General features: G+C 36.4%; 2 protein-coding genes and 1 long non-coding RNA gene across 4 annotated transcripts in view; all 3 read left to right on the top strand.

Moving 5' to 3' along the window:
- The first annotated feature begins 48148 nt into the window (after positions 1 to 48148).
- On the top strand, positions 48149 to 49415 carry LOC110903001. The gene is made up of 3 exons (XR_002571587.2): positions 48149 to 48284; positions 48816 to 48869; positions 49173 to 49415. It is a non-coding gene; the product is annotated as an uncharacterized LOC110903001 (long non-coding RNA).
- Positions 49416 to 50160: 745 nt separating this feature from the next.
- On the top strand, positions 50161 to 51474 carry LOC110901339. The gene has a single exon (XM_022148172.1). The coding sequence runs from the start codon at positions 50161 to 50163 to the stop codon at positions 51472 to 51474; it is 1314 nt and encodes a 437-aa protein (XP_022003864.1).
- Positions 51475 to 70535: 19061 nt separating this feature from the next.
- LOC110898725 (MADS-box protein SVP) overlaps positions 70536 to 72089 on the top strand; it is a 6864-nt gene continuing 5310 nt past the window's right edge. Inside the window, exons 1-2 of one of the 2 annotated variants that reach the window (XM_022145556.2) lie at positions 70536 to 70809; positions 71067 to 71280. In XM_022145556.2, coding sequence (XP_022001248.1) covers positions 71096 to 71280 — 185 coding nt within the window. In that variant the 5' untranslated portion in view covers positions 70536 to 70809; positions 71067 to 71095. Of the gene's footprint in view, positions 71281 to 72089 lie in introns of both variants that reach the window. The other variant, XM_022145555.2, reaches the window with a different exon arrangement.

Raw genomic sequence — 72089 nt, 5'->3', positions numbered from 1 at the left:
GTGTAGGTTGCGTTTCGGGTATGGATTTGGGTGTAGGGGCGTTTGGGATAGAGGAGCGAGCGACTGTTGTTGAGGGAGGTTTTGCATTTGTGACGGAAAAAACATAGGGAGGTTCGCAAGAATATGCGCGTAAGCCATTATGTTCGGATCGAAAGAACGGGGTTAAGTCGGTTGAGGCAAGGTAGTATTCGGTATTTCGCCTACACCATACAGGTTGTTCAGATCGAAAGAACAGTTGTGGGGATGCATTTTTTTTATAAAACTTGAGAGATTTTATAAATTTTTGAGTGGGAAAGAAGAGTAGGGGTGTTCATCGAATCGAATAGCAAATTTTCGAATTATTCGAATCCAATTTTTTGAATTTTTATTTTTTTACCTGAATTCGTATTCGATTCGATTAATATTTGAAACTTGAATTGGAATCGAATTGGAACCGAATTCGAATAAATTCGATTTAATTTAAATTCACCCTAAACAATAAATTATTTTACTTTCATTTTTTAAAAGTACTACAAACTAATTATTATCAACATAAAATATAATAATCTGCAAAATTAATTAACTATCAATATGTCAAAACACAAAAAATTAGAAGATATTTTGGTTACTTGTAGCGATTTAAGTTAGGTAAAAATTTAGAAATAAGTAATATGGGCTATTTGTTTGGTAATGTTATAAATAATAAACTTATCACTTATGGAGGTAGTTCGTACTTTGGCCAAGTTTAGAAGTTATGTGTGTGTATATATGTTTGTGTGTGTATATACATATATTAAAAAACTATATATAAATCGAATCGAATCAAAATTCATAAATTCGTATTCGATTCTATTTCGATTACTGAACTCGAATACGAATCAACTCGAATTCGAACCCTTTTAATCGAATTCGAATCAGGTTGAATTTCAAATTTTTCGAATTCGAATCGAATTTCGAACACTCCTATAGAAGAGTATTTAGTAAAAAAATGATGGAATGGGTTGGGTTTTAAATATGGTGAGTTATTTAATTTTTAAAATTAAAAAAAAATCTTTTTTTTAAATGTTGTTGGAGTCCAACGGTTATAACCCCAACCAACCAATGCACGCCACCTCATCACCCAATTAAGCTCCACGCCGGTGAAGTTTTTGCCACCCACACACAACGCCGCCTTCCACACCAACGATGGGCCGGTGTGCCCGGCATGGAGAGGCTTCCAGCCTTCCACGCCTCCAAACCACTCCCACTCCATATCGTCTTAGATAATCTCGAAAACTAGAACTGACACATCAGCATACCATATCAATCCAAATTTTTATCCTTAAAACTCATTTTCTTCCTCCAATGCTAAACTAATTCAGAACTCTAACTTATCATCCATTTCATCACATACATTTCCTTTTTACTTAACTCTATGTATAACTTATTTATTTCATAAAATAAATTATTTTTAATATTCTGTTTATAACTAAACTATATTTAGTATAATAAATTAAAAGTTGGATAACAAAATGAATATTTTTTTCCAATGAATATAAATTCAATTCGTCTTTCAACCCACATTTGTACTTTCCAGTCACATTTCACCCCAAAAGTCGTAGTAATTTATAGATATGAGTGACGGTTATCTAAGTCCAATCAAACCATCGATAATCATCCTATTAACGCCTAAATCCTCCACCTTCAAACCCAACACCTATAGAAGTCTATTGATGTGTGTAAAATGCAACATATAAATTACATCAAATAAGGCATAAAACTAACCTCTTTTTAGTACTAATGTTGGGAAAAGTGTGTTTTTGTCTTCCTTTTGTATTTTCAGGATTAAATGAGCGCAAATGAACAAAAGAAGCAAAAATACAGCTAAATCTAACACAAATACAAGAAAAGGAATAAACCTGGCATGCCCGACCCCTCGACAGCATCTTCCCAAGCAAAAACAAGACATCAGGAGGCTGAACACGCCCCGTGCCCAGCGGACATAGGGGCGTGCCCAAGCGTCTGTAGAAAAGACAAAAGCGTAGAAGCTTCTATTCCCCAACACGGGGGCGTGCCCAGCTCCACACGGCCGTGGTCAACGCTAAGATTCGTAGAATCCAAGCAGATCTTGATAGTACATATACGCTTCTGCACACGGGGCCGTGCCCAGCAGACACGGGGGCGTGGTCAACTAATGCAGACAAACTGCATTTAATGAAGAAAGAGAAAGTGGTTGGACACGGGGCCGTGTCCGGGCTTCTGTGCAGGCTATAAATAGAGGTGCTTGGTTCACTTCAAAGGCATCCCTTGACAAACCACCTCTCTCCCACTTCACCCACACTCCACCACCATCACAACACCCACATCCACCACCATCATCTATCATCCATCATAGAGTGTGTGTAGTAGTCTCAGGATCCAAGATTGATAGTAAGAGTTCTTGAGAATCAAAGGCCATGTTTGCCTAAGTCTCTTACATCACTTGGTGAAGACAAGCATTTAGTGTAATACTTTTGTTTTTTTTTTATCTTTTCGCACTTTTTATTTGGTTTTGTATTAATGACTTTAACAACTAGTTTCTTATGTTGAAGGTGAAACTTCCTTATCATTTGTCTGTGGTGTCTTGGCGTTATTTTACTGTCTATATAAAATAAAAGATTTACACCATTCATATCTCTACGGTCTATATAGAGATATGTTGGCTACCTGGTCGGGGGTTAAGGGAATGGTTTGGTAAGGTTCTTGCCTTGTTCAATGTATAGACCCTGCAAGGAACTAGGTCAAGCTTACTAGGACCTCCTTCAATACCCACTGGTATTGGATGGCGGGGGTGTGAATGGCTTGATCCCCTCATATGTAAACTACTATTAATACATTAACCCGACTACTTGGGATTGTATCCCTGCTGACTCAAACCACTTAGCCGAGGGTAACGTCACCTTCAAAAGAGGGGCCTACCACATTACGCATTAATAACTTAATTATCTTTCAATAATCCAACCCTTTAGTATTGTATCCTTGCTGCCTCAAACTACTGGGTTCAGGGTAACGTCACCTTGTCACACCCCGATTTCCACGTGTCTCACCGGTGGGCCCGGTGGGGGATTACCGTGACGTAGTTGGCAATAATATAGTCAAACCACACAATTATATGAATGCGCAGCGGAAGCATAAAGATAAATATATTTCAACCATCGTTTGTAATATCAATGTATTACGAATAGTCGAAAAGTATCCACAGGGGATCAAATAAAAATAGAAGTATTGTTCAACAGACGTAGGCATCTTAAGCTTGCGAGACTCTTTATTGATGCTAAGGAGAAATATCCAGCCAATTACGCTTAGTACCTGCATTTAGTCTTTTTGGGAAAATACGTCAGTTTACACTGGTAAATACATTCAACCGACACTTTTGTAAAATGTTTAATAAAACTGATTTGAATGCACAAGGCACAAACTCTTTATAACTTGGGGTAAATTAATAATTAAATCTTGTAAAGAATTACATGTTCACTATGCGTTCGGTCGCCCGGGTCGTGCTGGGTTAAAGATTAATAGACACACCACATAGCATAAAACCGTGGCGGGAAAACCAACGGCTATACCTTTATAATCATGGACATAATGCCGGGTGTACGCCTACACCCGGATGTCAAGGTCGTGGCCATTTCGTAAAATGCTGCCAAGGATATCCGGGACATGGTCATTAAGCTCCCAAAGGCGTAAAGCCAACAAAACAAATTTTTAAACGGGTCACATTGATAATACCCAACTACTAATAAGTTGGGGTCAATTGCCCGACCAAGCGGTATTTTAAATACCGTAACCCAAGCCCGTATAACGGAAAACAAGTTAAAAGTATTTACCTTTGCAAGTATAAATCCTTAATTGAATAAATTGCAAATAGCTTTTACTGGTCCTCTATTCTGGAACGAAGGTTTAAAATAACCTATTAGAATCCTAACGGGTCTTTTAATTTAGCCGTAGCTTAGACCGGTCAGTTTCAACGGATAGTTACGGTTTAATCGCGTGAAAGGCGAAAACCGGGAATGGAATGTGATTTGGACCCAACAAGTTTGAAGACTTGTTTTATATGGGTATAATAACCACACTCTGGATTTTGGGGTCAAAACAATATGGTTTGACCCGTTTCGGCTAGTTTATGTAAACTAGTTACATAAGCCGAACCGTGCGCGCAAAAGGCGTAACGGGTAACCGTAAGAGTCCTACACTGGCTTCCTAAGTCAATATGCTTTAAAGAGGTTGCGGTATCAGTAGGATGCCTTCCATAATGCCCGTAACGAGTTTAAATCTATTTTATGCCCCGTAGGGGTATTTCGGTCATTTTAAAGATTGTAAAAGAGGTTTCTGAGTTCTACCGGAAATCTGAGTTTTCCGAATAGTTTATAAAGTTCAAAATACTCTATTTATTATTTAAAATCAGTAGCAACTGGAATCGGGTCAAAAGACCTTGTAGAACTCAAGTTATGTCCGAAAAGGGTATATTCGGTAATTACCGAACCGATGCCATAACCGCATGTTATGAGCAGGTTAAAAATAATTAAAAATCTTTAAAAATCCTAAAATATTATTTTACTTCATTGTGTAAAAGGTTTGGTGTCGAAATATGGGTTTAGATAGGCGTTATGCTAATTGCGCCATTTAATTACTAAAGTTTCCGTAATTGCGCTATTTAGCATAACTCCTATTTTGGACCTCGAATTGACGTGAAATTTTAGGGACATGCTTAGAAATCAGTAACTAAGGTTATGGTCCTTTCACATGTCCGAAATTCTCGTTTTAAATTAAAAAGGGCGTTACGGTCAACTTTTAAGCATTTAACGGAAAGGTGTAAAAGACTCGGACAAACAACGAACCGGTCACAGAGGGTTATACCATCATGTAACCTGGTCCTAAGAGAGTCCTAAGGCATATCTAAAACATACTTTAACGGGTCAGAACTGAAGTCAAAGCAAAAGTCAAAGTTTTGCGACTTTCGGCTCCGAACCGGGTCAAAATAGTAAATGGTCGGATCAAACAAGCTTAGACTAGTTAATATACTTATTATCATGTTTTATGAGTGTTAAAACAGGTTACACACCATCTACATTACTGATTATGCATAAAATCGCAAAATAGCAGTCTGTTGACTTTTTCTAAGCAAGTTTGACTCGACATTCGGACTAGTTAGAGTGGGAATCAGAGGGTGCCCTTTTAGGGGTTTAAAGTCCACATGATTACCAACATATAACTATCTTTGATTCGATAAACCACTGGACCATTTGTGATTTATCGTAAAGTCAATCGTTAATTACGACGGATTGACTTTTAAGCTAAACTATGCAAAAAACTAAGCCACAAAGGGTTGGGCATACTTACAGAAGCTTGGTGCACGACTAGAGATGTTAGAAGAATGCTTGAGAGCTCCAGAGATGATCAAGAGAGCAGGTTTGAGGTGTGTTTCAATTGTGTGCAATGCATTGCCTTTTATAGTGAAAGTTCATGCACAAGATCATTACAACTCATCCTATAATTGCTCATGGATGATCAGCAGGTGTCCTTGAGTGCTAGGGGACATGTAGGGGGCGCCCATGCTTCAATTAATGCATCCAAGATCGTTTACAAGCTCAAACAGTGAATATGTCCAAGTTTTCTGCATCTGGAGGTCTTACGCGGCCCGCATTAGAGATCAGGCCACTTGTATGCGGGCCGCCTGAATCCTAATGTCAGAAACCGGATCTGCAGGTGGCTCGCGGCCCGCATCAGCTTGCTTGTTTCTTCGACGCGGCCCTCCTGAGGTCTGTAATTCAAGATTTTCAAATCTTTTGCCATGATTAGCCTGACCTTTCGGTTTTGAAGGGGTAAATTTGCGATTTGGGCCTCGATTATTTGCGAATAAGGGCCTCGTGACTATTACCCGCATTGTTAAGTCCCCGGTTAGTTTAATTACCATCCGAAAAGCCTTAACTTTTATTGTTGACGCTTTTAACCCCTCGCATACGAATTTGATCATAACTTTCTCGTTTTAAAACGGAACTTCGCGAAATTTATATCGTATTTTCTAGTGAGCGTAATTTACTGTTACAAAGTCTCGGGTTCGTCAAATGGTCACTCAGAGGTATAAATTAAACATGTTGACACATTTAACCCCTGTAGTTTGTAATCTCTCACTTTCTTCCGCGTTTCGCTTCGTACGATCCATGATTTATTTGTTTGAAGGTACGAGCATCATTTAGGGTTACTATACAGTATATTTACCCCTCGTTGACATTTCTAATCCTCGAATTTACATACTTTCAAGGTTTGTCAACTCTAGTCCTTTATTTAGTATTTAATACCACGTGTAAACTCATGACACGTGTCAACACATTATTGGACACAAAATTTCGAGGTGTTACACACCTTCAAAAGAGGGGCCTACTACTATAACTAAGAAAATCTCTTAAAAAGTGCAAAAGTGCGGAAAACATCAAAGGTTACACTAAAGGCGAGTCGGATCCAAGTGATTCATCTTGTCTATCTGTTTTATTTTTATTTTTTATTTTCAGCATTTTTAGTTTTTATTTTCATGTTTAAACCTTTTTCCAAAATTTTGATTTGATTAGACGTTGAGGATAAACCGGTACTAAAAGCTCTTGTGTCGTTGGACGACCTCGGTATCTTACCAACGCTATACTACGTTCACGATGGGTGCACTTGCCCATATGTGTGTTTAGTGTTAGTAAAATATCGTGTTTTATAAATTTAAAACTTGACTAAAGTGTTAAAAAGGGCTAAAAATATACATAAAAATATATCGCACCTAACGCAAATCAAGTTTTTAGCGCCGTTGCCGGGGACACAAGGATTTTAAGAAAGTTAGGAATCAACGGCCTAATCGTTTTTCTTATTTTTCTGTTTTTTTAGGATTTTTCTAAATTTTTCAGCTTCTTCAGAGCTCAGCACGGGCCGTGCCCGCTGAACACGCCCCGTGCCCAATCTTTGGTACTGACAATCCTGTTTTAAGTCAGACAGTAGCTGAACACGGGGTCGTGCCCGCTAAACACGCCCCGTGCCCAAGTATCAGATACTGAAAACAGAACCGTAAGATCCCGACGGTTGGTAATTTCTGACACAAACATGAGCGATAATGATTTTTTTTACTACCGTTCCTTTTATGGTACGTGGTATCAAATATGTGGTGGAACTCACGATGATTTAAAATGTTATTTTTTAAATTATACTCCCCATTATATAGACTCATTGTTTTCCTGTAGCCTTAAGAGGGGCAAGAGTAAAAATAATCCCTATCTCTCCCTAGAATGCTCTCAATCATCTATTCTAAATGAAATAATTCTTGATGAATTTTTTCAAATAAAAGATCTAATTCTTAATTGGATAAAAGAGCTTGAGATGGACATAACTAATTCATCTCAAGACGACGCCCAAGAAGAATTATTGAGATCGCATTCGAATGAAAACAACATCGTCGCTCCCGAAATCACTTCTAACTCTTGCGAAGACTTGAGCGATAGTCGTCCTTGTGTCGATTGTGCCGTGAAGGACTCCCCATCGACTTCCGTCGATGCATACATAGACCTGAGCGATTCGACATACACCTTCTTTAACGAGAGCCCGGAAAAGGGTTGGACTTGTCCACCTACATTTAGCATAGGAATCACCCTTACCGATAACATCTTGCGTTCTCGTCTAAATCTAGGACAACTAAGGTATCTCCGGCACTTCGGTGTTGTTTCGTCCAGTAAGGAACCACCCGATCCGGATAAATTCCTTAAAAATAGACAAAACTTCATAAACAGCTTCTAGACACGGGGTCGTGTCCAGGTCAGCACGCCCCCGTGTCTACCAAAAGATTCTCGTCTGACTTTCGGTCAGAATACGGACAAAAGGTGTCAGAATCTTGTCTTCACACGGGGCCGTGTCCAGCCGACACGGGGCCGTGTCCAGCGTGCTGTCGTTTTCTATAAATGCAGCAAGATTCCTGCACTCTTGGACCATTCCAAAGACAGAGATTTGGTGGGATCTTCACACATACCATACTAGGTATATTCTAAAGAAGGTTCTCAACAACCATCTTGTCTTTTCCACTTTTTTCCCTTGTCTTCTTCTTCATTTTCCCCTCAACACCTTTATTAGAGCTTGAAATCACCATAGATTCAAGCTTTATTGTGATGTTTGTTAGATTTTCATTCAAGGAATCTTGTTAAAAATAAGTTTTACAACACTATTTTAAGTTATTTCTGCTCAAAAATGCTTCAAAAGTTAGAATAATAATTTAAAACTCCAAGATTCCTTGTTCCAAAAATCTGCAGAGAGGTGAACACGGGGCCGTGCTCAGTGAGCACGGGCCATGTCCGAGGTACCGTTTCACTAAAATGAATTCTTTTCGGTTTGTTTTCTTAGAATGGCGAGCAGAAACAGCGGAACATCTTCATCACACTCCAGGAACAACCGTCAAGGGAGAAGGTCATCGGTAGAAGACTCCCTCGTTAACTATGTTTATGCCTTGAGAGAGGCCATAGACGAAATGACGGGGGTTGAGGAAGCTCTGGTCGACCGTATCAATCATTTATCGGTGGGACTAGAAGGATGTCATAGAGTTGTCAACCTTTTGCACCAAAGGTTGAACATTCTCGCTTCTCCTCCTTTGGTACCAATCGTTACCCAAAGGGCATGGAATGTGGTACCAGAAGTTATGATACCGGCTAAATGGTACACCATACATGCGGACCCCCCTCGAGACATACTACATGGGGTCCCGGTTGCCACCGCTCCTCCCCCACAAGATGTTACGGAAAATGAGCCCGCCTTCTTCCTCCCGAAAGAGATAGAGGAGTGGCTCAACGACATCTAGAGGACACCTCTCGGTTTCGAGTTCTTCAATGCCTATGAAATACCGGGAAGCTATTTCTGGACTTTTGTTATTCCTACAATAAGGGTAGAACTCGTTAGGATGATTTCATGTATCACTTGACCTAACTATCTTAGGAACTTTCTTTTTAACTTTCTATTTTTCTTTATTTTTCTAGGACCTTATGTAACTCTCTCTATTTAATGAATGATGCTTTTCAAAATTATTTGGTGTTTGGATGATGTTGTAATGGGTAAAACACACTCGGGATGGTGAAGGATACTAAGGGAAACTTGAACCAACACCCCATGCACAAAAACAGAGCCTCCCGACAATTTTTCTTCATTACAGCAAGTTCAGCACGGGCCGTGCTCAGCCAACACGCCCCGTGCTCAAGGGTCTGCAGAACGCCAAATTCAGGTAACTGGACACGGGATGTGTTCGTTGAATGCGCCCCCATGCCCAGCCTTCTGTTACTTTTTGTTACTGGTAACCTGAACACGGGGCCGTGCCCGGACACCACGGCCCGTGTCCAGATGCCCAGTAACATAAATTTTGTTTTTAACACACCTTTTTACACATTCAATCAACCTAAAAACTTATTTTTGGTACACATTGAGGACAATGTGTAATTTAAGTGTGGGGAGATGCTAAAACCTTGAATTTTGCAAGTCCTAATTACAAGCCTTACAGACAACTCTATTGGAACCGCTAAACACCCCAAATATTTTCAAAAACTTTTCATTTTTTTTCTTGTCTTGGTTTAAATTGGGAATAACAAGTTCTAAAAAGGTTATATTTTTTACAAATTTACAACCGATAGCGTCGTGATAAAAAGAACCAACATAAGAAAATTATGAAACGGCATGACAAATCTAGTTAAAATTTGATTATATATACTTGATAACATTAAAAACCATTCCCACAAAAAAGTGAGTTTTGAGCATATAAATACACATCTTTAAACTAAATGCTCATCTTTCGTTTCTTGTGTGAATAGCCGCTTGGTTTCTTACAACTCTAGAACTTGCCATGACGATACATTCCCGGCCCTTACCAACTTAAACCCAAGTAAGTAAGTGATGGAGGCATTAGCACTAACCCCTTTTTGTTTCAACACCATTATTTTTCTTTTTTCTTTTTACCACCTACCCAAAATCCCCCTAGTTAACCCCTTTGAGCCTAAACCTTTTCATTTCTAAACCCACAAAACAAGCACCCTTTACCCACGGCCCACCAAAACCCTTTTTCATTTTAAACCCTTTATTTTAGTAAAAAGCTCGGTTTTTATGTGACATTGCTTATATATATATATATATATATATATATATATATATATATATATATATATATATGATGTTTAGCAATAAACAAACAAGTTCATCAAAAGAAACTTTGTTTGAAAAATGCTTTGTTTGAATAAAAAGTCACAAAACAAAAGTTTTACGAAAACCGATGCTTTTTACGCCTTTCGCCCTTTTCTACTAACCACTAACCCAAAACCACCTACCTTTAACCCAAGCCTAACCCTTCCCCAAAGTCCTCTTGATATTTACAAAGGTTTATAGTTAAAAAGGAGGAGGATTGATTCCATGGCAAGCATATGGTAGAAATAAGTTCCACGTCGGTCTCGAGTGTTGCACAAAAATATATCTTCAGCCGAGTGTTGAGTGATCTCCCGTAAGGTATGTGAACTTGTATATAAATGGAATTTTAAAAAGGCATGTTATGCCCAAATAAGTAATTTCTCTTATGTAATGTTCTAAATAAATCATAACGAATAGGATTGTAAATAATATAAAAATAAAGCCTAATAAAGATCTTGGAATCCCGACACTCAAGACAAGCCCAAAACTTCTCTTCTACCCATTCCATTTGAGTGTGTAAGCCACATTATAAAGAGTTTTGCTTGAGGACAATCAAAGATTCAAGTGTGGGGGTATTTAATCTGTGTAAAATGCAACATATAAATTACATCAAATAAGGCATAAAGCTAACCCTTTTTTTAGTACTAATGTTGGAAAAAGTGTTCTTTTGTCTTCATTTTGTATTTTCAGGATTAAATGAGCGCAAATGAACAAAAGAAACAAAAAATACAGCTAAATCTAACACAAATACAAGAAAAGTAATAAACATGGCATGCCCGACCCCTCGACAGCATCTTCCCAAGCAAAAACAACACATCAGGAGGCTGAACACGCCCTGTTCCCAGCAGACACGGGGGCGTGCCCAAGCGTCTGCAGAAAAGACAAAAGCGTATAAGCTTCTATTCCCCAACACGGGGGTGTGCCCAGCTCTACACGGCCATGGTCAACGCTAAGATTCGTTGAATCCAAGCAAATCTTGATAGTACAGATACGCTTCTGACCGTGCCCAGCGGACACGGGGGCGTGGTCAACTAATGTAGACAAACTGCATTTAATGAAGAAAGAGAAAGTGGTTGGACACGGGGCCGGCCCAATGGACACGGGGCCGTGTCCGGGCTTCTGTGCAGGCTATAAATAGAGGTGCTTGGTTCACTTCAAAGGCATCTCTTGACAAACCACCTCTCTCCCACTTCACCCACACTCCACCACCATCACAACACCCACATCCACCACCATCATCCATCATCCATAATAGAGTGTGTGTAGTAGTATCAAGATCCAAGATTGATAGTAAGAGTTCTTGAGAATCAAAGGCCATGTTTGCCTAAGTCTCTTACATCACTTGGTGAAGACAAGCATTTAGCGTAATACTTTTGTTTTTTTTTTATCTTTTCACACTTTTTATTTGGTTTTGTATTAATGACTTTAATAACTAGTTTCTTATGTTGAAGGTGAAATTTCCTTATCATTTATCCGTGGTGTCTTGGCATTATTTTATTGTCTATATAAACTAAAAGATTTACACCATTCATATCTCTACAGTTATCTAAAAGTCGTAGTAATTTATAGATATGAGTGACGGTTATCTAAGTCCGATCAAACCATCAAGACCTTCAAACCATCGATAATCATCCTATTAACGCCTAAATCCTCCACCTTCAAACCCAACACCTATAGAAGTCTATTGATGTGTGTAAAATGCAACATATAAATTACATCAAATAAGGCATAAAACTAACCCCTTTTTAGTACTAATGTTGGAAAAAGTGTGTTTTTGTCTTCCTTTTGTATTTTCAGGATTAAATGAGCGCAAATGAACAAAAGAAGCAAAAATACAGCTAAATCTAACACAAATACAAGAAAAGGAATAAACGTGGCATGCCCGACCCCTCGACAACATCTTCCCAAGCAAAAACAAGACATCAGGAGGCTGAACGTGCCCAGCGGACATAGGGGCGTGCCCAAGCGTCTGCAGAAAAGACAAAAGCGTAGAAGCTTCTATTCCCCAACACGGGGGCGTGCCCAGCTCCACACGGCCGTGGTCAACGCTAAGATTCGTAGAATCCAAGCAGATCTTGATAGTACATATACGCTTCTGCACACGGGGCCATGCCCAGCGGACACGGGGGCGTGGTCAACTAATGCAGACAAACTGCATTTAATGAAGAAAGAGAAAGTGGTTGGACACGGGGCCGTGTCCGGGCTTCTGTGCAGGCTATAAATAGAGGTGCTTGGTTCACTTCAAAGGCATCCCTTGACAAACCACCTCTCTCCCACTTCACCCACACTCCACCACCATCACAACACCCACATCCACCACCATCATCTATCATCCATCATAGAGTGTGTGTAGTAGTCTCGAGATCCAAGATTGATAGTAAGAGTTCTTGAGAATCAAAGGCCATGTTTGCCTAAGTCTCTTACATCACTTGGTGAAGACAAGCATTTAGTGTAATACTTTTGTTTTTTTTTTATCTTTTCGCACTTTTTATTTGGTTTTGTATTAATGACTTTAACAACTAGTTTCTTATGTTGAAGGTGAAACTTCCTTATCATTTGTCTGTGGTGTCTTGGCGTTATTTTACTGTCTATATAAAATAAAAGATTTACACCATTCATATTTCTACGGTCTATATAGAGATATGTTGGCTACCTGGTCGGGGGTTAAGGGAATGGTTTGGTAAGGTTCTTGCCTTGTTCAATGTATAGACCCTGCAAGGAACTAGGTCAAGCTTACTAGGACCTCCTTCAATACCCACTGGTATTGGATGGCGGGGGTGCGAATGGCTTGATCCCCTCATATGTAAACTACTATTAATACATTAACCCGGCTACTTGGGATTGTATCCCTGCTGACTCAAACCACTTAGCCGAGGGTAACGTCACCTTCAAAAGAGGGGCCTACCACATTACGCATAAATAACTTAATTAATTATCTTTCAATAATCCAACCCTTTAGGATTGTATCCTTGCTGACTCAAACTACTGGGTTGAGGGTAACGTCACCTTCAAAAGAGGGGCCTACTACTATAACTAAGATAATCTCTTAAAAAGGGCAAAAGTGCGGAAAACATCAAAGGTTACACTAAAGGCGAGTCGGATCCAAATGATTCATCTTGTCTATCTGTTTTATTTTTATTTTTTATTTTCAACATTTTTAGTTTCTATTTTCATGTTTAAACCTTTTTCCAAAATTTTGATTTGATTAGACGTTGAGGATAAACCGGTACTAAAAGCTCTTGTGCCCTTGGACGACCTCGGTATCTTACCAACGCTATACTACGCTCACGATGGGTGCACTTGCCCATATGTGTGTTTAGTGTTAGTAAAATATCGTGTTTTATAAATTTAAAACTTGACTAAAGTGTTAAAAAGGGCTAAAATATACATAAAAATATATCACACCTAACGCACATCACTATCGTCCTCAGCACCCTACTGATTTTATTATGGAAGACTTGAAGTGGGTATATTATCAAACATTTAATCAATTACAATTTGTTGGAATAAGAATTGAGGATCACTCAAACAGTGACAAACCTCATTCCGACTCAAGAAATCCCAAGTTAGACGGGCGTCATAGTGATCGGGACTGCTTATCGCCTGATTATCTCTTTGGTTATTAAATATTGTTTTATGTGGTTTATGTAATATTTTATTAGGGGTTAATTATGTGGTTTATATAGTGTTTTTCTATTTTGTTTCAAATTATGTAATGTTTTTAATGCTTGTGTAATGTTTTGTTAGATTTATTATAATCTTTATTTTATTTGTAATGTTTCATTAGAAATAAAATAAAAATGCTTAAATTAGAAAGCCAAATAGAATTTAAATAATCCAGCCTTTCTTTCTTTTCGGTATTGGCCAATAATAATCTTAATTGGATTTATTCTCGACAGTGGTCCAAGCTTTTCATTTTGTTTGTACTAGTGGGAATGTTCGCGCGTTGCGGTTGGAGCGTCTGTTTGATCGCCTCGTAGTTGTTGTTGGGGTTTCTCTTGTGAGTATAGCATTTCTAGGTTATTCGTCATGGTGATCTGTAAAGTAAGTAGAAAACATGAATCTGCATAGGTCCACATTATGCCTAATACAATAGAAGACAAAAACAACTTGTGAAATGTTGTTTTTAAATGGGTTTCGATTTGTTTTATGTCAACAAAAATATAATACAACTGAAATAATACATATTACCTTCAAACTATTAATAATCCAATTCTTAGCACCTAAATTCATCATCTTTTCTCTAATGTTAGAAAAAGGAGACTTATTTCAAATTAATCATTTTTCAAAAGGACATAATGAAACATATAATCTGATATAGTTGTTAAAATATTAGTTATAGTCATTTGATATTTTGTTGAGCGGAACCAATAAAATCATTTTTCAAAACCACACGTTTTGACACGAGTGTGAAAAATGAGATCCCCAACTATTGAATTCTCATACATGCATAACAAATACTATAATCTAAAAAACACCAAGCGTACTAAAATTTCATTGGACACAAGCCTGTTACGACCCGTTTCATCTCAGTCTTGGACAATTTTTTTAAAATTTGTTCTAACTTGTTACACTATCCGATCATCTATCTACAAAAAGTTAAATTGTAAACCCCTAAAACTAAATTCAACCAAATCGAGCATTTCATGTTCAAATCAATTCAATGATGATCAAATTTATTACTCTCGATTTCCATACCTTACACTTCTACAAATAAAATTTGAAACTTCTCAGCACCAAACTTAAAACCGGCCGTTAATATGTAAAATATCAAATCCCCAATCCTCTTTTCATGTTCTCCGCCACATTTAGATTCCCATATCTGCATAACAAAATAACCAAATAAGTGAATTTCAAGGATTGTCTTTTATCTTTATACCATTTTCAGGCACTATCCTTTATGTTCAAAATTGACGAGATTTGTACTTTATGTTTTCAAATCATACACGTTTTGTCCTTTAGGCCTAACACAGTTAGTTTTTTCAGTTAAATTTGATCATGTGCTTTGCACATGAGGGCATTTTTGTCAATTCATATTTGCAGGGACTAATTGTGTAGATAATATAGTCCATCAATTTCAACTTTTTCATTCTTAAACTCTAGACTATATATTGTTAATTACTTGTAAAACAGTTTTATCAGAAGTCAAATCCCCAAATCTAAATCAAAACGAAATATGAAAGACAAAAAACAAGAATTAAAAGAGGCTCAGATCTGTTACTAATGAGAACAAAGAAAAACAAAGCGCCATGGCTGCAAACATCACGGCTACTTCAACAGTAGAAGCCTCTGGAAGTTACCCCGCCAAGATACGGTCTGGTTCAAGCTTTGTTCGATCCACTCAGACAATAAGAATTTCATCATCGCCTCTAAGCATTGCTGTTTTTTCCTCAATCATGATTTTGGCTTCTGGGTACGAGTATGCTACAGCTAGCACTACCAGAGAAAGAAAAAGAAAGAGCAAATGTTGTCAGATTGCATGTTCATGTTCTTATTCTTATCCAGAAAGGGGTGTTAAATTTTGGGGGAAATCGAAGATCATTGATTGCTGAGGAGGGCAACCCCCTATAAAAAACCTCTTCCCTCTGCTGCCTCACTTCTCTGTTGTTTGAGTTTTCAGTTCCCCAAAACCTGATTTGTGAATTGGAGCTTTGGAATTATTGTAAATGAGTCACTTGTGATTTTTAATCAAAGTTGCAATACAAAACATGAGGCTCAGATCTGTAGCAATGGAACTTGTTTTTTCCCAATCCACCATGGTTGCAATTGCAGTTGCAAACTCCAGAGAGAGTCTCCAAACACAACAATTGCCAACTGGATTGCCCAGCCAAGATACAGATCGATTCCACAAACTCCTATTTTGCTCAACTTAAATTTATCATCATTGCCTCGGTACTTGCAAACAATTAGCACCACCACCCACCGCAACACTCCAACCACCACCCTGTCGATGGCGGTGAGACGGCGATTAGGGGTTTTCAGACCAAATCATCACAACAGCGAGAGAGAGAAGTGGTTGAGAGTGTTGGAGGGTGGTGGCCGGAGGTGGTTGAGGGTGGTGGCCGGAGGTGGTTGTTGGTAGTGGCTGGGGAGAGGTAGAGAGAGGGGCTGTTTCTTTATATATAAATATATATACACACATATTATATTATTTTTTAAATTTGTTTTAATTATTAACTTATTTTTAAAGTAATTGGTAAAAAGACCAAATTGCTCTTGAGTGATCAGATTTAACTGAAAAAACTAACTGGGTTAGGCCTAAAGGACAAAACGTGTATGATTTGAAAACATAAAGTATAAAACTCATTAATTTTAAACATAAAGGACAACGCCTAAAAATGTGTATAAAGATAAAGGACAATCCTTGAAATTTACTCTAACCAAATTAAAAAAGAGTAAATTACTTTTTGAGTCTCTGTGTTTTAGTGGTTTTAACTACATAAGTACAAAATCAAAACGTTTAATGCTTTGAGTCCCTACCCGCTCAGGGCGTTAAACTTTTTGATATGGCTTGTATGTGATTAAAATAATATCCAGTTTTTTTTCAAATTGAACCATAAGAAAGTTTTGGCATTTTATTGTACCCAAATTGTCCCTTCGATAGATTTAACTCATTTTGATACAAATGAGTTGAAAATTTAAAACAACCCTATCTTCCTCTGGCACATCATCTGTTTCAACATCACAACTGTCACTCCAGTTTCAACATCACAACTGTCACAAGGGATTTTATTTTAGCCTGGTACCAATAGTGATTATAACGCAATCTCAAAAAGTTTCCATCGGCTGATGTAAAATCAAACTTTTAACATTTTCGCAAAGTTATATAAACATATATTTGCTGCTAAATCTTTACCCATAGCACTTAAGCTCTGCTAATTTATTTTCGTATCCCTCCCAAGTTTGTTAAACATTAGTTTTGACAGCAAATACTATGATAAAACCAAGCACTAACGAACGATAGCAATGTAAGCATGGATCATGATAATGTTGCTAGGAAAACCCATTGGGACAAAACCATAGCTAAGGGAAAAAGAGTGCAGCGCGTATTGTCTCCCTCTGTGTTGTTGTATTCAAAACCTTACTCCAAATGGAATAAACTTAGTTAGTGAAGGAAAAAATGCAACTTATATGATACTCCCCCTCATTTGAATAACTAGCCTTTAAGTAACGTGTGTCGATCTCCCTTGAAAGTTGCTCAAAGCTTTTGTATCCAGTAGAATGTCGTTTGATCTATTGAAGTACAATCCCTTATGTTGAGAAATTTTGTATGAGATTCTTGGTGCTTCCTCTTGAAAACAAATATCATATGATCCATGACCGTGTTATGTTACATTCTCAAATCTACAAGACTAACCAAACTTGTTTTCATGGGTTAGTAAAATGTTATCAAATATCGTTCATACCTGAAATATTTGTGTTAACTTATTCCAATGTCTCCTCACTTTACACATGCTATATCATGACAATAAGTTCAAGTGAAAGATATTATAACCATACATAGCTAGCAAAACATATTAATGCACATATGCATTTAACGATGGTACTTCTATAATGAGAATCTCTAATTTGATAGGGGATGATAATAGACATTTCTTATAACAAGTGACTTAAGAACCTTTAACATACTTTAAGGTTCAACTATGTCCATACTAAAATATCCCGACATCATCTTCTAGATGTACTTAAGGCATTGATAAAATATAATTACATATATACTCTAGTTGCAGTTCGAGTAATAAATAGACCGTGCCAATGTCATTCAAAAATTCTCCCTCTAAAAGCTTGACAGTTTCTCTCGATGATGCCTAGACATTATCACCGTAAACTGCGATTATAGTGAACTTTTGAAAGTAGAATGTTGATAAAACATGACTAATTTAACCAAACTTATATCCCTCTTTATGCGAATATCTCGAGTTGTACAACACTTGACCCAACTATTTTAGTCCATACATATTTTGTCAACTTCATATAGTATGTTCTTGAGGTTTTGACATCAATGCTTCTGGCATTATCAATCAATGAGGGAATTCGTTCCATCTTATCCCAATATGCATGTGCTTTCACTCTTTAGGAGTTTTGCTACATAAATTCGCCCATTAAACACATAGATATATATATCATATGCAAAAATGTCATGAACACTTGCGTTTATCTCCAGAATCCATATTGTAGCATGCATGTACACTATTTATTGAGATGTCATAATCATCGGGTACAAGTTTTCTATGTATGTTTCTTGGTGCATAAGTATTACATCGTTAAGATGTTTCAATTAACCTTTTAAGCACTCAATTACTTTAGAAACTCATCATGAGTTCAAACATGTAAAATAATCATAACCTATTCAAATCCGAATATGTATAAATGATTACATTGTTCTCGAGAACTTACTTTATATAATTTAATCCTTCGAGACATTCATGTAAACTTTCAGTATCAAGTGATACATAACATTCATAAGACGCATATCAATTCTCTCTTTATATTACCAGACTAGTAAAATATTGGAAAATCAATGCATCCACCACTGGACAATACGTCTTCTCATAATCAATCATAGGTCTGCGCGAAAATTCTTGTGCCACTAATTTTTCCTTATATCATTTAATTTGATTTTCACATAATTCGCATAAAAGACCCACTTATATCCAACATATTTTACAACTTTAGTTGTATGAACTATTGGTCCAGAGACTTTCCATGTCATTAGAGAATTCAACTTTGCCTTATTTGCGTCTTTCCATTTGGCCAATCATTTCTACGTTTACGTTCATAGGCAGATCTCAAATCTTGATCCTCATCACTTAATCATTTCAAGCGCTACATTATATACAAAAGTATAATCGCGTCGATTTTTATTTCGATTTCATACATATCTTAGACATGATACAACTTATCGAGATCTCTTTATTTTCAGGTACCTGAGCTTCTTCTTGAACCATCATGTCTACTGTCTCTTCAGGAGATCTTATTATTATAACCTCGACTTGACCATCTTAATTGTTGATGCATCCGTCTGTCGACTTCGTCTTGTATCGAGTCTTGTATAGATCTAGATAGATTAGGGCACGGAAATCAAGAAAGCAGAAATTAGGGATGATTTCGCTTGAAATGACACCAAGTCATGTTCAAGCGAAATCTGTTTAATTCTGATTCCGCTTGAGTATGTCCTGCTGATTTCGCTTGAGACTAATGTTGCTTATTCCGCTTGAAATGAACATGTCATGTTCAAGCGGAATCATGTCACCTATATATAGGTCATTTGGAGCGAAATCAGATATAAGTTTCCGGTTTAAGCCACGAAGTGCTGCCGAAGTGTCGGCTCGCTGTAAAATGTCAATATTGCAATAATATCGACAGTTTAAAGTGTAATCTTGCTGAATTGACCTCAGTTTGTCTCGTTCCGCCGTTCAAACTGAGAAAAACTTTTCTGATCGACTCGTTCGGGTCCGAAAACGATCCCACAAGTTGTCACACCCCAATTTTCCACGTGTCACCGGTGGGCCCGGTGGGGAGTATAGTGACGTAGTTGGCCTCATCATAGACAAACAACACAATATATATAAATGCACAGCGGAAGCAGAAAATAAATATATTACATTCCGAATATAAGTAATATCAAGTATTACAACGGAAAGTAGAGGATCCACAGGCGGATCAATAAAAGAAAACTGTCCTATAGACTTTAGGCATCTAGGACTCGCAAGACTCCTTAGTGACGCCCTGAGCTCCCAGCCAATTACGCATAGTACCTGTCACTTAACCTTTTGGAAAAATACGTCAGTTTACACTGGTAAATACAATTAACTGACTCATTTTGGAAAAAGAGTTTGAAAAGTGATTTGAGTGCAAACGGCACAAATTATTTTGACACATTGATTAAAATGCACAGAGGCAAAATTAATCTTTATACTTGGGACAATTTTATTAATAAAAATCTTGTATCCGATTTACATGGTTGTCCAACATTTAGGGCCGGTGATTATACAATACAAGCCGGACAAGATTAATCGACACACCACAAATATAATCTCACAAGAAGAAAATCTCACGAGTGAGTATACGTTATACATATGCAACAGGAGGTGTTCTGTCTACACCTTGTGCTTACGTCGTGGCCATTCACTTCTTAAAATGAGCCAAGGATATCCAGGACACGGTCATTAACCCCCAATGTTATTTGTTATCAATCAATACAGATTAAAACGGGATTATGCAATTTAATCATCTCCGATTAAAAGGTTTCTACACCCGACCAAGCGGTATTTTTATAATACCGTATCCCAAGCCCGTATAAGGGAAAATAAGTTAAAAGTATTTACCTGAGCTAGCTCCTGTCTTAAATAGCAAGAATAATAACTCAGCCATATTCCTAAGTAAGCGTAGGTACAATTTACCGGAAAGCTCTAGTCTGGAACGATGGTATAAATAACCAATTAGGATACTAACGGGTCTTTAATTAAGCCTAAGCTTTGACCGGTTAGTTTTAAGGATGATACGGTTAAACGCACGATTAAGCGAAAGACCGGATGGAATGTGATTTAGACCCGACAAGCTTGAATACTTGTATAATATGGGTATACTAAATACATCCTGGATTTTGAGATAAAAATGATAACGTTTGACCCGTTTCGGTCAATTTACGCAAACTAGTTACGTAACCCGAACCGAACGCAAAAAGGGCGTTACGGGTAGCCAAATAAGTCAAATGCAAGTTCCCTGAGATAATTATGCCTTAAATATGACATAATATCAGTAAGTTATGTTCTATATTGCCCGGAATAATTTTAAACTCAATTTATGCCTTAGAAGGGCATTTTGGTCATTTAAAAGATCATAAAAGAGTAAAATTAGAAATCTGAGTTTCGGGTCTGGTTCATACAGAAAATATACTTAATTTAACATGTTATAACAGTAGGGTATGACCCATATATCAAATTTATCATTTAAAACCAAACTATGCACCGTAGGGGTATTTTAGTAAATTTACAAGGGCTAAAAATGCCAAAACTGGAAATCTGAGTTCATATACTTATACTTACTGTTATTATATGAAAATATACTAATTACATCAGTAGGTATAAGTCTTATATGTTTAAAACGAGTATAACGCTTACTATGCGCTTAAAACGCTAAAAATGCGATTTAAGGGCGTTTTCGGGTTTTCAAAGAAAAGCTGAGATTTTTATATTTCCAGAATACTTAAAATACTTTATTCAACAAATAAAAACAGTAGGAAAAGGTTTCGGGTCAAAAGAAGGTATAAAACTCATTTTATGGCTTTAACGGTCAAAACCGACATAAACCGAATCGACTAAGCGATCTAAGATACGTTCAGCCAAAAATTAATTAAAAATCATCAAAAATCCCAAAATATTATAATACATCAGTGGGTAAAAAGTTTTATATCAAAACGTGGCCAGAAATGGGTTATACGCGAAAAGGGCCGTTTATGTAACTTTAAGATATAGTTTTACGCTAATCGCCATAACTCAAAATCTGGACCACCAACTGATCCGAAATTTTCGGTGCAAGTCTATATATTAGAAATAAAGATTTCTACTCTTTCACTTTTCCAAAAATCACGTTTTATCTCAAAAAGGGCAAAATAGTCAACTTTATGTATAAATCGGAAACATGCATTTGATTCGGCTAAGTATAGACTCAATCAACAAAAATTCCAGAAAGTTTAACCAAAATAAAAATGGTCAAAAATACTTTCCAATACAGATCTCGAACATGCATGTGTGAATCCGAATCGATAGTCTACGAGATAATCGTTTTACAAGACTTTCGGTTCCGATTCGTGTCTATACTATAGATTGTCGAGTTGATGATGGTAAAACACATTCTTATATGTATTACAAGTTATTTATGATGATCAAACAGATTGCATGTCTATTATATTAACATTCAAGCTTATTTTCGCAAAAATCACTTCTGTTGACTTTTTAGAATCACGTTTGACTCGACAATTAACATGCATTTAGTGGGAATCAGATAATACCCTTTTGAGGGTTTGTTCCCCACATAATTACCAACATATTTGTGGTTTTAATTCGAGAAATGACCGAGAGAAATTCGTTTAATCAGAAAGTCAAAGCGTAAGAACAACCAGTTTGACTTTTGCTAATAATCTATGAAAGAACGAATTAAAGATTGAATTGGAAGCTTACAAAGGTCCTATAGATGCTTAGTTACAACTAGGAATCGGCCTTGATGTTCAGAAATGCTCCAGGAAGTTGTCTTGAGAGTTTTACAAGTTGGATGTTCTTGATCACAATGTATGAGCTCAAAGAAATGAGCTTTTGATCTTGTTTTATGGATGAAATCAGAGGTTATAGAGAGCTTACTATAGTCCTAGGCATGCAAGGGATTTAATTGGTGCAAAAGGAGGTGTTGCAAGCTGTTATACACTCACCAAACTGACCCAAAGTGCAAAATTCGCATTTTTCTGTTACTGGGGGTCTCACGCGGCCCGCTTGGGGGTGCCAGGCGGGCCGCCTGGCTTTGTCTGATCCCCAAAACTTTGTTAAATGTTGCAGTTTGGTCCCTGCACTTTGGTTACGAGGTTTTGGCAACTTTTCTTGACTCGTAAACCCCCAAACTCGGTTTTTAAGAACCTTGGGACATTTACCAACATGGAAATGTCCTCGGATAACTTTGCGCTCAACCGAAAAGCCATGAAATTCGACGTTGACGCTTTTAGTCCCTCAAGTACGGTTTTGGCCATAACTTTCTCATACGTTGACGAAACTTCATGAAATTTTAACCACATATTCTAGTGAGTATATTTTAGCTTCTCAAAGCTTCGGGTCTGCCAAAAGTTCACTCAGAGGTATAAATTAAACATGTTGACACTTTTGGCCCCTATAGTTTGCAATACATCACTTTTGTGCAATTTCCGCGTCGTATGATCCATGAACCATCCGTTTAAGGTTATAAACATTATGTGGGGTTATCATAGAGCCTATTTATCCATTTTTGACACTTTGGACCCTTACGTTCCATAGTTTTCACTGTTTGTCACTTTTAGTCCCTCTAAAATATGTTTTCACATACCGGAACCTTATGACACGTGTCAAGACATTATTGGACGAAATTTTTCGAGGTGTTACATCCTCACCCCCTTAAAAGAAATCTCGACCTCGAGATTTACTGAAATAAATGAGGGTATTTCTCTTTCATCGTGGATTCCACTTCCCACGTATATTCGGGACCTCTACGGGCATCCGATTTGACCTTAACATAGGCACGTGCTTCCTTCGAAGCTTCTTCACCTGTCGATCCTCAATCGACAAAGGTTTTTCCACAAACTTCAGACTCTCACCTATGTGTATATCTGTATGTGGTATCACCAGTGATTTGTCAGCGAAACACTTCTTCAAATTACAGATGTGGGACTCATTACGAATAGCGCTAAGTCCTCCAGGCAAGTTTAACTTGTAAGCAACTGCCCCGACACGTTCGATTATCTCGAAAGGCCTATGTACCTCGGGCTTAGCTTGCCTTTCTTTCCAAATCGCATCACACCTTTCCAAGGTGATACCTTAAGTAACACTTTTTCACCTACTTTGACGTGAAAATCTTTGCGCCTCGAATCCGCATTCGATACGGGTTTATCATTATATCACAAGTCTTCCAACCGTTATGTGATAGTGCTTTTTGACTTATTGGCGAAACATATCCCTTAATCCTTAGGGTGCAATACATCGCGAGCTCCTCTAAGCTCCTTAAATAGGCCTTTAGCTCATAAGTTATATGCTCTAAGATACATTCGGTTCCTTCGAATGATTTTTATATATAATCAGAGTTTAACTAGCCTGATACTTATTAATTTGGCACACCCTTCCAGAGTGATGTCTTTGATGAACCTTATTTCTTAACAAGGACTTAGGAGGGTTGCTATTTTCACAACTCTTTGATTTTTCTGCCAAAACCGGCAATCTTACAGATGATCATGGATTTGCCTGATCTTATTCGTTGTTTCCAAGGCAACTATCAGACCGGATGATTGGACTTACAAATCTTCTATTCAGCAATAGATAATTAACATTCCGTCTAAGCAAGGTCTCCAAAGGAGTAGCCTTGATACTTATACATCACTATTATAGAAATGCTTATCTTAATGTGAGATGGTTCTTCCAACCATTACTTATAACTAGTCTTAAGGGATAGTTAATTCTCTCAGTTAGTCGAACAATCGACGATCCTGGGCAGCTGATGGAAATTCTTAATTGTTGCCTAATTTAGGTTGTGGTATTCAATGCATAAGCAGAATGAACCTTCTTTCTTAATTAACAATGCCGATTTCTTCAGGGTATCGAGTTAGGCTATAGGAATCCTTTATTTTAAAACTTACTTATTCGGGGTTTCGATTCTTCCAATGATGGTACTAGCTACCTTGAAGGTTTCATAATAGAATAACCTGAAATGGGATATAGATCTTAACTCTACCTGCCTCTCAAGAGGTAAACATGGTAATTCTTATAAGGAAGCTAATTATGACACATAAAGATGTCAGAGATTTCCGTACTCTCAGGCTTTGGCTAATCTATCGCTGTCGGTGTCAGATAAATGACACATTCCTTTTACCATTGCAAAGATGCCCTAAGTAGAGATACTTATAAGGACATTCTTATATAGGATATCTTCTTTGAATACTACTAGTCGATTTTAGTACAATATGACTATTGGGATATCTTCGGGGATCCCATGCATTAAACCTCCATACTGATCAGGCATGGAAGCAATCTATGGGACACACTAGGATACGCAAATCCCCATATGGCACTTTTATCAAACATAGTTTGGCATTCGCAGGCGATATAAAACAATGAGAAGAAAAGGAGGAAAAATAATATAATTAAAATAACACATGCTGTCGTATTCTATGCGAAGAAAGAGTACCCTTAGATCTTTCGGAAGGATCCCTTGCCGATACGAGAAGAATCGGTTACTAAGGTTTCCTTGGTAATTTATACCTTGTGGCTAAAATAAGGTTTACTAGGCTTATGGTTTATGAAGGTTTATTATTATACAAGTGCTTATATTTAATCGAAATGGAAGATTTCACAAACTAGGCGCCTAGCTCGGTTGGCTATGCGCGCGAAAGGGTGCGGCCTAGACCCAGATTCGATTTCGGGGACGGCCGGTTCTACCATTTTTGCGACTTATCGATTTCTTACAGGAACGGAAAATAGTCCTGGTAAATTTTCTACTTGTAAGTTTTACCTTACACTTAGTGTATATATATATATATGTAGTCCTTATGAAGAGTTTTAAAAATTTGATATACTTATAGTTTACGAAGGATTTACTGGTATCCGAACCAAAATAAAACTCTTAGCATTTAAGTTACTGATAAAACGACAAGGAATTGTACCTGATGTCATTATTTATGGGCCAGCTTAGGCACTTTAGGCGCTTTCAATTTTTGGCTTTACTTCCTCCGCCGCATTTCCTTTGACATATTTAGGGCACGTAGTCTTGATGTGGCCTTTCTCATTACAGCCAAAACAAACTGCATTCTTCATGTCCTTGCAGTCCAATGCTTTATGTTCCTTAGACTTGCAGATCCCACAAGCCTTGGGCTGTGATTTGGATCTTGGTTCGAACCTGCATTTCCCATAATGGCGCTTCTTGCAGGTCTCACATACTGGTTTCTTGTCAGACTTTTGTTTGTTCTTTTTCTTAGAACTCTGGGAGTTATCTACCTCCCTTTTCCTTTTTAGTTCATCCTTTGCATCCGAGGCATGAACGAGATCCTCCTTAAGAGCAAGGAAATGTGGTTCTAGATAAAACTTGGACCGAGCAGCATGGGGCTCCTTTAACTTCTTCACAGCCTTCTTCACAGCTTTTCCAACGGCTGCGTCTATCATATTTTGAAGAACATCTTTGGAAATTCTTAGGTTTACAATTTCAGCATCATTAGCATGTGTCGCGTCATCAATGGCGCGATTGACTGTTATCTTACCCGAGTTTGCCATACTCGATATTGGTTCCTAATACCAATAAAACAATTTCTTAGTTGAAATCCAACAACTGCTATTTTTCACTCTGATGGCCTTAATATATACTAACCATGGTGTCAATCACCTATACAGGCTATTATAGCACTAACATTCTTAATGAACGTTATTTAAAATATATTAATATTACTTAGCCTAGGTCGCAAAAGACCATCAATGGCATTAAAGGTTTGGACCTAGTCCATTACCTTTCTGACAGAGGATCAAAACGTCACATCTGACTTTATTATATTAAAGAATTTAGGGAGCTTGAAGGCTTTCCATAGGAATATCAGAAAAGAGTGATTCTTATTTAGATATAAAATATCCATCTAAGGTTTGTTGGAGCATTTTCCAAAGTGTCATCGGCCAGTTCCTTCTTCGTATAAAATGACCGAAGTCCTACTAAGACGGAGACAACAGTTCTCAACAGTGATCGTTCATTATTGAATCACATGTGTCAGTATCAATTAAATTTCTGCATAAACTGCTTGATAAGGAAAAGTACCTGCTATATAGTTATCCTTCCTAGCATTCATCCGGAAGACTCATGCATTTGATTTTCCTGGCCTCTCAGGCTTCTTTATAAGCTTTGGGCAGTTGGTTTTGATGTGTCCTTCCTCGTTACAGTTGTAGCATGTGGCGCTCTTTAACCCCTTGCAATCTAAGGTTTTGTGGCCTTTGGTCTTGCAGATTCCACACAATTTAGCGCGTGGGTCTATTGTACATTTTCCAAAATGCTGCTTTTTGCAGTTATTGCATTTGGGTCTGTTATCAGACTGACTCGAGTTCTTCCTCAACTCGGAATCTTTCCCATGCTCCGAGCTTCCCTTCTTTTTCTTGTTAGTTTGATGAGAGTTCTCCTCCTCTCTTTCTCTTCTTCTCTCGCCAGAAGCCTTAACAGACTTAAGTCTGATTGCATCTAAGGTGAGAGATAAGGATAAGTCCACCGCGGACCTATATGTGGTTGGCCTAGATGCTTTAACATTTCCTTTTATCTCTGGTGCTAGGCCTCCAATGAATCGCGCTATGCGTTTAGGTTCAGGGGTGATTAGATAAGGAACTAGGCGGGACATAGTGTTGAAACTTGTCACATATGCCTGACAATTCAAATTTTCCATGACCAAAGTCAAGAAGTCTGATTCTATCTTTTCTACTTCATGCTGAGGACAATAGTTTTCCTTGACTAAAGCAACAAATTGACCCCAAGATAGGTTGTAGAGTAGAACTTTCCCCGTGGCTTGGAGCAATGATCTCCACCATGCCAACGCTTCTCCTTTAAATGATTGTGAAACAAATTTCACAACATCTTGCTCCGCACAACCGCTGATGTCAACAACAGCGTCCATCTCATCGAGCCATGTCATGCAATCGATGGCCCCATTTTCTCCTGTAAAGTCTCTGGGCTTGCAGGAGATAAAATATTTATATGAACAGGTCTTAACTGGTGCCTCTTGATGAAACACAACTTGTCTAGACGGAATACTCCTTTGATTTGACAAGTCATGATCATCGTCCTCCCTTGACTCATGCGTTTCAGGAGGGGGCTTACTACGAGCCATAGATAGAGTCTTGGAGTGGGTATCATTTGATTCATCATTCTGTCGATCAAGAGCTCGAGTAACAGCATAATCTATTATTGCCTGCAGTTCTGCTCCAGTTACATTAATTCCGGTAGTATCATTGCTCTCCTTCAAACGACTGTTAACTTCATCTAATCCAGCCATGTAGCTTGATTGCTACATAATTATTAACAATGATTTATTCAGAGATTATTATGGAATCATCATCTTTGACGATTTATCAACCATGGTAATATAAACCATATTGGTTAACTTGTTATTTATATTTAATTAGTATTTTCCATTATAATTTATCCTAGTTATAAAACATTAAGGATATTAAAGTGGCGCATAAGGCCTAGTCACATGGACAGTTCTAAATTTTGGTAAGCCATGATTTCAGAGAATCGAGGCATTTAAGGTTCGAATCACGTTCATTACCTTCTCTTGACAGAGAGTTGTAGACTTCAACTGTCTTTTGTCCTTTAGGATAATAGGCATAGCCCGTGGGCGTTCCCCTTCTGAGGGATGGTTATAATATGATCATCTTCTCAGATGTTATTAGTCGAGATCGTATGGATCCTACCGACTATTATGCTTGGACCTAGTCCAACACTTTTAGACAGGAGGTCAAAGACCACCACCGTCGTTGTCTTATCGGACGACAAGTTTAGCCCGGAGGCACTTCATCACTATCGGATGTTTATAATGTGATCATCTTATAGGATGACACAAGCCATGATTTCTAAATCACTAGGCTAGATAAGAAAATTGGAAGAATCCAATATAAGTTTGATTGTTGTGATTTATCGAATCACATTTGTCAGGAGTGCTAACACGTTCTTAGGCGTTAACAAGGATCTGAATCCCTTGGGTAGGTTTCACCATCTTGGCCGCGTAGGCTAGATTTCACCTTTAAGGTTCTTTTTAAAAATTCCTACTGGCAGGGAAGGAAGGATATTTATTTTATTCAGGATTTTATCATAAATCCTAATTTATAAGTTAATAATAGCACAAACGGCCTAGTCGCGTAGACAAGTTAATTTATAAGCCATGATCGTCTGGGATCGAGGCATTTAGTAATAGCACAAAAGGCTTAGTCACGTGGACAAGTTTAATTTATAAGCCATGATCGTCTGGGATCAAGGCATTTAGTAATAGCACAAAAGGCTTAGTCACGCGGACAAGTTTAATTTATAAGCCATGATCGCCTGGGATCAAGGCATTTAGTAATAGCACAAAAGGCTTAGTCACGTGGACAAGTTTAATTTATAAGCCATGATCGTCTGGGATCGAGGCATTTAGTAATAGCACAAAAGGCTTAGTCACGCGGACAAGTTTAATTTATAAGCCATGATCGTCTGGGATCAAGGCATTTAGGTGTGAATCAAAGTTCATTACCTTTTCTTGACAGGGAGTCATAGACCACCACTGCCTTCTGTCTTATATGACAATTAGTATGGCCCGTAGGCGCTACATCACTATTGGATGTTTAATAAGTTTGGCCCGCAGGCACTACATCACTAATGGATGTTTAATAAGTTTGGCCCGTAGGCACTACATCACTAATGGATGTTTAAATAAGTTTGGCCCGTAGGCATTAAAAGATAATTATGTCCTTATAAGGACTAATAAGGAAAACGATTTTCAGTAAAAGGAGTTTCTTCTTCATCTTATTTCTGAATGCTTTCTCCTTGGATGTTCGTCCCATTTTAGCCGCGGTACGAGACTCAGCATCTCGGGCTCTGGTGTGGAGAACTCCTATTACGGCTTCTTCGCTTGGCGACGTATCCAATATAAAAATAATCGGAAGCAGTAAATTCCAGATTAGAACCGGGAGTATTCCTATGTTAAGTCTAGACTCAGAAGATTTAGGAATGTGCAATTGTGTCATTGAGATTAAACACAAAAGCTAGTGTTTAATTCACTCAATGTTGGCTCTGATACCAACCTGTCACACCCCAATTTTCCACGTGTCACCGGTGGGCCCGGTGGGGAGTATAGTGACGTAGTTGGCCTCATCATAGACAAACAACACAATATATATAAATGCACAGCGGAAGCAGAAAATAAATATATTACATTCCGAATATAAGTAATATCAAGTATTACAACGGAAAGTAGAGGATCCACAGGCGGATCAATAAAAGAAAACTGTCCTATAGACTTTAGGCATCTAGGACTCGCAAGACTCCTTAGTGACGCCCTGAGCTCCCAGCCAATTACGCATAGTACCTGTCACTTAACCTTTTGGAAAAATACGTCAGTTTACACTGGTAAATACAATTAACTGACTCATTTTGGAAAAAGAGTTTGAAAAGTGATTTGAGTGCAAACGGCACAAATTATTTTGACACATTGATTAAAATGCACAGAGGCAAAATTAATCTTTATACTTGGGACAATTTTATTAATAAAAATCTTGTATCCGATTTACATGGTTGTCCAACATTTAGGGCCGGTGATTATACAATACAAGCCGGACAAGATTAATCGACACACCATAAATATAATCTCACAAGAAGAAAATCTCACGAGTGAGTATACGTTATACATATGCAACAGGAGGTGTTCTGTCTACACCTTGTGCTTACGTCGTGGCCATTCACTTTTTAAAATGAGCCAAGGATATCCAGGACACGATCATTAACCCCCAATGTTATTTGTTATCAATCAATACAGATTAAAACGGGATTATGCAATTTAATCATCTCCGATTAAAAGGTTTCTACACCCGACCAAGCGGTATTTTTATAATACCGTATCCCAAGCCCGTATAAGGGAAAATAAGTTAAAAGTATTTACCTGAGCTAGCTCCTGTCTTAAATAGCAAGAATAATAACTCAGCCGTATTCCTAAGTAAGCGTAGGTACAATTTACCGGAAAGCTCTAGTCTGGAACGATGGTATAAATAACCAATTAGGATACTAACGGGTCTTTAATTAAGCCTAAGCTTTGACCGGTTAGTTTTAAGGATGATACGGTTAAACGCACGATTAAGCGAAAGACCGGATGGAATGTGATTTAGACCCGACAAGCTTGAATACTTGTATAATATGGGTATACTAAATACATCCTGGATTTTGAGATAAAAATGATAACGTTTGACCCGTTTCGGTCAATTTACGCAAACTAGTTACGTAACCCGAACCGAACGCAAAAAGGGCGTTACGGGTAGCCAAATAAGTCAAATGCAAGTTCCCTGAGATAATTATGCCTTAAATATGACATAATATCAGTAAGTTATGTTCTATATTGCCCGGAATAATTTTAAACTCAATTTATGCCTTAGAAGGGCATTTTGGTCATTTAAAAGATCATAAAAGAGTAAAATTAGAAATCTGAGTTTCGGGTCTGGTTCATACAGAAAATATACTTAATTTAACATGTTATAACAGTAGGGTATGACCCATATATCAAATTTATCATTTAAAACCAAACTATGCACCGTAGGGGTATTTTAGTAAATTTACAAGGGCTAAAAATGCCAAAACTGGAAATCTGAGTTCATATACTTATACTTACTGTTATTATATGAAAATATACTAATTACATCAGTAGGTATAAGTCTTATATGTTTAAAACGAGTATAACGCTTACTATGCGCTTAAAACGCTAAAAATGCGATTTAAGGGCGTTTTCGGGTTTTCAAAGAAAAGCTGAGATTTTTATATTTCCAGAATACTTAAAATACTTTATTCAACAAATAAAAACAGTAGGAAAAGGTTTCGGGTCAAAAGAAGGTATAAAACTCATTTTATGGCTTTAACGGTCAAAACCGACATAAACCGAATCGACTAAGCGATCTAAGATACGTTCAGCCAAAAATTAATTAAAAATCATCAAAAATCCCAAAATATTATAATACATCAGTGGGTAAAAAGTTTTATATCAAAACGTGGCCAGAAATGGGTTATACGCGAAAAGGGCCGTTTATGTAACTTTAAGATATAGTTTTACGCTAATCGCCATAACTCAAAATCTGGACCACCAACTGATCCGAAATTTTCGGTGCAAGTCTATATATTAGAAATAAAGATTTCTACTCTTTCACTTTTCCAAAAATCACGTTTTATCTCAAAAAGGGCAAAATAGTCAACTTTATGTATAAATCGGAAACATGCATTTGATTCGGCTAAGTATAGACTCAATCAACAAAAATTCCAGAAAGTTTAACCAAAATAAAAATGGTCAAAAATACTTTCCAATACAGATCTCGAACATGCATGTGTGAATCCGAATCGATAGTCTACGAGATAATCGTTTTACAAGACTTTCGGTTCCGATTCGTGTCTATACTATAGATTGTCGAGTTGATGATGGTAAAACACATTCTTATATGTATTACAAGTTATTTATGATGATCAAACAGATTGCATGTCTATTATATTAACATTCAAGCTTATTTTCGCAAAAATCACTTCTGTTGACTTTTTAGAATCACGTTTGACTCGACAATTAACATGCATTTAGTGGGAATCAGATAATACCCTTTTGAGGGTTTGTTCCCCACATAATTACCAACATATTTGTGGTTTTAATTCGAGAAATGACCGAGAGAAATTCGTTTAATCAGAAAGTCAAAGCGTAAGAACAACCAGTTTGACTTTTGCTAATAATCTATGAAAGAACGAATTAAAGATTGAATTGGAAGCTTACAAAGGTCCTATAGATGCTTAGTTACAACTAGGAATCGGCCTTGATGTTCAGAAATGCTCCAGGAAGTTGTCTTGAGAGTTTTACAAGTTGGATGTTCTTGATCACAATGTATGAGCTCAAAGAAATGAGCTTTTGATCTTGTTTTATGGATGAAATCAGAGGTTATAGAGAGCTTACTATAGTCCTAGGCATGCAAGGGATTTAATTGGTGCAAAAGGAGGTGTTGCAAGCTGTTATACACTCACCAAACTGACCCAAAGTGCAAAATTCGCATTTTTCTGTTACTGGGGGTCTCACGCGGCCCGCTTGGGGGTGCCAGGCGGGCCGCCTGGCTAGGGCTGTTCAAATCGCTCGCCGCTCGCCGCTCGCTCGACGCTCGTTCGGAAACTGCTCGGAAAATGCTCGTTCGATTTGACGCTCGATTGTAAACGAGCCGCTCTGCTCGGTTCGGTTTGTAAACGAGCCAAGCATGAGCAAAGGTCCGCTCGGCTCGGTTTGGCTCGAATTATTATTTTAATTAGTATACATATACATGTACCTATACACATACATATATAAACATGTATACACACACACACACATATATATATATATATATACACACACAACTATAAATTATACATAATACACACACATTTATATATATACACACTTACACATACATATATACTTAAATATAAATTAAATTTATAGTTTTATGTGTACCACCCTATTAGATTTTGGTCAACGATATAGAAATTTACAACTATATCTATACGTACTAGCCCAACCACACCAATAAAGAAATTAATATTAAAACTAAAAGTTAAACCCTAAACCGATAAAAGATAGTTTGTTCATCACCTCAATGTTTCATGTCGTTACCCTAAGTCGATCGTCTCCTGCACTCAACGTAATTGTCCGTGCAATATGATCATCGTCTCGTCGGCCCAACATTGTTATTAATAAGAAAAATATTGTGCTATTAAACGTGCATATTTTAAAGATATAAAAACTTGAGACCCAACAATGTCACTATCTCTCTCAACAAATTTAAAGGGCGACACGGTTGTCCAAATCGCTCGAATTTAGCTCGACGCTCGCTGAATATTTTATTGCTCGAAAAATGCTCGATTGATTTGAGGCTCGGTTTTAAATGAGCCGCTCTGCTCGGTTCGGTTTGTAAATGAGCCAAGCATGAGCAAAGGTCCGCTCGGTTCGGCTTGGCTCGTGAACAGCCCTACGCCTGGCTTTGTCTGATCCCCAAAACTTTGTTAAATGTTGCAGTTTGGTCCCTGCACTTTGGTTACGAGGTTTTGGCAACTTTTCTTGACTCGTAAACCCCCAAACTTGGTTTTTAAGAGCCTTGGGACATTTACCAACATGGAAATGTCCTCGGATAACTTTGCGCTCAACCGAAAAGCCATGAAATTCGACGTTGACGCTTTTAGTCCCTCAAGTACGGTTTTGGCCATAACTTTCTCATACGTTGACGAAACTTCATGAAATTTTAACCACATATTCTAGTGAGTATATTTTAGCTTCTCAAAGCTTCGGGTCTGCCAAAAGTTCACTCAGAGGTATAAATTAAACATGTTGACACTTTTGGCCCCTATAGTTTGCAATACATCACTTTTGTGCAATTTCCGCGTCGTATGATCCATGAACCATCCGTTTAAGGTTATAAACATTATGTGGGGTTATCATAGAGCCTATTTATCCATTGTTGACACTTTGGACCCTTACGTTCCATAGTTTTCACTGTTTGTCACTTTTAGTCCCTCTAAAATATGTTTTCACATACCGGAACCTTATGACACGTGTCAAGACATTATTGGACGAAATTTTTCGAGGTGTTACACAAGTGGTATCAGAGCTCAGGAAGAAGAGTTCATATCAATTCAGCTGCGAATTCTGTTTTCTACACCTTCTTTTTCAAAATTCAAAACTTTTCACGGTTAAAATTGGCTAAAAATCTTACAGAATGTGCGCAACAGTATTTTAACAAAGCCTTGAAAGTTTCAGGCCTAAAATCAATCTAAAACTTACAAAATTTCTTATTCCGCTTCAAAATCAGCGAGAAAATGATGACATCAGCAGCATTTCTGGTTGATTCCTCTTGAAAACCGGTATTCCGCTTGAATATATTTGTTGATTCCGCTTGAAATTCGATATTCCGCTTGAAAATTCTAGTGATTCCGCTTGAACCAGTATTTCGCTTGAAAGTGTTGATTGATTCCGCTTGAATTAGGGGTTTCGCTTGAAAAGGGGTTTTGTTTGAAGTTTGTTATTTCGCTTGAAAAGACAGTTTTTAAGAATTTCTTGAAATCCGAAACATGGACGAGGAATTTTATAACGCATTCGCTACCCCGGTTACCCCGATCACTTTTGCAGAGAATACGATGTTGGAAAATGAAACGGGGACTATGCAAAAACCACCTAAGCTCATGAACATAGAGGAGTATAAGGGTTGGGAAGGACGTTTTGAAAATTGGGTACAAGCAAATTATCTAGATGCTTGGGAATGTGTTGAAACAAAATACGTTAGACCGATGACTGATGATGAGGAGATTATTCCTATTAAAGATCTGAGTGCTGAAAACAGAAAGAAATACAAAGATGAGAAAATGATGCTAAGTCTACTACAACAAGCTGTGAAGGAAGATATCTTGGTGTTATTGCAACATACTGGAACTTCTTATTCAATATGGAAAGCATTAAAATCAAAGTTTCATGGAAGCCAAGAGATGGTCAAGAACAAAAAATCACTTTTAAAGAAAGAGTTTGATCTATTTCGTGGGTTGAAAAATGAAGGCACAAAGCAGATTATTGAAAGATACTGCAATCTTTTAGCCAACATGAGGATGTTAAGCATTGAAAAAGATAATGAAGAGTTGATTGAAAAACTTGCTGATGCATTGCCACATGAGACTTGGGGCACATATCTCATCATGCTAAGGAACAAGAAAGGATTTAGCAGTTTGACACTGAGCAAGTTCATTGAAAAGATTGAGGCTCAGGAAATGGAACAGAGAAAGGTTTTACGAATGAAAGATTTCGATGGTGAACAAGACATTGGTCTTTATTACAAAGGCGGTGTCAGTGATAAATCCACCAATATGTCACCAAAGGTTGAGACTGCCTTCAATGCAAATAGTTCATCAGGAAGTTCATCCAAAGGATCAAACAGCAACATAAGTTTTTCATCATATCCGTCTTTTGATCCAAACATTTCAACAAAGAAAAATGGGAAGAAGCTTCAGTGCAACATTGTTTTGAATCTTGAGAATGATCAAGATTATACTGAAGAAATTGCAAAAAGCCACATGTCTCTGTTAAGAACTGTGTTGGAATCATATGGTAGTTTTGTTGCAGGTCGGATCGGGAATCCAATGCTGACTAAGGAGGATTACGACCAGATCGATGCTGAAGAGATGGAGCTAATGGATATAAAATGGTGTTTGGCTAGTGTATTAAGACGAGCTGAGAAATTCAAGCAGATCACAGGAAGAGATGATCTCCGTGAGGCTAATGTGTCTACTTCAGGTTTTGATAAATCTAAAGTCACTTGTTTTCGTTGTAGGGAAAAAGGATATTTCAAGAGGGAGTGCACTAATAGTGAAGCAAGTGGAGCTCAAAATCCATTTAACAACAATGATTACTACCGGAAGGCAATATACCATCAAGTTGCTCAACAATCACATCAACAAGAACCGCAAGTTGCACATGGGAAAAAAGTCATAGAAGAATCGTCAAAGAGAGCATGTATGGTGAATCAGGATGACAAAGAGCCAACAAAAGGTTTCAGTTGGGACAACTATATTTCAGCTGATAACAAAGCATGTCTGATAAACCAAGATGATGAAAAGTTACCAGAAGGATTTGACTGGGAAGGTTTTAGTTGGGATGATTATGATCCAAACAAAACTTCACAGCAAAAAGCTTTTGTTGCTCGAGTTGAAGAAGATAGTGATGATGATAGAGAGTATCATGTAAGAAGATTAGCAGCTCATTTTAAAATGTTGGAAGAAAGTGACAGTGAAGATGAAAAATTTAAAAAGAAAAAGAAAAAGGTCAAAACACCAGTTAGCAGTGATGATGAAGATGTTCCTGTGATAAAGCAAAAGGTGAAAAAAGTTCCAAAGTTTAAAGTTGATGAAGAAGCTAATGCTAAAAAGATTCCGATGATTTGTGAAAACTGTGGAATTATAAAAAAGAAAAACAGTGAATTGATTAACAACATAAACCAGTTGAAGGAATCATACGATGTTCTGAACAAGGCCATGAATCAGTATAATCAATCAAGTGAAGAACAAGCAACAACTATGAAAACACTTCAAGGAGCTTTCATGATCAAGCAGAAAAGTGTGAACAACTACATTGAGAAGTGTGCTGTGTTGGAACAAAAATTGGAAACTCAAAGAATTGAAACAGAAAGAGTAAACCGTTTGTTAAAAAGTTACTCATGTACTTCTTATGTCACTGACAGGATTTATCCAACTGTTGAAGGCATGAAGGCATTTGAGGATGATGAAGTAGCTGAAGAACAAAAGGTTTCTGAAGAAAAGAAGAATGACACAAAGAAAAAGGCTGATAAGAAAAATTCTGGTAAGAAACAAGGTGTCAGTTACAACAAGTGTCCACCCCCGTTAAAAATGGATATTCTCCGAGAAATCCAAATTCAGAAAGAGTCCAAAAGGCAACAAACTTACAGTGGGAGTCAGAGTCCTCAGTAAATTTGCCAGAAAGTATTGATGTCATGTTTACATCGTCTGACACTGATCAACAATCTCAATTGATGAAGAAAGTGGTGGATCATGTGTTAGATAATGATGAAACTGAGGAGTCAAAGTCGGAGTCTATGTCGGAGTCAAAGTCTGAGTCCAGCACTCCGGGTCAAAATGAAAAATAGGGCAAAAGAGTTTATAATAAAGAATTCCTGTTATCAAAATCTAATTTGAATGATGAAACATTTAAAGTGGCATATACTTTGAATGATTCAGACAATTCTGATGAGGAATTTCCAATAAGAGGTGTCAAAACTGAAATGATAAAAAAAAGGTTTTTAAACTAACAGAAATTAATATTTCTGAAATAAAAGATTTAAATCTTACCGATAAACCTAAAAAATACACCTCAAGAGTTCAACAAAGAGAAAACAAGAAAAAAGGTTACAGTTCTGGTTCTAGTTATCGAAAGAAACTAACCCATAACGGTAATCTCAAAAAGAAAGGTTTAGGTTTTACTCCACCAGAAAATCAGAAAAATGAAAAATTTGTTCGAGATTTTAAATCAAAAATGAATTTTGTTTCAGGAACAAGCCCAGAAGAAGAGATGAAAAGTTCTTTCTGGAAACAATCAAACACGGATTTCCTTGCTAAGAAGCAAGAAGAGATGAAGTTTGATGTCCAGAAGAAAGATACGAGAACTTGTTTCCAATGCAACTCTGTTAGACATATTGCCAGAGACTGTTCTAAGGCAATACAATCAAAACAGGGAGTATCTCGTAAACTGAAAGAAAAAGTGGTTGAATTTGAACCGCAAATTGATAGAACCAAACTATTCAAAAATTCAACATTTGAAATTGGTGAATGTTCAAACAGGTTTTACAAGAAGAGAGCTAAATCTGACAACCAGAAATGGGTTGTTAAGAAGTCTATTGATAGTTCTAGCGATGATTCTGATAGGTCAAAATCAGAGGAGCTATCTTCTGGCGATGAATCTGATTCCACAAAATCATAGGAGCCACATGTTGAGAAAAATGGTGAAAAATCAGTTCCGACTGTGGATGATGAGAATTTTCCACCACTTCGGGCTGAAAATTTTAAAAAGAAAATCGGTAAAATTGAGATTTCAAACCAATTTTATTCAGACAAAAAGGTTTTTGATATTGAAAAGGCCTTTAACCCCAAAGTAAAACACATCTTTGGAAAAATGATTGACCGAAAAGTCAAAGGGGTTAAAGAGTTTTATGAGAAGAAGATGGGAGGTAAGAAACCGAGTGGTGGTAGCTCGGTAACACCCAAGGCTGGTCAGGCTTGGGTGGATATATTCTTTGAATAGAAAAACCTGACTTGCCGGAACTCCCAGGTTGGTAAGTGTGGAATATGAATCGGCATCTTGAGAATTCAACCAACAAGTGGTAATTGGTTGAAAAGTATTTCTACAAGTGGTTGGTTTTTGATCTTACAAGTGGTTAATCAAGGTCATTAAGTTGAACTTGATTTATCTATCATTATTAAGAGGAAAGAAACAATGTGATGATCTTACCCCATTTCCTACTAGTGGTAAAATCAACAAAACTAATTTTCAGGAAAAACCATTTTGATTAAAACAAACTTAAGTGTTTTGAAATCATAATGGGAAAATAGTTTGTTGTAAGGGGGAGTTCTGATTGTTTATGCAAAGTGGATGGAGAATTGAGGCGATTCGATATCAGTTGTCATGTTCTTGTACAGTTTGTTTTCAAATTTCTTTTAAATGTGTTTGAATTTTAGGGGGAGTAAAAACTTAAAAATTTTCAGAAAATCCAAAAACATTAGAAAATTTGAAAAAGTAAAAAACATGATAAAATGAAAAATGAGTTTTTGTTGCATAAAAGAGGAAATGATAGCACATCAGTGGACTATCACAACACGCTAAAGAAATGTAAAATTAAAAATGTGATAAACAATCTCACTGCGGATGTGCCAGTAGGTTTTGCAAATTTGGTAGATTATGACGAGATATAAACCTAAATTTCAAACTTGCTTATATCGTGGGTAACATTTCTTGGATATATGGGTAACCCCCGAAATTTTGTTTGAAAGGTCCCTCTTTCTGAGGTACTAGGTCTTTATGCTTAATGATATCTGGGGTATTATCCCGGGACTTTTGCTGAATGGAAATTCTGACCTAGTCCCCGCATAATACTTTCTGCAAATGCTTGAAACATAGCACAGCCCTCAACTTAAAAAATGATGAAACTTTGAAAAATGCTAATCATAAGCTGTTGAAGAAAAGATCCTTTAAAAGGGACACACCTAAAGTCGAGCCGTCATCTCTCTGCTGAACGGAAGTTCTGACCTGAGCTCTCACGGTTTCGCATCTAACCCCTTACAGATATCATCTAGGTATACTCACCTGTAAGACCGAATATTGGGATCTGGATACGGGAGTATATTCAAGTGGTGGGATACGCAAATAAGTTTAAGTTCTTAAGACATTAATCTCGTATCTCGAAGCAGTTGAAATTTGTGTGAAAATTTAAGTGGATCAGTATACTGACAATCTAGGTGAATTGTTTAGAACTTAAAATGAAATCAAGCTTAACGGTGTTAGTGTTTTATCTCAAAATCTGATATGATCCTCTTGCACAAACCCACAAAAATATTGTCTGTAAATATTTCTTTATTGCTTTCTTAAAAGACAGAAATCCAAAAAGATTTTAGTGTGGTTTAGCATAAAATTGTGAAAAATCCAAAAAGATTTTCGACAACTGATGTTGAAAAGCTGATTTTCGAAATTCTAAGTGCTAAACTTGATGAACAGGTTTGGATAAAGAATGTGTGAAAATGATTGTATTTTTCAAGAGGTTTTTAGAAAATAAATCATTTTGAAGGTTTCCTACAAATGGTTTCTAAATTTTAAATCTTTAATTTTGAGAAACTTATGTGTTTGGTAGAATGTGTGCAGGAAATGACAGGTTCTAATACATGAAGATGGTGATTTCCAGACTGCGATCCCAGCAGATTGGGAGGGGGAGTCTGAAGACATCGAGAGGGAGTGTAAAGATGTAGAAAGACAGATCGAGATTCTGAAGATAGAAGAAAGAAGATAGAGATTGAATGAGGATGCTTACAATGGAGAATACTTCGAAGAGAAGCCCGAAGGCTGATAAAGACTGAAGGTTTGACAACCAAAAACTCGACACTGAAGACTCCGTCAACATCCGAGGGGGAGTTTGTTGATGCATCCGTCTGTCGACTTCGTCTTGTATCGAGTCTTGTATAGATCTAGATAGATTAGGGCACGAAAATCAAGAAAGCAGAAATTAGGGATGATTTCGCTTGATATGACACCAAGTCATGTCCAAGCGAAATATGTTTAATTCTAATTCCGCTCGAGTATGTCCTGCTGATTTCGCTTGAGACTAATGTTGCTTATTCCGCTTGAAATGAACATGTCATGTTCAAGCGGAATCATGTCACCTATATATAGGTCATTTGGAGCGAAATCAAATATAAGTTTCCGGTTTAAGCCACGAAGTGCTACCGAAGTGTCGACTCGCTGTAAAACGTCAATATTGCAATAATATCGACAGTTTAAAGTGTAATCTTGCTGAATTGACCTCAGTTTGTCTGTTTCCACCGTTCAAACTGAGAAAAACTCTTCTGATCGACTCGTTCGGGTCCGAAAACGATCCTACAATAATTACTTGCTCCAATTTTTGAGGAATTTTATTATTGGAATCAACTAGTCTACCACTCTTTAGGCGTGTAATATACTCATTAAAAAATATATGGTTGTCCTCTTGGGACATAAATATAACTGGAGCATAAGCAGTTGATTATGTGACTTACTTAGTCACTCTACTTAGGTCAGTGAACTTGTCTGGTAATTTGTTCTTTAATATCGGTAAATGAGTTATCCTTTGAACTTCTGGTTCATCGTTTATAGTCTAAGGATCAAGATGACATGATAATTCATTCCACTTTTCACTTTCCAACTACTTGTTATATCCCCCTAATATTAGGAACATTGATTCACTAAAGTGAAAACCAATGAGCCATAAGCAAATCTCTCACCAATGGCTTTAAGGGGCTGTTTGGCTAAGCTTATTTTAGTGACTTATTTACTTATTGACTTTTTGGAAAAGTAAATAAGTCATAATGGAGTGACTTATTTACTTATTCCTCTCACATAATAAACTAACCCAAACACCTTTTAACTTTTCAAAAAGTCAATAAGTAAATAAGTCACTAAAATAAGCTTAGCCAAACAACCCCTAAGTATTTAATCATAGACAATTATTTTTTACCCAACATATATTCTCAACCCTTTTAGAGGTCCCAACATTGTGCTAGTGGTGGATCAATATTATATATACCGCACAACCAAAATCTTAGGAGGGACATATTTGGTTTCTGACCAAAATAACCAACTATAACGGGGTAGTATGATGACATATTGGCTTGATGTGAATATTGTTGTACATGTAAAATCACATGTACCCAAATACAAATATAAACAGTTGCTCTTATGATCATTGGCTTTGCAATCAATTGTGAACGTTTAGTGATCGTCTCAATAAAGCAATCTTTTTGTATAAAAATAAACGATATGAAGTTCAAAATTTATTCCAATAATCATTAATAACTTAGGAATTGAATTCACCATTATTACCAAAATAAATATACCAATCTAGATTAATATGCTTGCTATCACATTAGCTAAGCCACAATCACACAAACTTCAGGTTGTGGATTTGATAACCATTTATACGATGCATCGATTTAAAACACTTAATGGTATCATGTTGGGATATGCATATCCTTTAATCACTTCCAGAATATTTTGGGATTCTCACCCTACTTTGGTTGGTAAATAATAAATTTCCCTTGAGAGCAAATATTGCATGCTAATTACCAACTTGAAGAATCTTCTATTTCTTCAATACGTTTCACATCATCATTTACATGGTGTGGTCTAACCGATCATGCCAATTAATTAAATAATTATGATCTATAAACATCTGGTTTATGATCGTATATGTATTACTTGCTCGTATGTAATAACTTTAAAGTTCAAACATCATGTTATATAATAATTGCATAGTTTGCCACTTTTGGTGGTCCATCTCGTTAGTAACATGATCATCGTTACAATTCTAAATTGCCAATCTCATCATTACAACTTTCTCAATTATGTCCATGATCACTAGCTTTACAATGATCAATATGTAATCACATTCACTTCAGGAATGAGATAGAATCTAAAACTTTCATTGATTTTCATTCTTTACTCAGTCACGCAAGTATGAAATCACTTCAAACCTTTCATACTCTTTTATTTTATATATCGCTATTTCAGAAGCATATCTCACATCTGACAAATGAAAAATTTTTATCTAGTTTTTCCTTATAAAAAAATTTCTCTTCACATCATATAAAATGAGAAATAACTACATGATCGAGTCATATAAGATTCACCGGTCCGAAATTGTATATCCTTTTTCAAACTGATAATGAGATTTATGGAGTAATACTTTAGATGTCATATCTAAGCATATTATAGTTTATCATGATAGTGAAAGTGAAAATATACACAAAGTTTAACAATGCAATACATAACGTTATAACATGCTTTTCTTTCATTAATTATAAACAAATACGTATATGATTTGTATTAACATATCATGATATAAGTAATCACAAGTATATCTAATTTACAAATATTTATCATCTAATTTAAAACATAAATACATTTTACCATCTAGTCCTCGTGATGCTTTAATGACATATCATCAGATAAGTAAATTTGTATATGAATGATGATTTAAAGAACCCAAATTGTTAATACAGTCTCTATGGCGAAGTCTAACACAATAATCCACGTTTCAAATAAACAAGAAAAATTATTTCATTGTGAAATGTTATATAATGATATGTGTTTCATAAATTATTAACTCTAGGGCTTAGAAGTTAAAACACTAAGTAGGTGGCTTGGGGAAAATTGAACCCATAGAACCGGAGCATGATCCAAGTAAAAATACATCAACAATAAACCATAATCTACTAGGTTTAAAATATTGTAATTTACTTTTTCTTTAATCACTTATCATGATTCAAGAAAAAAAAAACAAATTGATTTGAGATTTTGTTACAAAAAACAATAACATGTAACCAAACGAGATATGAATATTCAAAAAATTTTGGTAGGTATTAAATTCCTACCTTTTCAATTACCATAAATATAAATATAAATGTTCAAATTTTCATAGATAATATGCTACTAAGATCACAGTGAATAATTGGTATATCAATTTAATTATATTAACATATTAAAAAAACAATAATAAATATAATATTTTGAAAATTTAAACTTTATAGGCAACTATGGTGTAAACAATTAAAAGAGATAATACCAATGCATCTCAGAGATAAATTAAACGATTACCTAAATATTTGAGATCATAACTCCAACATTAGTGATAATACTATATAACATATAGTTTATATTAATAAAGCATCTAGTAAATAACACCGGTAAAATAAATTTCAGACGAATAACATTCTTAAACCAATTCCATTGAATTTGATTCATAAAAATCTTTAATAAAAACTACAAAGATGTGACAATATTAATGGTATGCTATAATAATATGATATAATGATAATAATTATAATAATTTATCATTCCTAATAAAACTGTTTGATGTGTATACGCATAAGAAAATACGGACAATAATTCATAATATAAACTATAAGATCATCTTTTGATTTGTAAGATTTATTGAAATTGGTTTTTTAAATGCTAACTGTGAGCCAATAACGAGTCACAAATACAAATAAATGAGTCTGTTTTATAAAAATTAATGATAGAGATAATATAATTGTTTACAACTAGTGGAATCAAGATATGACTTTTTTTATCTTATTCAAAACTACCCATTCGAAATCATACCACGATTTTAACAATTATCTCCCAAATAATTACCCCAATAATTAAGTTTCAGAAATTAGGGAAGAGTTTGATTTAATTACCTTTGTAGAATCGAAGCACATCAGTCGGCCACAAATTCCCAATGATTATTGGATTTTTGTCAAGTTGATATTCGTGATGGATCAACTTTTTGTTGAACTCGAAGTCGTTGAAGTAAAAGGATAATGTTTTTTGTACAGAGCACGATAACATGTTGTGAAACAACAAGCCTAATAGCTAAATAATATGAGAAAGGGATGTAGGGAGAAAGATCTTTATATCATTGATAGGTGTGTGTTTACAATAAAATACAAGGAATATATATATATATATATATATATATATATATATATATATATATATATATATATATATATATATATATATAGGATAGGGAAACTTGGTAAACAAGATACGTCTATATATGGAGTTGATAACCATAATAATATTTATTTATAACACTTGCTATTTTTTATTAATTAACTTTTAAAATTTTAATTTTAAAAATTTAAAATTAATAAATAAAATACTAAGAGGTGAAAATAAGAGAAATGGGGAAAAATGGACTCATATAATTTTAACATGTGACGGTGACGCAATACATTTTCAAAAATTGTGCTTCTAAACCAAACTTCTTCAATAAGCATGTTATCTATTTTCATATGCGAAGTTACATACTTGGGGTTGGAACACTCGAAGATTTGACCCTAATCTTTTATTAGGCACTCAGACTTTAGCAACTCAATCGAATAACTGATTTAAGTGCCCACAAGAAGAACCCAATAATCTTCTATCATTCTAAAATACTCTAGTTAGATCACATTAATCTCCTCGAGTTGGGAGAAGTGAAGTTCCCTGATGTCGAACTCTCAAAGGTGAATTATCGAATCCTAAAATGTGAGTTTGTATTTGTAAATTTTTGTTGTCGTTCAAAAGAATGTTAACTTTTGTTATTAATCCTAATTGAATTTGAAAGGGTCGTGTTATTGGCACACCTTGGGAAATTAAATCGACACCTTTAATACGCATCGTATAGGCCTATACGATGCGTATTATGGTTGGTTCAAACTTCTAGGTCAGTCAAAGGCTGACAATGTTCCCTTATAAAAAGTAATATGCATCGTATAGGCCTATACGATGCGTATTGAAGGTGTCGATTTAATTTTTTAATTTTGCAAGGTAGCTTTTTGTCACGCGAACAAAGAAGCAGCACTTTGGACATTTGTTGGTATTCAGACATCTAGGAAACATTATTTGAGAATACCCCTGAATTTATCGAAGTTGTAGAATGAGATCCTCCACTGTTAGGTTATCATCTTTCAACCTCATTTTCCCTAAATTTATCGATTCTGTTTTTCAACGGGGATGAAATGCAATGATTCCTCTCAATTGAATAGACATACACTTGCTTCATAGGACTCACTTGAATAGTGTTGGATGTAATAACAATATGTTTAGCATTCGTGCCTGCTTGAATTGCAGGAAGCAAAGGATAACGAAGATGAACATTGTATTTATCACGAAAGTACTAAACAACCGAGATAACAGCTCCGGTTTCATCAGCTGCATTTGGAACAAGAAGTCCAACAATTCGTTCATTATCTGTTGTTGTCTCAACAATATGAATGCACGCAACGAATTTGACAACTATGACAGCTTATTAAAAGTTACCCAGGCTCAAGGCAACCGCACTGGTAACAAACTGGTATTGCTAGTCGTTGATCTGGAAATTGAAGGAAAAGCACTCAAATACCGCCTTGGTAGTTGTTATCATATCCATTATCCCCTTGAGTCACAGATCCGATAATAGGGCCCACGGATCTGTGACTCCATAGGGCTCACTTGAATCGTCTCGGATGTAATAACAGTACGGTTCGTGGATGTAAATTGTTGGGGTGTAACAGTACGATTTCAACAATTCTTTTCAATAACCAGTAAGCAAATACCCAACGGTTCTCCAATTCCAGATCAGTAATGTAAGGAGAAGCGTTGAGATAATGGACATCCATCAAGCTCAAAAAGAAAACTTGTGTTTCCCATAGCCACCATTCCCATAGTCACAAACGATTGCGGTTTGTATTTCCCATAGCCACCGTTCCCATAGTAAAAAACAGTTGTGGTTTGCAATTTCCGGTTGTACCGCGAGTGGGCATAAGATCTGTGGGCACCATTGTCGGATCTGTGACTCCATGGAAGATGTGATTAAGGTAAGCGTGCCGTAAAGTTGCATCTCTTAGAGAGAGGCCTTTAAGTACGGATCCTACAGCTGCATTTGGAACAAGAAGTCCAACAATTCGTTCATTATCTGTTGTTGTCTCAACAATATGAATGCATGCTACGAATTTGAACGTGAACCATGCTTGTACAATATTATTAAAAAGAATGCACGCAACGAATTTGACAACTGTGACAACTTATTGAAAGTTCCTCAGGCTCACGGCAACCGCACTGGTAACGGAATGGTATTGCTGGTGGTTGTTCTGGAAATTGAAGGAAAAGGACTGCGATTCTGTTTTCAATAGGGACGTAATGCAATAATTCCTCTCAATTGAATAGATAGACACTTGCTTCATCGGACTCACTTAAATCGTCTTGGATGTAATAACATTACAGTTAGTGGATGTTAATTGCTGGGATGTGACTGTTCAGAAAGTAGAAGTCACTCCAATCTTTTCCTGGTCAAATCACACACTATAAAGTTTAAACTTATCGTTATCTAACTACCGAGTCACACCAATTCGTTGAAACCACACATTCGTGTGTTGCAGTTTGGAAAGATGACCGAATAGAGATCTGAATAACAAACTGTGGAGAACTTGTTTGTGTTATCCTTCTTGATGCAGATCCGATGATCTTCAAGAGAGAGAGGTTTAGAGTGATTTTTAGAATACGCTAAAATATGCGAAAATACGCTAAAATATGCGAAAAATACGCTAAAATATGTCAAAATACGCTAAAATATGCGAAAATACACTAAACTACTCTAAAGTACGCTAAAATATGTCAACATACGCTAAAATACTCTAAAATACGCCAAAATATGTTAAAATACTCCGAAATACGTTAAAATATGCTAGAATACATGAAAATATGCTAAAATACGCTGCAATATGTTAAAATACGTCATAATAGGCAAAAGCACGTCAAAATACGCAACTAATGATATTTCCACATGCGTATATATAGAACACGACACTATACAATACAAGTGCATTTCAAACAAAACTGTACGTAATCATAGAATACGATAATCGCACGCAACCGAACGTCACCGAAACGACGCATGTTGAAGGTATACGTCATAAAATGATAAAATATGCGAAAGTTCGTCAAAAAATGACACGTATACGCGTCGAACCGAGGAAAACACGATAAAACAAATTTTCAAATTATGTCATATACAATCGTATAGGCCTATGTTGTATCGTATATGGCCTTTATACGCATCGTATAGGCCTATACGATGTGTATTAAACTTTGAGTTTTCTCAAAAAATACCCCTGAATTTATAAAAAAAAACAGGGGTATTTCAGTAATTTTGTCGATTAATACGCATCGTATAGGCCTATACGATGCATATTAAACTATGAATTTCTCAATTGAAGGTGTCGATTTAATTTTTTAATTTTGCAAGGTAGCTTTCTGTAACGCGGACGGAGAAGTAGCACTTTGGACATTTGTTGGTTTTCAAACATCTAGGAAACATTATTTTAGAAAACCCGTGAATTTATCGAAGCTGTAGAATGAGATCCTCCACTGTTGGGTTATCATCTTTCAACCCCATTTCCCTAAATTTATCGATTCTTTTTTTCAACGGGGATGTAATGCAATAACTTCCATATCCCCTTGGAAGTTGTTACCTGTAATACCCCAAAATATGTAATTTACTTATATTACTTGAAAGTCTAGTCATGTATATTTAACCTAGTATGCTAGTAACTTGTTAAAAGGAATGTTAAATGGCAAAATAACCAATCTAAGATTTAGAGGGACTAGACTTGTTAAAAAGGGATGGAAGTTTTAGTAAAAAGAAATAAATAAAAACAAAAATTAAAAACACACACATCTCTGTGATGTGTGGATCGACCAGAGCAAAGAAGCAAGGGGACAAACCCTAACTTCATGAACTTCTCAAAATCAAAAGGGAATTAGGAGCCTAAATGGATGCATGAACTCAAATTTCGAATGATCTGAGCTTGTTTAACGATTGGTAAGTAATAATTTCTGTTTTGGATGGTTTGTAGAAAGTGGGTTTTAACCCAATCATGAACTTATGTGGAAATCTTGTGTAATCGTGAGTTAGGAATTCACAATAGATGGAGGAATTGGTTTAATTTCGATTGTTTGAGTGATTTGGGTTCATACCCACTTGTTGTAGGAATAGGTTAAACAAGATGAATTATGATATTATGTTTATGAAGGTAAATTGATACATAATCTGAATGTGATAGGGAGAATTAGATAGGATGAAAGAAAAGATGTGAATTTGATTTCTTCTTGTTAGATTAGAAAGGGGACATGTAGAATTATGCTATGAACACTTGTACCTTGTGCTTTGTTGATATTGTGCACACCAAGTGTTTGACAAATTGCCTCAATGAAAATGTTAGTCTTGCAAGCCATAACTTTAAGTAAATTGAATCTGTTTATGAATGCGTGAAGTAAATTGTATGATGTTAATCGATCGTTATGCGAAATTGAGTATGAAACATAAACTAAAAGAATGGATGGTTATGTGTAGGAGTTAAGGAAGAAAGTTCGAGTCAAGTGAAGCAACAAGAGAATCAAGACCGAGGTACGCTACTTGTACAATTTTTGGTTTTACTTTAGATATGTGTTTATCAATAATTGTGCTAATTTGAATCAAGCATGGTAAAGATATATGAATGGACCCTTCTCTTGAACGGGTCGAATGATGAAATTGTAAGACTAGAAAGATTGGCATGAAGTTCCGTTGGAACTCACTACCGTACAAGTATGAAAGAATGTAGTTTAATACAAGTCGTGAATGTCACGTTTATTTCAAGTCCGTAAGTTAATTTCTTGAGTTAAAGAAGGAAACTTTGTTCTAATGAGTTTTGATGTTGTGGTCATGTAGGTAAATCTCATGTCTAGCTATCAAGCTTTGCCCGGATCGAACACACCTCAAGCCCGTCAAGCGCTCCGCATTTTGTATAAAGTCAATGTCAAATTACCTAGTTACTTATGTCTATGCTTAGTACTTAAAACTAGTTTGGTCATGGTTGTCTTTTGAAAAGTTGTCGTAAGTGCGTACATAAACTTAATGGTTTCGAAACTAAAAATAGGTCATCTTTTGTTGTGTATGTCATGTCTTTTGAATGTTTGCGTAGAGTTTGAATGAAATTTGATTATGAAAAACAGGGTACCGCCCGTTTACAAATGGGTCATGCCCAAATTTTGTTAGAAAAGTATGTTGTCATTTAACAAATTTAAAGGAAAAATTATGGACGTTACAAGTTGGTATCAGAGCGTAGGTTTGAGGGATTCAAGCATCAAATGCTTGAACTCAAACCGGAAGCTCATGTGAAGAGTGTGTTCGACCCGCGGCGCGAAGCAAGTAAGTACCTTTAAAGTTGATTTTGTATTATGAATGAGTTGGTTAGGGAATGTTAGGAAAATCATCACGGGATGATGTGTAAAAGTTTGGGACGAAACGGACTGGTACGGGTTAAAACGGGTTGAACAGATGGCTGCAAAATAAGAAATTCATCAAAGTATGCTGGGCGTCACCGTAAGTTATGGTGACACCGTAACTTACAGTAGACACTGGGACGAAATTCTTCTGCCGTAAGGCAGTAGCCTTACACCGTAAAAGAAATAATGCCACCGTAAATTACGGTGACACCGTAATTTACGGTGGAGACTGTTTTCAGCCTTTTTCAATTGCGATGTTCTGCTTAATGTTTTCTATCATACGTGAAGTATTGCAAACGCTATAATAAGACTCTAAAGAATGATAGAATGCATGAATGTTAACTTTCAAAGGAAGCTATGTACTATTAGAATGATTATATGATGGAAAGGATGATTGAATGCTTGAAATAAAGAATGATGTTTATGTATAGATGACGGATACGAATGAGGATGAAGCCACGCAACAAGAGCGACTGAAAACTATGATCTCGGAAGAGATTGGAAGGCCAATGCAAGCAAGTATTCCTCATTTAGCCCAAGAAGTAGAAGGTCATGTGCTGGAAGTGGTAGAAACAATGATGGCGGGTAAGATGGAAGAGTTGAAGGGAATGATTAGCGAAGTGCAAGGAAAGAAAGGAACTCGCAAATGCACATACAAAGAATTTATGGCGTGCAACCCGTTACCGTTCAAAGGAGAAATTGATCCTATAGCATGCCAAAGGTGGATTGCAAGTACTGAAGCGGTGTTCATAAGGAGTCATTGTGAGAAGGAGGATCAAGTGATGTTCGCCACCGGTTTGCTACAACTCCAAGCTAAAGATTGGTGGGATGTTTATAGTAAAGAGATTGGGGAAGAAAAAGTTCAAGTCTTGACATGGCAAGAGTTCAAGGAACCTTTTCTAATGTACCACCGTCCGCAATCTGCCATTGACAAGATCCAAGAAGATTTCTTACATCTTCGTCAGAAAGATGAAACCATTGATGAAATCACCAACGTGTTCCTTGACAAGCTGAAGTTCTGTAAAGATATAGCAGGAACGGAAAGAATGAAGATAAACCGTTATTACGGTATGTTGAAGGCTGAATATCGGGAGTTCATAATTCCCGCTAAATGTGAAACTTTGAATGAGCTCATTGACTTGGCCCGAGATAGGGAGATTGAAATAAGAAGACAAGCAGAAAGAGGCGAAAAGAGAGTATCTGAAAATGTTTCTAGCTCGAGCCCTTCAAAGAAACCAAAATTTCAAGATCAAAGCAAGAAGGATAAGGCGAAGGGTAGTGTTCCGAAATGCAAAACGTGTGGAAAGTTACACACGGGGGAGTGTTTGAAAGGGAAGAAGGGCTGTTACAATTGTGGTCAAGAGGGACACCCATATTATAGGTGTCCTAATCCTTCAAGAACGTGTTACAACTGTTTCCAACCGGGTCATATTAAGGCTGAGTGTCCCAAGCTTCAACAGAAAACCGATAAGGAAGCAAGAAAGGAGGAAGCCCCAAGAGCTAAGGGGAGGATGTTTCAGATCACAACCGAGGAAGCGAAGGACCACCCGAATGTTGTATCAGGTATATTCTCATTGAACTCGATGCCTACGTACGTGTTATTTGATACCGGTGCCAGTAGATCGTTTGTATCAAGTGAATTAGTGTCACACCCCTCCTTTAAAATCGAAAGACTGCATGTACCATTAGAAGTAGAAATAGCCGATAGTAAGAGTTATTTGTTGCACGAAGTTTGTAGAGATTGAGAAATAATCATTGAAGACGAGAAGTTTGCCATTGACCTTATTCCCATGATATTGGGGGAATTTAAGGTTATAGTTGGCATGGATTGGCTAGCTAAACATCAGGCCGAAATTCAATGTGAGAAGAAGGTAATTCATGTGTTAACATCGGAAGGAAAACGAGTAAGCATACAAGGGGAAAGGAATATCAACTCGAAGCTTTGTTCTATAGTCCAAGCATACAAGTACGTACGAAATGGAAGCAAGGCATTTCTAACTTACGTGGTGGATACTAAGCAGAATACCCCTAAGATAGAAGAGGTTGAAGTCGTGAACGAGTTTCTTGATGTTTTTCCGGAAGATTTACCGGGGCTTCCACCAGAACGCGAAGTGGATTTCAAGATTGAATTGTACCCTGATGCCAAACCCGTAGCCAAGGCCCCTTATAGGTTGGCCCCAACTGAAATGCGGGAGTTAATGGTACAAATACAAGAATTGCTCGACAAGGGTTTTATACGCCCGAGTGTGTCGCCATGGGGAGCGCCTGTACTTTTTGTCAAAAAGAAAGATGGTTCGATGCGCATGTGCATCGATTACCGAGAGTTGAATAAGCTGACAGTGAAAAACCGATACCCATTGCCCCGAATCGATGATCTCTTCGATCAGTTACAAGGGGCAAGTTGGTTTTCAAAAATAGATTTGCGGTCCGGGTACCATCAGTTAAGAGTGCGAGATGAGGATGTGGCGAAAACGGCTTTTAGAACGCGATACGGGCATTATGAGTTCTTAGTAATGTCCTTTGGATTAACGAACGCGCCTGCCGCGTTCATGGATCTTATGAATCGAGTTTGTCGGCCCATGTTAGACAAATTCGTTATAGTTTTTATCGATGACATCCTGGTTTATTCCCGGAGTAAAGCCGAACATGCATGCCATTTACGTGAGGTTCTTGAAGTACTTCGCAAGGAGAAATTGTACGCGAAATTCTCAAAGTGTGCTTTTTGGCTTAGAGAGGTACAATTTCTCGGTCATGTGATTAATGCGGATGGTATCTTAGTAGACCCGTCAAAGGTGAAAGCCGTTATGAAGTGGGTACCTCCCAAGAACCCAAGTGAAGTAAGAAGCTTTTTGGGTTTAGCAGGCTATTATAGGAGGTTTATCCAAGACTTTTCTAAATTGGCCTTGCCGTTGACCAAGTTAACCAAGAAGGATGAGAAGTTTTCATGGGGTGCAGATCAAGAAAGGGCGTTTCAAACCTTGAAAGAAAAGCTGTCGAGTTCCCCGGTACTAACCTTACCAGATGGAACGGAAGACTTGGTGGTGTTTACGGATGCGTCACACCAAGGGTTGGGATGTGTTTTGATGCAAAGGGGTAGAGTCATTGCCTATGCTTCTAGGCAATTGAAGACACACGAAAGTAATTATCCAACCCATGATTTGGAGTTAGCTGCAGTAGTGTTTGCTTTGAAGATATAGAGGCACTATCTATACGGTACGAAAAGTGTTATTTATTCCGACCACAAAAGCCTTAGATACTTTTTCGAGCAAAGGGAATTAAATATGAGGCAGCGAAGGTGGTTAGAACTTCTTAAAGATTATGATTGTGAGATCCTTTATCATCCGGGTAAAGCTAACGTAGTAGCCGATGCCCTGAGCCGAAAGGATTACCCGCCTCCAATTCAAGTAAAGTCCATGAAGATGGTAATTACACCTCGATTTCTCGAAATGGTTAAAGAAGCCCAAATCAAGTCACTAAGCGGAATGGATTCTAAAAAGGAAAGAACAAAGGGGTTTGTGGATAAATTCGAAGAAAGATCCGATGGAATTAAAACCATGTATGGTCGTATTTGGATACCTCGGTTTAGCGAAGCAAAGGGTGTATTACTCGAAGAAGCTCACAAATCCCGATTCTCGGTTCATCCTGGAGCTACAAAAATGTATTTGGACTTGAAGAAAAGTTATTGGTGGCCCGGCATGAAGCGTGATATTGTCAAGTATGTTGCCAAATGTTTGACATGTCTGCAGGTAAAGGCAGAACATCAGAAACCATATGGGAAGTTGCAACCGTTAGAGATTCCGGTATGGAAATGGGAAGAATTGACGATGGACCTAGTGACCAAGCTTCCTAAGACAAGGAAAGGTCACGATGCTATATGGGTGATCGTAGACCGCCTCACCAAGAGCGCGCACTTCTTACCCATTCGGGAAGCTTTCTCTTCTGAAAAGATGGCGGAGATCTATGTTAACGAGATAATATCACGACACGGAGTTCCTGTATCTATTGTGTCGGATCGAGATACCCGATTCACATCTCGATATTGGCAAGGTTTTCATGAAAGTATGGGTACAAAATTACATTTCAGCACCGCCTACCACCCCCAAACGGATGGTCAGTCCGAGCGGACCATTCAAACACTTATCGACATGCTGCGAGCATGTGTGATAGACTTCGGGGGAAGCTGGGATGACCACTTGCCGTTGGTGGAATTTTCGTACAACAATAGCTACCACAACGGCATTCGAATGGCACCGTATGAATTGTTGTATGGAAGAAAGTGTAGAACTCCAATTTGTTGGGGAGAGGTGGGACAGAGAGAAATTACACCCAATGAGGTAGTGGTTAAAACTAACGAGAAGATCGATCTTGTGCGAGCCCGTTTAAAAGCGGCTCAAGATCGACAAAAGGCCTATGCAGATCAAAGGAGGCGACCCATCGAATTTCAAATAGGTGATTATGTGTTATTAAAGGTTTCCCCATGGAAAGGTATAATCCGTTTCCGTAAGCGAGGAAAGCTAGGTCCCCGCTACATAGGACCTTTCAAGATTGTAGCCCGGGTTGGGGAGGTAGCATATCGGTTGGAATTACCGCCAACTTTGGATGGAATACATGACACATTCCATGTGTCACAATTGAGAAAGTGTTTAGCGGATGAGACGGCATATGTGCCCCTTGACGATATTGAGCTGGATGAAAAAATTGAATTATATTGAGAGGCCGATAGCTATCAAGGATTCCAAGGTAACGCACCTTCGGAACAAAACCATAAAGCAAGTCTTGGGGCAATGGCAACACCGGAAAGGATCAGACCTTACATGGGAGCTAGAAGATGAAATGAGGAAGCTCTACCCGACTTTATTTGGTACGTATTAAGGTTTCGGGGACGAAACTTCTTTTAAGGGGGGTAGACTTGTAACACCCCAAAATATGTAATTTACTTATATTACTTGAAAGTCTAGTCATGTATAGTTAACCTAGTATGTTAGTAACTTGTTAAAAGGAATGTTAAATGGCAAAATAACCAATCTAAGATTTAGAGGGACTAGACTTGTTAAAAAGGGATGGAAGTTTTAGTAAAAAGAAATAAATAAAAACAAAAATTAAAAACACACACATCTCTGTGATGTGTGGATCGACCAGAGCAAAGAAGCAAGGGGACAAACCCTAACTTTATGAACTTCTCAAAATCAAAAGGGAATTAGGAGCCTAAATGGATGCATGAACTCAAATTTCGAATGACCTGAGCTTGTTTAACGATTGGTAAGTAATAATTTCTGTTTTGGATGGTTTGTAGAAAGTGGGTTTTAACCCAATCATGAACTTATGTGGAAATCTTGTGTAATCGTGAGTTAGGAATTCACAATAGATGGAGGAATTGGTTTAATTTCGATTGTTTGAGTGATTTGGGTTCATACCCACTTGTTGTAGGAATAGGTTAAACAAGATGAATTATGATATTATGTTTATGAAGGTAAATTGATACATAATCTGAATGTGATAGGGAGAATTAGATAGGATGAACGAAAAGATGTGAATTTGATTTCTTCTTGTTAGATTAGAAAGGGGACATGTAGAATTATGCTATGAACACTTGTACCTTGTGCTTTGTTGATATTGTGCACACCAAGTGTTTGACAAATTGCCTCAATGAAAATGTTAGTCTTGCAAGCCATAACTTTAAGTAAATTGAATGTGTTTATGAATGCGTGAAGTAAATTGTATGATGTTAATCGATCGTTATGCGAAATTGAGTATGAAACATAAACTAAAAGAATGGATGGTTATGTGTAGGAGTTAAGGAAGAAAGTTCGAGTCAAGTGAAGCAACAAGAGAATCAAGACCGAGGTACGCTACTTGTACAATTTTTGGTTTTACTTTAGATATGTGTTTATCAATAATTGTGCTAATTTGAATCAAGCATGGTAAAGATATATGAATGGACCCTTCTCTTGAACGGGTCGAATGATGAAATTGTAAGACTAGAAAGATTGGCATGAAGTTCCGTTGGAACTCACTACCGTACAAGTATGAAAGAATGTGGTTTAATACAAGTCGTGAATGTCACGTTTATTTCAAGTCCGTAAGTTAATTTCTTGAGTTAAAGAATGAAACTTTGTTCTAATGAGTTTTGATGTTGTGGTCATGTAGGTGAATCTCATGTCTAGCTATCAAGCTTTGCCCGGATCGAACACACCTCAAGCCCGTCAAGCGCTCCGCATTTTGTATAAAGTCAATGTCAAATTACCTAGTTACTTATGTCTATGCTTAGTACTTAAAACTAGTTTGGTCATGGTTGTCTTTTGAAAAGTTGTCGTAAGTGCGTACATAAACTTAATGGTTTCGAAACTAAAAATAGGTCATCTTTTGTTGTGTATGTCATGTCTTTTGAATGTTTGCGTAGAGTTTGAATGAAATTTGATTATGAAAAACAGGGTACCGCCCGTTTACAAACGGGTCATGCCCAAATTTTGTTAGAAAAGTATGTTGTCATTTAATAAATTTAAAGGAAAAATTATGGACGTTACATTACCATATCATATGACACATGATAAAAGCGCTTCTCTAGACAATCTGGGATTTTGTTCCGCTTTAGGGTTTCTTCATCACCTATAACAATGTCGATAAATGTTGACCGGAACACGCCGCTTAAATCTCAGTTATGTCTCATTGCATTATGACAATACTGACAACGGTGCTGGTATTTTCTCCCACTGTGCAAACTTGAAGAATCTCACCATAACACATTGTAGACTAGTGGGCTTGAATGGTTTTAATATATTTCATCTTGGACTATCTAGTCTAACACTTGAAAATGGATATGATCGTGTCAAGATCTTTATCTATCATGTCATCGACCAACTGCTCGAAATCTCTTTCGTTTCTCGGGTTCGCGTTCGACACAACACGCCAAAAAATAAACTTCAAAAATTCAGTGCCTTGATACGCATCATATAGGCCTATAAGATTCGTATTAAGCCAGCCGCCAGACAATACCTGCACCTGTCAGTCTGCCAAGTCTTTTACTTTATTCAATACGCATCGTATAGGTCTATACGATGCGTATTGAATTGGAAAAGTGTGTGGATAGATGAGTTGGGTGTGCCAATAGATTCGCCGATTTAAAATCCAACACGTATCCAACTTCAAAGTTTTAAAATTGGATAAACGATTAAGGGGCTGTTTGGCAAATTCTAAATGGGTAAGTGCTGAACCAGTAACAGGTCTAAATCATTAAGTGTTGAACCAATAAGAGGTCTGAACAATTAAGAGTCAGTATAATGCTTAACCGTTAGAGGTAAATGTCTAACCAATTCAGATAAGAAGTCTTAACCATTCAGACTCAGTATAATGCTTAACCAATCAGAGGCAAATGTCTGAACCATTAAGTGCTGAACCAGTAAGAGGTCTGAACCATTAAGAGACTCAGTCAGAGCTAAACAAACAACCCCTAACTCAAATAGGCATTCATTAAACACTGTCCAAGATCAAAGTCTCGTAACACCTAGTCAATTAGTGTTTGATTGTTAACAACTTGATCAGCTATAAACCTTCATGTGAGACATGGGAAAGTTTCTTTTATGTTTGTAAAATTCAAACTCAATATATTATGATTACATTTTTCTTTTCTTTTTCTTATGTTTCAAATTTCAATACCTTTAAAACACCACAAAACACCACACTTTAACTTTTAAGTTTTAACACCCCTTATTTATGTCTTGCATCTTCCTCTCCAACTTCTTCACTTATTGAAGGTTCAGAAATCTATTATATATAATAAATGAAAGTTATTTGGGCCACGTGTCACTTAATTAGGGCATCCTCAGTTCTCTTTTCCCGCCCAACAGTACCCCTACCCTCTTCTATTTATATCCTCCCTCATTTACTCATTTAGGGCTTCTTGATTTCTTTCTCCCTCTGCTCTGCTCTGCTCTATTCCGATCGATGTTCAGATTAGTGCTCTGAATCAAGGTTTGATTATCAATAACTTATGTTCTATAAGTGTCAATCTTTGTTTTCATTCTTCAATCATTCGATCTTCATGCGTATTTACTTATTTACTTATTCTTTGGTGACTTGCTATTGTTGTTTGCTGTTGTTTGTGAATTAGCTGCTGAGATTATCGACCGATTCCAACGACTTTGAAAGGTTGTAGGATTATCAGGACCAATTAAAAGATTTGGACGATCAATAGCAGGTGTTTGTTTTTTTTTTTTTTTAGGTTTTACTTATGATTATGATTTCATTCCTGTTGAAATAAGTTAAAAACGACCATTTTAATACCGCAAGTATCTTATGGTTGGATGGTTGAATTAGTTTTATTTTAGGTATTTTTGGATGATTTCATCCATTTCTTTAAATAGTTCATGATTGAGGATGCAGTCGAACATATCGTTTCAGTGAATTGAATGTTGATTGATCAGAAGATGCAGTTGAAGGTATCTTAAATAAGGTAATAATTGCAGTACATTCCTGTTGAAAAACATAGTCGATAAATCTAGGCAAAATGAGGTTGAAAGATGATATGCCAACAGCGGACGATATCATTCTACAGTTTCGATAAATTCAGGTGTATTCTCAAATAATGCTTCTTACATGCTTCAAACATCTAGCAGCACTTTGAAGCATCTAGGAACTATTATTTGAGAATACCCCTGAATTTATCGAAAGTGTAGAATGATATCGTCCGCTGTTGGCTTATCATCTTTCAACCTCATTTTCCCTAAATTTATCGACTCTGTTTTTCAATAGGGATGTACTGCAATCATTCTTTTCAGTTAAATACACGGACACTTGCTTCTTCTCAAAGGGTTATGGAATGGTTATAACAGCTGATCATGCTTAGGATTGTTATAACTAACTACTGCTCCTTATACGGATTGATGGACTTAAAGACTGATGAGGCCTTATCCACTGTTGCAGACAAAGCCCTGTTAAAGACAAGCACTTTATGTACCTAGAGTTTGATTAACCAAAGGAAAACGACTGTTTAGTATCAGCAGTGGTTCGGCATCTACAGCGGATTCAAATTTAGTATTTAATTATTAGTGGTTCTTATGTAACTTTAGTATTTAATTATTAGTGTTTCTTATTAAGTGTTTATATGTAACAGTATTTATCACATCACGTCATTTGTTTGATCTGTATTATAGATACAACAGTTGTTTGATCTTTATACTACTAAATAAAAATGTAGTACACTTGGATGTTAAATAAGTTCCTCATTATGATTATTTGAATATAATGTTTTTGAAATTTGTGTTTTTTGGCAAATAGATGTTTATGGGCAAACTTCTTTTTAAGCTCAAACATTTGTTTTACCTCAAACATCTTTTTATGTTCAAACATCTGTTTAAGGTCAAATATATGTTTAACTCCAAACAACTGATTTTGATATTGAAGGTCAAATATCTATTTAAGGTCAAAGATATTTAAAATAGTAAAAAATGATAGTTTTCATTTATCCTTAAAAGTATGTTGGAACCACTGTTTTGGTTCACACATCTGATTGTTAAATGTTATCCGCTGCTGAGAGACAACCTCTGTTTCTTCATTCTTTATGTTGACCACTGACTCTCCAAACATCAGTGTTTCAATCACTGTTGGCTATCCACTGTTATTTAAAAAATAGTCACTGCTCACATTTTTATTCTTAAATATGCAAAATGGGAATTTCAAATTGACAGTTATTTTTTCTTAATTAAAGTTAAAATAAAAATTAGAAATGTCATGATGACAATGGCTTTCAAATCAAATCAGTAATTATTGACAATATCGTTAACTTTTCAAATTCAAAATATGCAAAATGGTAATTTAAATCACTGTTGGTTATCTACTGATAGTTAAAAAATTGTCACTGCTCACATTTTTATTCTTCATATCCACTGATATTGACCATCATTGCTTTTACTAAAAAATATCCACTGCTCACATTTTTATAATTGATGCGGTTAATTAATTATTGAATGAAATTATCAAATGAAAACTAGAATTGCAATGAAATTTCCGTTTAACCTAATCGTTACATTCCAATGAAATAAGAGTTCCTTCAATATTCTTTTGGTGATAAAAATTAAAGTTAATATAAAAAATCAAAATAACTGTTGATGAAATTTTGTTGCATATAAAATTAGTAATTAATTGTAATTTTTTGAGCTTTGTACGTCTAAAATATGCAAAATGAGAATTTCAAATTGACAGTTATTTTTTCTTAGTTAAAGTTAAAATAAAAATTTGAAATGTCATGATGACAATGGCTTTCAAATCAAATCAGTAATTATTGATAATATCGTTAAAGTTAAAATAACTGTTGATTACATTTTCTTGCATATCAAATCAGTAATTAATGTTAATTTCTTAAGCTTTGGACATTGAAAAATATGCAAACTGGGAATTTCAAATTGACGGTGTTTTTCTTTTAATTAAATTTAAAATAAAAATTTCAAATGTCATGATGACAATTGTTTTCAAATCAAATCAGTAATTACTGACAATATCCATAACTTTTGAAATTCAAAATATGCAAAATGGTAATTTAAAATTCAGGGGTATTCTGAAATAATACTTTCTAGAGTAAACTTCCGTTTTGCTCGCTGTGGTTTGGTTATTTTAACGGTTTTGCTCCAATAGTTTAAAAATAGCCAGTTAAAATGAAATTACAATTTTACCTAATCGTCACATTCCAATGAGATAAGATTTCCTTGAATATTGTTTTGGTGATAAAAATAAAAGTTAAAATAAAAAATAAAAAAAACTGTTGTTCAAAATCAGTGTTTTAACACACTGATGGCTATCCACTGCTAGCAAAAAGTTACTCACTGTTCTCATTTGTAACTGTTGCAAACCACTGATATTGTTCCATCAGTGGTTTCCTACCAACTGTCATCCATTATCATCAGAGGTTGGCAGGTGGACAGTACATAGGGGTAAGATCTTTTAGTAATTGCTGCCACGTTAGCATTCACTTTTTCACCAAAAAAAAAAAAACCCTGATCAAAACCCCCAAACAGTGTTTTTACTGTCGAATCGAATTCTAAGCAGTTATCATCCATTTCTCTCAAAATCACTCATCCTCTTCATCGTCTTCTTCCTCTCGCAATCATAATCAAATCACGATGTCTCTCCCACACAAATCCACACATAACTACTTGGGTCTACTTGAAAAACCCAGTTACACCAAAACCTTTAATTCCATCATTGATGCTCTGTCTTCTTCAAAGTACAAAACTTTGTTGACTTGTGATGCTCCGATCTACATGGATACCCAGCAAGAATTTTGGAAAAATGCTAAGTTGGAAACTAAGGATAAAAAGCCCTTAGCCATCAATTCTTCTATAAAGGATGTTCCAGTCACAATAACACCTTAAACCATTTCGGAAGTTTTTGAACTCGATGATCTTAAAGGTAAAACATCTTTCCCTAAAGAAGAGTATCAAACGTTTTTCATTCAAAGGGGTTATGAAGAGGAAATCAAAAAAGACACTTTAGAAAAAGGCAGTTTTCCTCCTGCCACAAGGTTTTTGTTTCATACCCTATTGATGTGTGTCTCAAACAAGACCACTGCTTTCAATGAAATCCCATTGAAGATTCAATATCTGGGTTATGCTATCTTACATGGTGAAAATTTTAACTATTCCCAGGTAATCTTCAATTATCTTGTTACAAATCAGAAAAAATCACAAAAGCCCCCCAAACCCAAAACAAAGGTAACTCTGGAAGATGAGATCCCAGAGCAACTACCAGTGACAAAACAAAAGTCACCAATAACCACTGCTGCTACTACCTCACAGCAGTTGGAAGAAAGATCTCAACCTGAGCCTCAAACTCCTCCTGCTTCTTCTAAAAAAGAGCAGGTTGTAATAATAGGGACACCAAATTATGATGCTCTGGAATCACTTGATTCCATCATCCACAGCCCACTGCCCGGGGCAAATTCGCTTTCTACACCTATCCTCACTTCTCAAATCCCCCCACAAACAAAATTTTTGTTGGATGCAGTTGATTTAGCCCAGACACAAACCAGTTCTTCTCAAACACCTGTTAATGAGAATATACCTCAACAAGTGACTGGGTCTTGTGTCTCAATCATTGCTAACCCACCAACAACTGAGGAGGTTACGCTGACGGAAATACAAGTACTTCCTGTCAGTAGTTCAATTGGAGCAGCAACTACAGGTGTTGGATCCACTGATCTACACCTGGCCAGTTGTTTCATCAATAAGACTCCTTTGAAGGCAATTTCCTCTCCAGCAACTGTGATATCCACTGCTGTCTTTGTTCCAACCCCTGGTTCTATTAAAAGGATGACAATTACTGAGGAAAGAAGTCCCCAGTACCAAGAAAAAGGGGCATCTGTGGATGACTTTTGTGAAACTTTCCCTAAGTCAACTGCTGATACAACCACTGCCAGTGGGAAATCAGATGATCCCATTAAGTTGGGTGATGGTTTAATGTACAAGGAATTGATGGAGATGGTTGACAAATTGGAAACTTCTGTTGCAGATATTAAGTCAATGCTCCAACAGTTGTTAGAAGCACAAAAGGTAACACCCACTGCAGCACCAGATACAACATCTGTTGCATCATCTGCTCCTACTCCCACTCAGCTTTGGAGTTTATTTCAACCTCTGCTTCACCAACAAAGGGCATACGCTGATCATCAACATGAAATACAGATTCAAAAGATCAGAAATATGATGGAAGCTAGGTTCATGGATACACAAGCGGACATAAAGGCATTCAAGGCCCACTTGCTGAAAACCACTGATTCTGCTCCTCCTACTATCATCTTTTTGGACAACCCACCACCAGCTGATGCCAAAAAGGGGGAGAAAATGAAGCAGCTAAAGAAAAGGGGATATGAAGATGGTTTGTACATTGCACCAGACAAATCCACTATGCTTGCAGAGATACCTAAGCCAGATGGTACTAAAAAGGTTGATGTAACCACAAATGCCATTGCTGATGCAAAAGCAACGGTAAAAAGGCATTTGGAGGCAAAGGATAAAGCAAGGTGGGAACAGGAGAAAAGAGTTTGTATGGAGAAGGATGAGCAGGGTGTTTCTGAGGCCAAGAATGAAGAAAATCATGAGCCTAAAAGAAAACAGCCCACTAGAAAAGTGAAGGAACCCGAATTTACACCTCCCAAAAACTCCACACATCAAACCTCAAAACGAGCAGATGTTAAAACATCTGTTGTATCAACAGCTGTTGGTACTTCAGTTGTTTTAACACATGTTACATCAACAATTGCCACCGCTTCAACACACATTCAATCCACTGCCTTACCACAAATCACATTACCATCAAAAACATCCTCATTACTACCAACACCACCTGCCAAAAAGCAAAATACTTCAGGTGACACACCATCTGTTGTAATGGCAACAGTGGTTGAAACACCAGTTGTTTCAACAACTGTTAGTCAACCATCTACCACTCAAATCACAACCACTCAACCCACCAAAACACCACCAACCTCTCCTAAACATAGAAGGAGAAGGATAATTCTGAATGTTGACCCTTCACCATCGCAGTCATCCACCCAACCATTGACCCTTGTTACCATTCCCAATGATGTCCCATTCTCTTCAGCACAAGTCTCAAATTCAAACACTGCCATTTTTCCTGCAGGAGTCCAGTATCCATTAGATCTGGAAGCAGTTAGAGAGGATATCATATCGTTCTACTCTGAAGATGAACCTGCTAAAAGGAACTTGCCATCAGTTCAAGGATATCCAAGGCCTAATAACATTGAAGAATACTTGAAGTTAAAGGCTCAACAAGCAGAGGATATCTCCAATAGAAATACACAAGGAAAATCTGACAGAGAGATTCAAACAAACTACCAATATCTGCTAACCCAAGTGAAAATTTTGGAGCAGTTTTCAAAAGATGTCTGTCAAAATTTATCAGAAAGAGCTGATGAAACCTTGAGGAAAGATTATGTTGACTATATCATGGCTTACAAAACATACAAGGGAGAAAAGTACCGGTACAAAGAATGGACCATCAGTGAGCTAGAAAGTGAAACAGCCAGAATTCAAGATATGATCAAGAACAAGGTGAAGCAGACTCCTCCTATCTGGGCAAAGTTTAAGAAAAATGTACCAGCTAGGACTCTGCAGCTGAAGAGAATGAAAGAAGAGTTAATAACAGCTAATTTTGGGTCAAAGAACCAAGTGGCAAGGTGGAAAGAGGATAAAGTGTTCGTCTCTTACAAAAAGCTCGAAGAATTAAGAAAGAAAGATCCTAATCTTCCCCAAAAGCCTGTTTACCCTCAAGATGTGGTTCCAGCTAAGCCAAAAAAGCTACAAATCAGGAGATCCGCTGCTGCACCTGCTGCCATCCTTTACCAAACAAGGAAACAAAAGCAGATGGATGCAGAAACAGAAGCATATAAAGCAGCAAGTGATTACATTGTAAAAAGAGACCTCAAGCAGATGATTGGAGAAAAACTTGAATTGGCACAAACTATAAATACTGCTCTGCCAGTCATTACTAGGCCACCATCTCCAAACTCATCATCGATAAAACCTCTCCCAAGAAACCTACTGGGATAAAAAATACTAAAGTAGATATCTGACAAACAGACTCAAGTATTGACTCTGATCAAATCCAGTGGTGAGGAGAAGAAAATATCAAGGGAACAAGCACTGGGCCTGGGTGTTGAAGATCTGCAAGATCTCCTTGATCTTATACTGTGCAGGGATGAGGATGATACAGGTTCGTTGGACTTTGAATTACAATTCAAAGGGCAAGTCAGGGAATTATTGATGAGGCAATAAAGATTCACAATGGAAATGTGATATTTGGGTTTGTGTTTTACAGTTTATAGCAGAGTTAAGATTACTAGGTGTGTTAATGTTTGCGGTTATATAAGAAATTTTATGTATTTGTGAATTTGGTAAGTAACTGAATTGACTTTGAAAGTCAAAGGTGAAAGAAACATGGTTGACTTAACTATTGGCATTGTTTGTTAATCCTGTTTTGCAGTAAAAATACTCTTTGAGCTTTTTTTTAGCCATTTAATTTGTTATCCTTTTAGTGAATTTTCTTTTTCAGTTGACCCATCTAAGATAAAACACATGATTAAATCATATGGTTAAATTGTTAAGGGTCTTTATCGTTTAAGTTGCTAATTGTGTGCCGTCTATTAGCTAATTATTTGTAATTTATGTTAACAGTGTTTATATTTTAACAGATTTTGACCAAAAGTCAAACAGATGTTGGCGAATAGTGAAACAGATGTTGACCTTAAGCAGATGTTTGGTTTCAGGCCAAATATCTCTTTATGATCAAACATCTGTTTAACATCAAACATTTGTTTAAGGCCAAACATATCTTTATTGCCAAATTCTGTTTATGGCCAAACGTCTGTTTAAATCCAAACATCTGTTTAAGTCCAAACAACTGATATAGAACACCAAACATTTGTTTAAGCCCCAACATCGGTTTAGGTCTAAACAGATGTTTAAACATCTGTTAAAAACACTGTTCAATCTAATATTGGTTTCCATGCATCTGTTGACTAAAAGTCAAATAGATTTTCAAATCACTGATTGACTTATCCAAATTTCTGTTGAATACTAAATGAGATGTTGACCAAAACTGAAACAGCGGTTGACCAAAAGTCAAACAGATTTTGACGAAAAACAAATGGGATGATCCGACCCGGTTACATGGGATATTTTTAAACTTCTAACTTTTTAAAGATCCTCACAAAATCTCGATTCATTTCTCTCTTCACGTTTCTTTCTACACTTTCTCCAACAAAATCTGTCATCTTCTTCGATTCCTTCCGATCTTCATCAATATCATCTTGTATAATAATAAAGGTATTGTTAAATAATCTGATTTGTTTTGTATTTTTTATGTATATTCTTTTAGTTAAGAATTCTATGGCCGATTATGCTTCTTGCTATTTTAATGAAGAATTGTAATCGACGGTAGTGTATTCATGTATGTCCCTGTTTTTTTTTCAATCCATTGTTGGTTATGATTGCGTTTATTGTTGCGGCTTATACTTGAACAATTTTTTATAGTCCTAATTTTTTTGAATACGGATTAATATGTACTTATTATGCATGTTATGATAGACATATATGTTTCTAAAAAAAGTGATCTGCATTTCCTGTATCTACCATTTGTGTTATCTATTGTTGATTTTATTGCATTTCACTTTGCTCATGTACTTATCTTATTCTGATTTATGATATATCATCTGATGTATTCTCATGTGTATTTAAAAAGTTGAATTTATTTTGATTAGTAGTTGGTATACTGTTTTTAGGTTTTTCTTTCGAATAGACACAAGTCACTATCCTGTTTTTCTATACAATTTATTCAGCTGATGATCCTTCATGTATATTTGTGATACTTAATCGGAAAAGTAGGTTTTAAGTTTTAATTATATGATTTGATGTAAAAAAATATATATATTTCGATATGATAAGAAATTACATGTATTCTCACCTTTTTGATGTTGTCTATTGTTATTTTGATATATATTAGTTGTATCATCTTTTTTTTAGATGTTCTGCATACCTTAATGGATTGTATTCATTTGTTTCTTAATGTTACTGATTTTGATTCTATATGATTGATACTGTTATAGTTTTATGTGAGAATGATTTATGGATTTCCGTGTTACCTTCAAAGCAGTAAAAGGAAATGTTTGGTTAGTAGTTTTATCCGATCTTAGTTTAACACTTAATTTTAATTTTTTGGTATGATAATTAACAATCAAAGTGTTTCTTTTATTTATGCTTAGATTTTGCCAAAACAGTATCAAAATTGGATTCAACAGTTTAATTATCCAATTGGAAATACAAATATCCGAACCACAACTGGAAATGTTTTTAAAGTCAAGATCTATCCCCTAAGCAATGGCATATATTATTTTTATAATGGTTGGTGTCAGTTGGTAGACATTTTGAAAATACTTTCAGATTCATGGTTGATATTTCATTATGAAGAAGCATTACAAAGTTTCAGAATATTGTATTTTTATCAAGACATTGCTCTTTCTCCTTGTGAAGAGTTTTACTACAAACCATCTGGTAATGAAGATTATGTGGTATGTAATTTCGAATATTATTCATCATGTAATTTTATTGGAGATATAGTTGTTTAATTGTTGTGTTTTATTTTTTTACTTAATTTTCTGATATATTTTTACTAATGTACTATATAATGTGTTTTATTCTGATTGTAGAGTATTAATCGTTCTTTTGTTCATCACAAGATGTTAAACACTATTCCTTCATATCCGGTTGTTATTAAAGGATCTGAAAACCAGAACTGGTCTGTAGGGATGGAAGATATCAACAATGAACTTTACATAATTACCGGATGGAAGGAGATAAAGAATGACTTGTCATTAACTGCTGATCATCTCATTATCTTTGAGATGATAGATCTTCAGACTTTTCATATCACGGTTTTCAATTGTGCTACCTATGATTTAGTGCTTCCACCTGAGGTTTGTGCTGTTGTTAAACAAAAGGTGATAAAAGAGATTGTGTTGAGTTCAGATAGTGAAGCTGTACAGGACATCGTTGATGCAATGATAGTGGTATGGTTGTTGAGAATGAATATAATCAGATCGTACCTCTTTCTTTCCGTGTGGACGGTCATTTTGTAAGTTTGTGATGATGAGTTTACTAATATATAATACTTTAGTCAGATTTTAAAGATGTGTTAATTCTTTGTTTATTGAATTGTTCGTTGTTTGTTACAGCGCCTTTTTAAAAAACAAGCTGAAGATCTTGGACTGAATCGTAAGATGGGTTTGAAGATTGTGGACGTGGCAGGTGATGTTTGGAATATTCAAGCTGCTATAGGTTCATCTCGAGGTCAACCAAGATATTATCTGCAAAAGTTTGTGAGAGATAAAGGCATGGTTTCAGGTCAAGCATTTACACTTAACTTTGTGAAACGTAAAAAGTTTTTTATGTTCGGATGAATGTTTGTGGTTTGAAGAAGGCAAATGCAGAAGCATACATTGAACCAAATTTTCGGGTTGTAGTTGTTTGCTTTTTGAAACTGATACTAGACTTGTTTGTTTAGTTTTGAAGTTGTGATTCTAAAACTATATATCTACATGTAAATTATTAGCTCCATGTCTAATGGAAACAATGTGGAGATATGAACTAAAAACAATATACTCCGTTTTACTTTTGGTCAACATCTGATTGATTGGTCGTATTAATAACAGTATAAGATGGTTGATGGAATGTGGTCGTATTAATAACAAATAGTAATTAATCTAAATAACTTTCCCGAGCCCGGGAAGCAATCCTTTCATCTTGTGCAACTAACCATGGAGTAACAGGCTGAGGGGGAGTTTAGTTTGTAAGCATGCTTGTAATCTTTTGCTTTGATTTGTAATCTTTCAACTTAATGAAAAGCAAATGTTTATTAAAACTATCTTCCTCTATGATTGTGTTTACAAAGTTTGTTGTTCATTTCCGCTGCACTTAAACTCTGTTCATTTCTATTTGATTTGTTCAAATTATACAAACAAACACAATCACGAAACCCTCCGATCCTAACAAGGTTAGCTAACGGACTAACTACCGGTGTTTCTGTTAGTGTGTTGCGTGTTCCGCAGCATCGCGCGGGTTCCTTACTATAATAATATGGTAACTATCCATTAATAAGGATCACATGTGGAGTTACATTTTGTGAATTTATTGTTTGTTGAACGTTTTTTTCCTGTAAGACCATGTGTAGTGGTAATGTGGTATAATGCCCCCACCATGGGGCATTATCCGACACGTGGCGTCCTAGTCAGCGATGGGGCATTATAGCAAAAGTGGCGTAGTGGGGCATTATGCCAATAACCCCCATTCAATCATTTCACAATTATTTTTTTTAATTTAAAACATAAAAAACTTCATTGATTTAAAAAAAAATTACATTACTTGAAATAAAAATAAAAAAAAAACTGAAAAAAAAACAGAAAATAAAAAAAACTGAAAAAAAAACTGAAAAAAAAACAGAAAATAAAAAAAACAGAAAAAAACCGAAACAAAAAAATAAACTTAAAAAAAATAACATGATCTAGAGTCCATATTTTTCTCTAATTTTTTGGCGACGCATTTGCGCAAGGATCAACGCATCGCCTTGTAGGTGGTCGATAGGTTTGGACAAAAACTCAATGTCCTTTTCCATTTGCCTCGCCTCTTGCATCTCGTTAAAACCCCGACGTCACCTTCACCGCTCGGGCGATTATCGTAGTTTCGTTGGAAGACTTCTTGGAACGCATGACACTTGTTGTTGATGTCGGTCCATTTGCTAGAAATGGAATCTTGGTCCTGATGTTCGCCTTGACCCCACGTGCTAAAGAAGAGTGCACGAACCATATCCCAAAAAACCGGGCCCGTTTGAAAGTTTGCTACAAAAAAAAAAAAAAATTATAAGTTGTATGTTAAAAAATAAAGTAACAAAATAAGTAAAATAATATATATATAAAGTGGTTACCGGTATCTTCGTCCTCCGAAATGTCGAGCCACGCCCGAGTCAACGTGAATTCCTCTTCCTTCGTCCATTTAATGATATTTTTTGTACGCCGTGGTGCGTCTTTTTCCTTCTTCTTATGCGACCTTTTGCCTCGTTTCGATGTTTCTTGCACCGGTTCGGGTTGCGTCTCCGGTACGACTTCCACATCGGGTTCGGCTTCGGGTTGTGACGGTTGAGACCCGCCGGCTTGACCATAGCCGAAAGTGGGAGGAACAAACGGAGGGGCGCCACTCAAGTAAGCCGCGTAAGTTAAAAAGCTCGGGTCCATGTCTTGAAGGTTATACGGGGTTTGCGGTTGGGTTGTGTTCGGGTTCGTGGGTCTTGCGGGGACACCAAAAGGGGGGGCGGTATGGATGCATGATTGTATAAAAATTAGAAGAAAGTGAGTTTTTTTTTATAAAAATTAGAAGAAAGTGGGAGAGAAAGTAGGAGAGAAAGTGGGTTTTTTATAAAAAAAATGTGAGAATGTGGGGTATATATTTATAGTGGGTAATATTTTAAATTAAAAAAAAAATTAAATAATATGACCGTTGTCAACGGTCAAAAAGTGGCCCCCTCTCATTTTAAGCGTTTTAATTAAAACGCCGGAGCAAATTTTTTTCGAAAATAACGCCCTATAACGGCGGGTATAGTGGCATATGGGGCGTTATAGGGCGTTTTAATTGAAAAATTTTTAAAAAACACGCCCCAGTACGGGCGGTCTAAGGTACTGATCGTTCATTTGTTTAAAAGTATATTAATAACTTTCTGCATCGTGGGAAGCAATCCCGGTGATGTGAAAACATTGATGTTGAATCCAATGAGATGCTTGATGTAATAAGGTCATATTAATAAGAAATAATAATCGATATAACTAAGTTTCCTGAGTTCGGGAAGCAATCCCGGGTAAAAACCTAGTTGATGATATAACATGAATCAAAAAGCTTCCACCATTAAGATCAAGTTATACAATTGAAAACTCAACTAACAAATTGATGTTTTTTAACCTAGGACAAAATGTTATTATTCCAACATTAACTCAAAGAGAAGTAGATACAAAGAACATAAAAACAATGAAATAAATGCATGTAAAAAATAAAACAGAAACATTTCTACCGACATCACTCGTGGGTCTCCCCAAGTTGCATCAAATTCCCTATACACTAGAACTACTTGATATGATAAAACTAAAGGGTGGTGGATCACACCCAGCATTTTGTTTCACCATAAAAAGAATCTTTACTTTTTAAATCAAAACTTAATAAAAATAAATAAAACAGTACAAAAGTTACTCAGGAGTCAGGACTTTAGTTATTACACATCAGTTTTTACCCAAAATACATGTTAAATCTAAATCCCCAATTCACCAATCAACCACTGACATCAACTCAAATCCATCAAATTTCTTAAGAATCTATTCCATTTTGTGAAATCTAACTGCAATGTTCATGGGTTTTCTGTTTTTGGTTTGAAAGTTGAGTTTTTTATTGAAAAAAATTCATCATCTTCATCAGTTAATGATAAGCATAATCATCAAGATCATCTTCATTGTTCTTGTTCTGGTTAAAAGAGTGAATTGGGTAAATTGGTGTTCCTGTCTGCTTTTGAATCTGTTTAGGGTTACTAATTTAAGCATTGGGTTTACCCTCCAAATTTGGAAAAAAACAATAATGCAATCCCTTTTGTTCTCTACCAGCAAAGATAAATATTTCTATTTATAAGAAGACCCTCAATTTGTTTGTTGGTTTATTCTATGTTCTCTTGAAATTAAGCACTGGTTCTGTGTGTGTGTAATTTTGTTTCTTTTTTTTTTTTTAATTTTTTCACACACACATAGTGTGAGTGAGTGTGTGTTACAGTGGACTTATGATGGCTAGGGAAAAAATAAAGATTAAAAAGATTGATAATGCTACTGCAAGGCAGGTGACCTTCTCAAAGAGGAGAAGAGGGTTGTTCAAGAAAGCTGAAGAGCTTTCTGTACTTTGTGATGCTGATGTTGCTATTATCATCTTCTCTTCTACTGGCAAACTTTTTCACTACTCTAGCTCAAGGTAATCTTTTCTAGATGTATATATCTGTGTGTTTCTAGATTTGTTTCCTTTTTGGGTATAAAACTTATGATGGGGTTTCATAATTAGGGTTTATCATTTCATACCATTGAATTTGGTTTTTAAGGATGGTGAGATGGTCATAAGAACAGTCAACTATTGAGGGATGATCAGAGATTAATCAGGAACAAATGGTGAAAATTCAAGATGTAAAAACAGAAAAAAAAAAAGAAAAAAGAAAAAAAGAAAACCACTTTATGTTGTTGTCATTCTGTGAGGTATTATGTTCTTTTAATTAGTTGTTGGACTGTTGGTTTGTACTCCATGCTTGTTTGGTTTGTACCATGCCTATACAATGAAATTTTGATCTTGATATGGTTTGTTGGTTAGCTACTTACCTACTGTAGCTTTATGCTATTCTTCTAGAATTTACCCATGGTTTCTCCAAAAGTCACTTTAATTTGAAACCTGTAAAGCAGATAATCTAGCTAGGTTTTGTAGTTTTGTAATGTTTACTTGAACTATAAACTACAAAGATATTTGAGTTGATCAATGTTGTTAAACTGCAACTCATTTGACTCGCCAAGAGGAATGGAAAGAAAAAGTATTATTCAATGTGATTAACAACGAGAAAGTACTACATCTAAATCATCTTTGATAAGTATGGTTTATATAATCTTGTTTTTTTTAAATAAAATAAAATTGCGTGTGGTAAGTTGCCTTTCCTGTGATCGACAATTGATTTTGGATCGTGTGTACATTCCGTATTCATGGTTGTAATGCCATAAGTTGATTAGTACATCTAATGGTTA

The sequence above is a fragment of the Helianthus annuus genome, chromosome 15 (genome assembly GCF_002127325.2).
Source record: "Helianthus annuus cultivar XRQ/B chromosome 15, HanXRQr2.0-SUNRISE, whole genome shotgun sequence".
NCBI classification, from domain to species: domain Eukaryota; kingdom Viridiplantae; phylum Streptophyta; class Magnoliopsida; order Asterales; family Asteraceae; genus Helianthus; species Helianthus annuus.
Note: the sequence above shows the minus strand (reverse complement) of the source record. Positions and strands in the feature narration are given on the sequence as shown.

Bases quoted from the DNA above. Each gene is read 5' to 3' on its own strand.
- LOC110901339 (XM_022148172.1), top strand. From the start codon at position 50,161: ATGACGGATACGAATGAGGATGAAGCCACGCAACAAGAGCGACTGAAA.